At 42.5% G+C, this 72089-nt stretch overlaps 1 protein-coding gene across 1 annotated transcript; it reads left to right on the top strand.

Moving 5' to 3' along the window:
- The first annotated feature begins 22325 nt into the window (after window positions 1-22325).
- LOC117460798 (fucolectin-1-like) lies at window positions 22326-27956 on the top strand. Its single transcript, XM_034102375.2, has 6 exons — window positions 22326-22414; window positions 23508-23583; window positions 25082-25367; window positions 26141-26289; window positions 26945-27224; window positions 27725-27956. The coding sequence occupies exons 2-6, from the start codon at window positions 23520-23522 to the stop codon at window positions 27876-27878; spliced, it is 933 nt and encodes a 310-aa protein (XP_033958266.1). The 5' UTR covers window positions 22326-22414; window positions 23508-23519; the 3' UTR covers window positions 27879-27956.
- The last annotated feature ends 44133 nt before the right edge of the window (window positions 27957-72089 follow it).

Here is a 72089-nt window from a genome sequence, read left to right on the forward strand (position 1 = left end):
CACGCTCCCCCGGGAAGATTTGTTTTTTAAATTAAGTTAAAAGCATCCATCTGGTGCACTTTGAGAGCAACATTAAGATATCTATGGATACATCTCTCAACACCCATATGAAACAGAACTGTAAACAGATTTACTATTTTTGTATGGATATTTTACAAATCACTCCCCTTTTCAAACAAACCGTTTGAGACCCACTGAGATAACTAGACTAAAGTTAACTTTCTAAACACTGAGAGAGTCCTTTACTTCACCTGAGCTGAGGTTATCTGAGACTCTCAGTCTGACAGGAGAGAGTTCTCCCTCCACCTTGTTGTTGAAAAAGCTCCCTATATCCGTTAGCTTGGCTAGCTAGCACCAGATGCTAACCACAACGATCTCCAGTAGATACCCACCGGTGCGCGAGGCGAGCTCTCTCTCTCGCACACGCAAGCACACAAAATGGCTCGTGCCACACACACCAACCCAGTCTCACGGCATTTCGTGTTCACCAACACGATGTTCCCCTTTTTTTTGTGTTGCACAGCACGATTTTAAAAGCAATGTATTTCTACTGGTAATGTGTTTCATGCCTGCAGCAAGTCTTTTTCTCCGGTCGGGTCGTGGAAGACCAGAAGCTGTGTGGTTCATAAAAACATGTTCTTACCATAGACTGTGATTCTTACCCATGGTTCTTACTCAATATCAAGCCACAATTATTGTTTTTATTTGAAATTGTATAATTTCGGACTTTTGTTGCCGTCTGTGAGGAAAATAAATTGGGGCTCAGAGCCTCAGAATACTGAAATCTGTATTTTTTAAATATTTTTTTCCTTCTAATTTGTTATTATTTTCAAAATAACACACTGTTATTTACTCACCAATAACACACAATTATCCTTGCTTTTATTTATTGCTTTAATTTCATAATCTCGTGCTTTTTTGGCGTCCGTCAGGAACTGAATTTCAAAATAAAAATAACCGGAAACAGAGGTAGGCATTTCGAGCGATTACCCAAGATCCTCAGCTATGGTTTAAGCTCGCTGGTTGGATGTATTAGCCGCAATGCATGCTTGGATTTGGTGTTTTTATGATATGAAATCCGGAAAACATTTTAAAAGAATAAAATAATACTTAATTCCGAGTGTTCTTGCTTTTCTCTTTGAAAGTCATCACATAACGTCATTGTAATACACGGTTCGGCTGCATTAAATATTACAGATCTGCCGTAGTTCTTTATTTATAGAGCCCTGATCAGAAGACCTTTGGAAAAACTGGAAGAAATGCCGCCGAAATTGAATATGTGACGTGGATCATAAATATATCAACAATTAAACAACATCTTCAATTTCTCTTCAGACAATACGTCTCCTTGCAGTATCAACACTAATTCGGCTGACTTTTACATTTGATCTAATTCGTAGATAGGTTATATTTACACTAGGGTTGCCAACTTCCAGAAATGGAGAAACGGGACACATGCATGTGTCCCCTGTGCGCGCGAAGATTTTCTGGCGGATTTAATTACTTTTTTTTGTTACTTTATTTCGGTTTTAGGGTTAGTTTAGGGTTATGTTATTTAATTATTTTGGGGGAGCCAGCCCCTAGGGTTCGAAAATGTTTTCGGGGGTCAAACCCCCCAAAACCCTCAAAATGCATAGAAAACTATGCATACCTATAACACAATACAACACACAATGGTCTTATACCTGCATTAGGCTACTACATCCTATTGTACATCAGCATGTTCAAATCGGATAGGTGGGCACTAGGGACATCTGGGCACCTCGATGTACAATTGGCTATTTTTTCCAAAATGTTAAAAACTAAAATATTAGAAAAATTGTATTAAGTAATGCAAAGTATACATGATGTGAACATACACGGTACATCATTATTAGACTTAATGTTATCCTTCAACCAACCATTTTCCCAGCATTTTCCCATCAATCAGCTGACTGACTCTCTCACACACACACAAAGACACACACACACACACACACACACACACACACACACACACACACACACACACACACACACACACACACACACACACACACACACACACACACACACACACACACACACACACACACCTCACACACACCACACACACTGCATTGCGCGCAAACAGATCTTTTTTGTTTCCCTTTACACAGGAGTCTGGGACAAACAAAGTCCCGTACGGGACACGCCCCTTTTGGCTCAAATACGGGGCGTCCCGGCTAATACGGGACGGTTGGCAACCCTAATGTGAAAGCATGAATAAAACACATCTTCAGATGTTGTACATACATACGTGTCCTACACTAATAATACAAAGTTATTATGGCTGTGTGTTTTGTGCACCTCCTACAGAAAAAAGAAAAAAACTTTGGGGGTATCTATCTACAGATAAATATTAAGCCTGACAAAGTCTTAACGTCTAATATATTGCTTTCCTGCAATGTTAACTATGTTGAAGCACTTATTTTAACTGATATTATACATATGGATTATACTCTTATGTATGTAGATAGAATAAGAAATCTGCAGAATATGACAGTTTAATGGTGGAGGTATACAGAAATATTGATAAATGTCTTGGAATGCACTGTTGAGGAACCTGTGACCCAAGTTTTTCATTCATTGCATAACTGCACCGTAGTTGTGTATATGATATGTCAATAAATCTTTGAAAATATTGAAATCTTGAAAGGGATGTGCAAAATAGCCATAATATACAGTCTTAACTATTAGTAGAGAATAACAAGTAATGCATATACTTTATTACTCGTTTCCATTCATGTCAATTGCAGATACATGTTTAGTCTTCTCAAGCACCAACTATCAAATATCTCTCCTGATTGTTGGCACTTGACAATCACCTTACCTGAATTTTACTCAGGTGTAACTAAGGTCTGATTTAAGGGTTGTTTATTTTTCACATATTGAATCAGAATCTGCAAAGTAACTCAAATAAATGCAGTGGAGTAAAAATACCAGGTTAACCTCTGAATTGTAGTGGAGTAGAATTACAAAGTATCAATGAGCTGTCAGGTGGGTATATATTAATGCTGCGCATTATGGACACAAGTGATTTTCACCCATGTATTAATTATATGTTTTACATTTGATAACACCAATGTGTTTAATACTGGCAACTTCTAATTGTGGGAAAAACGAAAACGTTCAGTAGAGACGTCCCAGAGAACATTTTGCGAAACAATAGCCAGCATGTGTAGTTCTGGGGGGGCGTTCAATTCCAGTTTTGGATAGTCTGGCGTGGTTTCGTTCCATTTCAAACAGCTGTTTGACGCTCGGCGTAACCTTGGCGCACTGCCACTCCAACATCCAATCCCAGAGTTTGAAGATTAATCACGGGGACTGTAGTCCTAAACGATAGCTGGGGATTATGGGTAGTGTAGTGTCTTCGGCCATCCTAAACTCAGAAATGTTGACAATCGCAATGATGCTCGAAATGTCCCTTATATGCCTCTGTCTGTTATTTTTATTTTGAAATTCAGTTCCTGATGGACACCAAAAAAGACAGAGATTATGGAATTAAACCAATAAATCAAAGCAAGGATAATTGTGTGTTATTGGTGAGTAAATAACAGTGTGTTACTTTGAAAATAATAACAAATTAGAAGGGAACAAATATTTAAAAATACAGATTTCAGTATCCTGAGGCTCTGAGCCCCATTTATTTTCCTCACAGACGGCAACAAAAATCTGAAATTATACGATTTAAAATAAAAGCAATAATTGTGGCTTGATATTGAGTAAGAACATGTTTTTATGAACCACACAGCTTCCGGTCGTCCACGACCCGACGGGATAAAAAGACGTGCTGCAGGCACGAAACACATTACCAGTAGAAATACATTGCTTTTAAAATCGTGGTGTGCAACACGAAAAAAAGGGGGAAATCGTGTTGGTGAACACGAAATGCCATGAGACTGGGTTGTCCAAAACACAGGAGATAACAACAAAGTCGTAAATCGAGGTGGCGCTAATATCAGCCGCAGGTGTCTGAAAGTCAGATCATCTGCGATGGGTCATCTGTGAGGTCTTCTGGAAAGAGTCACGTACTTCCTTCACGCTTCATAGAAATGAGATATTTAGGAGACAGCAAGTCTGTCTTCTCCTAAATATCAACAACCTGAAATGCCCTGCCTCCTCCTATGACAAAAAGAGGCAGCTGCAAGGTGGAGCAGTGGTCTGTGCATCTGATCATCAGATCAAGGGGGGTGCTGGGGAACTCCAGTTCGAAACCCGCTCCTGCCGCCACTGCGTCAGGCCGTTGTGTCCTTGGGCAAGACACTTCACCCGGATTTGCTCCTGTGGGTATTGTCCACAGTACATGCCACACATGATATCAGTGCATTAAAACAACCCAAACAGTGGAGAAAACAGTATTTCTCCAACATATCCCTCCTGTTTATACTACGGAATAACATAGAACTTGGAAAAATATAAATGATTATAAAAGATAACAAATTAATATACAAAAGTACCCAAACGGCTGAGCTAGGTAGATTGTATAGGCACGTGTTTTAATGTAATCCGAATGGATGCCATGGCCTAATTCTTTTTCTGTACATCGTCAGTTTCTATCACTCAGACTGTTTCCTAAAGTCCACTCTTTAAATTCTACTGGGTTCTGTTGGTTTCTTCACTGGTTTGAGACAAGTGCCCTTATTGGAATCACCTCCCTTTGTAGCCAGACTTCACCACAGTAGAGGCGAGTTTCTGTCTGTAGGTTTAAACAGCTTCACAGTCAGATGTATCCAGGATGGTCTCTCCGCCACTCTAACTGCAGTCGGTGTAGACAGGAGTGCTTGGTAGGGACCCTCCCACTTGGGCGAGTGCCAGCTCTTCCTCTTTATTGCTCTGGCAGTGGGGCTGGTGGGAAATATTTTTGGTGGGGCTGTTGATATAGTGAGTAAACTATTTTTTTTTGATAGAAATGACCCCTTAAATTAGGACTTCTGGTGATGTAATGGCACGTTTCCACTGCAGCGTGGAGCTCGCTTTAGGCGTTCCGAGCCGTGCCGGCCCGTTTTTGGTAGAGTTTCCACTTGGCCTAGTACCGGCTAGCGGGTCCTAATTCACAGTTGTTCTGGCCCCATAAAATCGTGGTTCTAGGGCCAGGAACAACCAGGCTGAGTCGGGCTGAGTATGCTAAACTAGAGAGAGAATCGCTGGCAAGGGGGCTACAACTACAACAAGATGAACATATTTGACCGTGATTTAATTGTAATACACGTTTCAAAATGATGCCGAAGTAACAACATACTGATACCGGTTAGTAAAAACCATGAATTAAAGCTTTAACAAGTCTGCAGACAGACAGCAGGCGAAAAACCCTTTTAAAATGCGTGTTTTCTAAATGGAGCTTGGCTAAGCTAACGCAGTATATGCTCCGACCGTCCACACTCACAACAACGGCCTACAGACATAAATAAACCAGCGACTGTATTCTCCATGACACAGGCAGTCTGTGGTTTGTACTTGTTTAACTTTTGTCTAGTTTCTGAACAGATCGTATCTGTCCCCGGCTGTTTGAAGAGCAAGCATGGGAAACAAAAGACAGCATTTACCTGTTTGCATCCAGCTAGCCATGCCTTTCTGGTGTACCAGCTACGTGAGAAGCCTCGTTGATACGTTTTGTCTTTTTCACGAGCTTGCTGCGATATATACAAATCGGGTTGGTCCGGTCCAAGGTCTTTAAGCAACAGTTTATCTCCCAAACTTCTCCTTTCGAAAGGATTGGAGATTAGCTCTTGAACGGAATTGGGCGGGGACTCCACCTGCACATGAAGCCATCCTCATCAACTACTGCCGTACTGCGTCACCCCACCGGATACGAGTCACTAGTGTCCAAACTACTCACAGACTGGACCGGGCGCTGACATTGGCGCCCGGTGATCATCAGATTTGACGACGCTGATTGGCTGAAATTATGTTTCAGCATCATAGTTTACAGATAGCAACAGTCATCTGCTAGTGGCTGCACTGGTTGAGGGCTCCTTTCTTACCGCCCAGACGAGAGAGGGTAATGACCATAGAGACTGTATATATAAAAGTAATGACACGGCCTGGCAGGAAACATGGGACTTATCAGTAACTTTAGACATCGTCGTAACACAATTTTAAACGGGATTTCATTGTAGATTATACATTTTACTGATACTAATTATATAATATTTACCTTGTTTATTAAAAATAAAAATATATTTTTATTTTATATGTGTGAAGAGGTGGGGCGGTGCTCTGGTGAACACTCACTCTCCTGGTTTCACTGTCTGTGTAGTGTCAGGTACTTCCTGTGCAGAGGGGACAATAACATTTGTGATCTCTTTTCTTCTCAAAATGTTTGCCATATATTCTGCTGTGTTTTCACTTATACTCTCGTCCTCTATTACATATGGTTTTAACTCAGGCAGATAATATGGTCTTCCATATAACATTTCAAAAGGTGATAGCCCTCTAGCACTAGGTAGAATGTGCATGCTTAGCATCACTGGTGCTAAGCATTTCATCCATGTTTTCCCTGTCTCGGCCATCGTCTTCTTCAGTTTAGCTTTTACTGTACCATTATTTATTTCTATCAACCCTGCTGATTGCGGTGTGTAGTTATGCTAAAACAATGTCGGACACCGTAATCTTCTCTGGTCCCCTCCCCAATCTGATCAATGATGACATGTATAGCCGCATGTCATCATTTCAGCGCTGGTTGTCTTGGTGGTGCCCAGCAAACAATGTGGGCTTCGTAAATAATTGGACAGCCTTCTGGGGAGAACCTGGTCTGATTAAGAGAGACGGCATTCACCCTACTTTGAAAGGTGCAGATCTCATTTCGGCAAACATTTCAGGGCTTTGTGGACGTAATCCATGACAAACTGGAGTTGAGACCAGGAGGCAGAGTCGCAGTCTTACACGCTTCTCTGCGCTCTCTCCTAGGCAGTCACCCATAGGAATCCCGAACCCAATAAAATACCCAATATTAGCGGTGTGTGTGTCTGCCCAAGGACAATTTAAGGTAAAACCTAATAGAGGTGTCATACATAATAACCTAATAAAAGTAAATGTAACAACTACTACAGTGCAACAAAACAGGAAGATTAAATGTGGTCTCTTAAACATAAGATCTCTAGCATCTAAAGCAATATTGGTAAATGATTTAATATCAGATTATAATATTGATATATGCTGTCTCACTGAAACTTGGTTGAGACATGAAGAATATGTCAGCATAAATGAGGCCACTCCACCCAGCCATGTCAACACTCATATTGCTCGAGGCACGGGCCGAGGAGGTGGAGTTGCAGCAATCTTTGACTCAAGTTTACTTATCAATACTAAACCAAAATGTAATTATACCTCTTTTGAAAGCCTCGTTTTTAGCCTTACGCATCCGACCTGGAAAACTTTGCAGCCAATCTTATTTGTTACAGTGTATCGTGCACCAGGTCCTTATTCAGAATTCTTATCAGAATTCTCTGAGTTTTTATCAACTTTGGTTCTTAAAACAGACAAAGTAATTATCGTAGGTGACTTTAATATTCATGTTGACGATGATAAAAATAGCCTTACTGTTGCATTTAACTCTATATTAGATTCTGTTGGTTTCTGTCAGAGTGTAAATAAACCAACCCACTGTTATAATCACACTCTCGACCTTGTTCTGACTTATGGTATTGAAATTGAGCAACTATTAGTCGAACCGCATAATCCTGCTTTATCCGACCATTTCTTAGTAACTTTTGAAGTACTGTTACTAGACTACAAAGCATTAGTCAAAAGCTCTTGCAGCAGAAACCTATCTGTTAGTGCTATAGCCACATTTAAGGAAGAGATTCCACCAATACTTAACTCGATAGCATGTCTGCATGTAGGGGAGGAAACTTATACAAAATGTACACCACCCCAAATTGATCATGTTGTTGATAGTGCTATAGATGCGCTGCGAATAAAATTAGACTCTGTTGCTCCTTTGAAAAAGAAGAAAATAAAACAACATAGATTAGCTCCATGGCATAATGCCGAAACCCGCAAAATAAAGCAAAAGTCTAGACAACTTGAAAGGATATGGCGTTCCACTAAACTTGAAGAATCTCGTTTAATTTGGCATATTACTCTCAATGAATATAAGAAAGCACTGCGTAAAGTGAGAGCAGCCTACTACTCTTCATTAATAGATGAGAATAAGAATAATGCAAGATTTCTTTTCAGCACTGTAGCCAGGCTGACAGAGAGCCACAGCTCGATTGAGCCTTCTATTCCCATAGCACTCAGTAGTAATGATTTTATGTGCTTTTTTAACGATAAAATTGTTACTCTTAGAAACAAAATTAATGACCTCTTGCCTTCGACCAGTATAGTGTTATCAACAGCTCCCGGAATCGTAAGTTCTAATATTACACTAGATAGTAAACTAGAATGCTTTTCAGCCATTAACCTTGAACAATTACATTCAATGATTCTCTCTTCTAAACCATCAACGTGCATGTTAGACCCAATTCCAACTAAGCTGTTGAAGGAAGTTTTTCCATTAATTAGCACTTCTTTATTAAATATTATGAATATGTCTTTATTATCAGGCTATGTTCCACAATCATTCAAAGTAGCAGTGATAAAACCGCTTCTTAAAAAGCACAACCTCGATCCAGAGGTTTTAGCCAACTATAGACCTATTTCTAATCTTCCGTTCCTCTCAAAAATTCTTGAGAAAGCGGTCGCAAAACAGTTGTGTGATTACTTAAAAAACAATGATTTATTTGAAGATTTTCAGTCTGGCTTTAGAACACATCATAGCACAGAGACAGCTCTGGTTAAAGTCACAAATGATATTCTAATAGCCTCAGACAAGGGACTTGTCTCTATTCTTGTTTTGCTCGATCTCAGTGCTGCATTTGATACTATCGACCATGATATCCTATTGCAAAGACTAGAGCACTTAGTTGGCATACAGGGAACTGCTTTAGGCTGGTTTAGGTCCTATCTATCTGAACGCTCTCAGTTTGTACGTGTTAACGATGAATCTTCCACGTGTAGTGGACATTTTTATTATTATCATCCTTATTATTATCCTTATTATATCTTTCATATGTTTAAACCAAATGCTTCTTATTTCCTCTTGTTGTGCTTTTACCATTATTATTCTATTATATTCTCTTATGAGTTTCCCAGTCTCTGCAAGGCCACAGCTGTTTCAGCAGACTGGGAGACTCATACACAGTCACACAAAGTTCCGTTATGCTATCTGCAAGGCCAGACGGTGTCTCATAACAATCTCCCCGTGTGAACAGGGGAGTTATAATATTCCCACTCTTTCCTTATATAATCTCTGCTTTTTCATTGTCCTGCGCACTCTCGGGCAGACTTTCCATACTCTGTCCGACCGGTGACAATATATTATTATTATGTCGTGTATTTGAAGCTTCAAATAAATAACCAAAAGACAGCTTTGCTTGATTCACCATTTATTTGTTTTGATCATTTGACTTGTACTCTCCAGCCGTGTTTGGGCCCTAGATTTCCATAACACACGCAAACCAAAGTTAGCTATGGAGTGCCACAGGGCTCAGTGCTCGGACCTATTTTGTTCACATTATATATGCTTCCGTTAGGCAATATTATAAGGAATCATTCTGTAAACTTTCATTGTTATGCGGATGATACTCAACTATATTTATCAATCAAGCCTGATGAAATTAATCATCTAAATAAAATTCAAGACTGCCTTAAGGACTTAAAAACGTGGATGACCTTAAACTTTTTGATGTTAAACACGACCAAAACTGAAGTTATTGTACTTGGCCCGAAGAATCTACGAAACAAATTATCTAAAGACATACTAACTATGGATGGCATTAATTTGGCCTCCAGTGAGACTGTAAGGAATCTTGGTGTTATATTTGATCAGGATTTATCCTTTAACGCCCACATAAAATCAATTTCAAGGACCGCCTACTTCCATCTACGTAACATTGCAAAGATCAGGCATATCTTGCCTCAAAACGATGCAGAGAAACTAGTCCATGCATTTGTTACTTCTAGGCTGGATTATTGTAACTCTTTATTATCAGGGAGTACCAAGAAGTCAATCAAGTCGCTTCAGCTGATTCAAAATGCTGCGGCTCGTGTACTAACCAGAGTTAGGAAAAGGGACCACATTACTCCTGTTCTGGCTGCCTTACACTGGCTCCTATAGAACACAGGATAGAATTTAAAATTCTTCTTCTCGCCTACAAAGCCCTTAATGGGCAGGCGCCATCTTACCTTAAAGAACTCATTATACCCTACTGTCCTACTAGGGCATTGCGTTCCAAGAATGCAGGGTTGTTGGTTGTTCCTAGAATCTCTAAAAGTACAATGGGAGCCAGAGCCTTTTCTTATCAAGCTCCACATTTGTGGAATCAGCTTCCAGTTTGTGTTCGGGCGGCAGACACCCTATCCGTTTTTAAGAGTGCGCTTAAGACCTTCCTTTTTGATAAAGCTTATAGTTAGGGCTGATTAGATTCAGCCCCTAGTTTTGCTGATATAGGCTTAGTTTTTCGGGGGACATCTTACTTCTTCCTTCTCTCTGCCTATACCCGTGTACACTCATGTTCCGATTAACCCAGCTTCCCCAAATGTCTTTCTTTTTGGTTTCTATATACGCTGGGATCCGGAGTCATGGATGATCCTGCGGTCCTGTGTCCTGGATCGCGAGCGCTGGATCTTGAGTCGTGGCTGTGGTCCTGGATCATAGGTCCTGGATGGATATCCTCGTGGATTCATCTTCCTATTATATACACACATGCATTTCCAAACATTTGGACTACCTATGTTGCAAATGTATTATCTTTTCAATTTACACACGGCATCTATTGCACGTCTGTCCGTCCTGGGAGAGGGATCCCTCCTCTGTTGCTCTCCCTGAGGTTTCTCCCATTTTTCCCTTTAAACTGGGTTTTCTTTGGAAGTTTTTCCTTGTACGATGTGAGGGTCTAAGGACAGAGGGTGTCGTATTGTCATACTGATATTCTGTACACACTGTGAAGACCACTGAGACAAATGTAACATTTGTGATATTGGGCTATATAAATAAACATTGATTGATTGATTGATTGATTGATTGATTGATTGATTGATTGATTGATAAGAACAATGTCGTTTTAATTGTATTCCAAATACAGCTGTACAATCCTGAATTACTTTATTTACAAAGTGTGTGCCATTATCGCTATAGATCTTTTGCGGAATTCCAAAACGTGGGATTATGTGATTTGTCAATGCTTTAGCCACTGTCAATGGATCCGGATTCCTAGTTGGAAAAACTTCAATCCATTTTGAGTACATGTCAATGATTTTTAGACAATATTTCATTCCCTCATATTTATTTAGTTCAATAAAGTCCATGCAAATGTGCAGAAACGGATACTGGCTCCGGTATTTTAACCTCACTTTTTTTAGAGTATGTAAAGCCATAGGCTGTGAATATCTTCTGTATTACTTCCACCATCCCCACTGTTGAGCCGTGGTCCAACCCATGGCTCAAAATTGCCTTCTGTACTTTCCCACAACCCCTCTTTATTCTGTGTACACAACTTCTTCTTCCAGTATATATTTTCTTTATCAGGTGCATTCGCTTGCATGTCTTTTAGGATGTCATGATCAATGTGTTCCATATTTTCAGCAATATATTGGTCATTTTCCTGTCACTCGCTTTGCACTGCTTTCTTAGCCTCTTCATCTGCCTTTCGGTTCCCTGTGGAAACTGGGTCCGTCCCTGTAGTGTGTGCTGCACACTTACAGACCGCCACTCTCTTAGGGAGTTGTACTGCATCCAAAAGTGATAGGATCAAATCTTTATGTGTAATAGGTTTGTTTGTGGATGTTACCATCCCCGTATGTCAATCAATCAATCAATGTTTATTTATATAGCCCAATATCACAAATGATACATTTGTCTCAGTGGTCTTCACAGTGTGTACAGAATATCAGTATGACAATACGACACCCTCTGTCCTTAGACCCTCACATCGTACAAGGAAAAACTTCCAAAGAAAACCCAGTTTAAAGGGAAAAATGGGAGAAACCTCAGGGAGAGCAACAGAGGAGGGATCCCTCTCCCAGGACGGACAGACGTGCAATAGATGCCGTGTGTAAATTGAAAAGATAATACATTTGCAACATAGGTAGTCCAAATGTTTGGAAATGCATGTGTGTATAATAGGAAGATGAATCCACGAGGATATCCATCCAGGACCTATGATCCAGGACCACAGCCACGACTCAAGATCCAGCGCTCGCGATCCAGGACACAGGACCGCAGGATCATCCATGACTCCGGATCCCAGCGTATATAGACACCAAAAGAAAGACATTTGGGGAGGCTGGGTTAATCGGAACATGAGTGTACACGGGTATAGACAGAGAGAAGGAAGAAGTAAGATGTCCCCCGACAAACTAAGCCTATATCAGCAAAACTAGGGGCTGAATCTAATCAGCCCTAACTATAAGCTTTATCAAAAAGGAAGGTCTTAAGCGCACTCTTAAAAACGGATAGGGTATGTTTCCATTGTATACATGAATAAGCATAGTTGCTGTCTGTATAAATGTTAACTGTCTACCCTTTTCCCAGTTTTCATGCCTCTGTTAGTGTGATTAGTTCTGCTGCCTGTGCTGATAAGTGAGACGGCAATGCTGCGCCCTTGAGCAGTTTTGTCTGTATCACTACAGCATAACCTGTTGCATTAGTTCCATCAAGATTCCTCTTACATGAACCGTCAACATACAAGGTTATGTCTGCATCTGGGAAGGGATTGTCAGGTCTGTCCTTGGTAACACTCTGTTCTCAGTTTCTGCGATACAGTCATGTGGTTCCCCATATATCTCTACTGGCAGTAGTGTAGTTGAATTTAAAGTAGTACATCTCTCGATAGTAAGATTTGGTTGTGATAACAACGTAGCCATGCATACTAAATGTCTAGCTGGTGACATATAGGTTTGTGTATTTTGTAACAATAGTACGGACAATGCGTGAGTTACTTTTAGAGTCAATGATCTAAAAAGCACTATTGTTGCAGATGCCTGTACTGCCATGGAGGCTGCTATTACTGCTTGTAAACAAATGGGCATTGCTCGAGCTATGGTGTCCAACTGTGAGGAGTAAAATGCCACTGGTCTATTTTCCCCCCCATGTAGTAGAGTGAGTACTGACGTCATAAATCCATTCTTACAATCTGCTGTTTGAACAAACAGTTTTGCATAATCTGGTTACATCTATTCCCATTACTTTTAAGGTAACAAATGGTTTCTCTATGTGAGCCAGCATTAATTCTACTGTACCTAATTCTAAAATCTCCACTTCCTCATCGGATGAGCTGATAGACACGTTATCTGAACTTGCTTCTGTGTCACCGTCAAGGTCTGAGTCATTTTGTCTTAGGTCATCTTGATTTGGGTTATCTTGTTTTGTAGTTGTTTCTGTTGTTTGACTTTCTACGTTAACCTTTTTCATCTGTTCAGGGTCTATGTTTGTGTGTGATAATACATGACCTGATTTTGCAGATGCACTTGGCTCTAGTCATGCCTTCTCCACCCAGTCCTCCGTTCCTTCCTGTGGCCTCTTTGCTCTGCAGTCGTTTTCCCAATGTTCAAATTTGCCACACAAAAAGCAACTTCCCTCCGGGAATTTTCTTCCTCCCCGTCCTCCATCTCGTGCCCCACCTCGCCCTCCACCTCGTCCGTCCCTTCCGCCAACGGCCCCGTCCACACCCTCTATGATCACCTCGGAAAACCAATTCAACAGAACATACATCAGAAGTGTAATCATCAGATTCTTCCTGTGTTAAAAACACGGCAGTTTGCTTTTGTTTCTTTTTTTTCTTTTGTTTGCCAATTTCACCCCATTCAGTTTAAATGCCCCCCCTTAGAAAATCAGTCACATTCCCTGATATATTCATAACTGGCATAACGGGCATTCTGAATGTCTTACCTGACCGTGTGTTGCTGGGTTCCTCCCTCATGCCGGCTGTTCTCTGCACGGGAGCATGAGGGTCGGTGTGTGGAGGTGGTTGGTAGGGCGGAGCGGGTGGCCAAGGCAGCGGAGTCGGTGGGGGAGCAGAGGGGTGAGACGAGCAGGAGGCCAGGGGTCCGAGGAGATCCCCGGGGTGTTGAGCTTGTGCATGGTTTTCATCTATTCATTGCTCCTGCATCACAGCAGGTCCCACAGGAGGGAGATACAGAGGAGGGGGCTGGCGGCATCTGCATCCATTTAGCATCTCCTGATAAGATGACTATGTTTGTTTCTATCTTCTTCCCACGGGTCTTGCTGCAGCATGAAACCATGATTAGACTTCTATAGTCTTCCCCAAAACTAAGTAAAAATGCCCTATAGCTTACGCTTAAACTATAAAACTCACAACGGTTTTAGCAAAACCAAGGTTTTAGCTTTCAAGCTAAGGTACATGTGTTACATGTGTACATGTGTACAGATAGTTAGTGATCTTACCTGTGATGCCTCCTCCAAACAGCATAATAACCAGAGTGTATCATTAAAACTAAGTACCAGTTCTAGATCCTTGACTTTAGACAAACAATTCAAAAGACAACATGTATTTAAAGACCAATCTTTATTTGAAGGTGCCTCTTAACCTGAGATATTAGTTATACAGTAATAGTATAATAGTAAATAGTAAAAACTGAGCAACTCAACAGTCAACTTTATGTTTCTTATTGTCTAAAGCATTTATTATTTTCATTTTCCCCCTCTCATATTCAGTGTAGACGGATTGAGACAGCGTGGTGTCCAGAGGGCTGCAGAGACTTCAGGGAGAAACCTCCGTGTGATGGACGTCCTGTCTGTTGGTTTGGAGAGGACTGAGGGTCTTTCCTCTGCGAGGAGGACCAGGGCTGATGGAGGAGCCCATGCTGGGCAAAGCTGATACCAACTGCACAGGCCTAGTCTGTCACATTATTTGACTAAATGTGTTTACTTATACATTTAATAGGTTTACACCTTCTGTCCATATGTGCTTTTTATTTAAAACATTTGATTCACTTTTGGTTCACATTTCAATAAATTGTATTTGTATTTGCTATCCTTTTGTCCATTATTCTTACTGAAAATGTTAGATTACACATTCACATCTGACTGAAGATTGGCCCCATTTATTTGTGACGTTGCAAACTCTGCGGTACAAGGCACAAGTGATGTGAAGCTCATAAAGTGAGGCAAATAGAAATAATCAGCTGATGGAGTGTAGATGTGGAAATAGGTGCATTCGATCAGCTGACTATGTTTTTCGCCACACTTTATAAGCCTGACTATAACCACCCCTTCTCTGAGGTGCAGGCAGCGTCACAAACAAATGATGGTCCTGATAGACTACAAAAATATTCGGTGTGCAGATCTTTGTTTTCACAATAAAAGTAGTTTCTTAGTGAATGTCCTGTACTGGTCTTAAAATCTCATAACATCAGCTTTTAATGATCCTCTTGGATGTTCTTTTTGACCCTCAGAGAAGGAGAAGATGTCTTGTCTTTCGGGCATGTCCTTTCCTAACAAAAATTACAGGAAACATAAAACATTATTGCAGAACAAGTGTGTTATTTATGAAAGAGGTGTGTTTGTGTGTTATGGGGCTGTTGATATCATTATTTTTTAATTGTAATCAGATTATGAATGAACAGTATGAAATTCATCAACATTGAAATATATGTTATTATCAAAATAATATGTAACTGTTATCAACATGTAGTGCAACTGTAGAAGCTTGCTCTGTTAGAATAACTTTTACCACGTTTTTTACAGACAATATTGAGAGATACAGTAAATAGTAGCAGTTCTCACTATGTGTTAAATATCTTTGCCTTCAATACATTAAATTAGAAAGCTGACAAAGTCATATTGCTTGTTAACATCTAAATGTGACTTTTTGCATGGAAAAAACCCTCAACTTAACTGATGTGTAGGTGATCTAGTATTTAGTATTGTTTAATGGAATGTATATCAGTGTATTAAAGTCAATACTTCATTCATTTAAACCAATATCTTTCTTGATTCTGTGTACAGTATGAAAAAAGAGTCTTAGTACCTTTGCTGAAGTTCACTGCTGTGAGGAGTCCAGTTCTGTCTCTCACTCTCTGGTCCAGTCAGTCTGCATCACCTGGACACTTTAAACAAACAGATATATATATATATATGTAAAGTACCATGTGTACAAACAATATAACTGATTCTCTTCTGTTGAAAATGTTGGATTGTGTATTGTCCGAGTCAGGGTCCTTTTTATTTTACTGTAACTTTAGAAATTGTGTTACCAATGCTACTGTTTATTTGATATCAATTTGTAATACAATTAATAAAAACAACAAGGTTTGGGTTCGTTTTTCAGATGACTGTGACGTTAACGTGTAAGCTCGATAATGAACTCCAGCTCAACCAACCATATTGTAATATCTAAGTAATCATCTTGAAATATGACATTAATAATTGTAATATACACACATCTTATTGTGAGGTTGATTTCACATACACTACTTCGACGTTAGCTAAATAGAAAATAGCATGGATAATTTACAAAGGCTTTAAAAACACAGCAGGAGCCCAAGACAATTATAAAACTTGTCATTATTTCAGTACAGTTCAATTGGTTTTATTTTCATAAACGGTTATCAACCGTTAGTGCCAAAGCAGTAGGCTATAATATATGAATTACTGCTGTATAGACTACAACCACTACTTGTTTAGCTAGCATAAACTCAACAAAGCTAGCGTTGGCTGGCTGACTGACGTTATTTCTCCGCTAAACTGCATGATATAAAACGGTGGTCTTCAAAGCGGATTTCATCCTCAATCACAAAAATAATATTCAAAGTAATACTGGGCAAGTAATGGGCAAAACTTAGCGTTGATTGACGCGCCATGTCAGTGGACTGGTAGCGACACGAACCGTTAGCGAACAGTTATCCCCGCTGTCATCCAGTTCGACCTGACTGTGACTGTGACTGACCCAAGCCTCGTTGTTCTGATAGCTCCGTCCCTTCGCTCCAACCCCCCTCCCTCCCCCCACATCTACAGGTGAAAATTACTTTTGCGACACATTTATCGCAAGAAGTGTAGCAAAATTTGGTTCACAGTTACGTGGATATTTTTTACAAGTGTAAATTTGATTCACAGTTACGTGGATATTTTATACAAGTGTACATTTGGTTCACAGTTACGTGGATATTTTATACAAGTGTAAATGTAAGCACACAAACTCAGATTTTTTTTCTGCAAGTGCTCACATCAGGTTTTACACGCTCTCACATTTTGCACCATATCTACCTTCATACTATTTACCAAATTGTTTCTTTGTAAAGGAAACAACGTAGGGGTCTCTCGACTCCCTGTGCACAGTGTCAGGCTCGTTTGCCCGGAGAAAAAAGGAGATCTTGGATCCGGCTCAAAGGACCAATACGTTCACTCGACACCAGGTTGAGAATCAATGATCAGGTAACTAATTTATTCTTGCAAGAAGGAGCAGAGTTAAATCCCATACAAAGGATATGGGTTAACTCACACACATGGGGTATGTTGCTAAAAGGAACAGCAAAATACATCAGGCTTATATAGTCCAAAACACAGTAGATAACAACGAAGTCGTAAATCGAGGTGGCGCTAATATCAGCCGCGGGTGTCGGAAAGTCGGGTCATCTGCGATGGGTCATCTGTGACGTCTTCTGGAAAGAGTCACGTACTTCCTTCACGCTTCATAGACATGAGATATTTAGGAGACAGCATGTCTGTCTTCTCATAAATATCAACAACCTGAAATGCCCTGCCTCCTCCTATCACAAGAAGAGGCAGCTGCAAGGTCATACACAGGTCAGAGTCACACATGATATCAGTGCATTAAAACAACCCAAAGAGTGGAGAAAACAGTATTTCTCCAACATATCCCTCCTGTTTATACTACGGAATAACATAGAACTTGGAAAATACAAATGATTATAAAAGATAAAAAAAAATTGATATACAAAAGTACCCAAACGGCTGAGGTAGGTAGATTGTATAGGCACTAGCATCACTGGTGCTAAGCATCTCATCCATGTTTTCCCTGTCTCTGCCATCATCTTCTTCAGTTTAGCTTTTACTGTACCATTATTTCTTTCTATCAACCCTGCTGATTGTGGATGATAAGAACAATGTCGTTTTAATTGTATTCCAAATACAGCTGTCAAATCCTCAATTACTTTATTTACAAAGTGTGTGCCATTATCGCTATAGATCTTTTGCGGAATTCCAAAACGTGGGATTATATGATTTGTCAATGCTTTAGCCACTGTCAATGCATCCGGATTTCTAGTCACATCCATTTTGAGTACATGTGAATGATTGTTAGACAATATTTCATTCCCTCATATTTATTGAGTTCAATAAAGTCCATGCCAATGTGCAGAAACGGATACTGGCTCCGGTATTTTACCTCTCTTTGGTTTGAACTGTCCCTGAGGGTTATACTGTGCACACACAGAACATGCTAAACCATTTTTTGTAGAGTTTGTAAAGCCATAGGCTGTGAATATCTTCTGTATTACTTCCAAATTTGCCTTCTGTACTTTCCCAAAACCCCTCTTTATTCTGTGTACACAACTTCTTCTTCCAGTATATATTTTCTTTGTCAGGTGCATTCACTTGCATGTCTTTTAGGATATCATGATCAATGTGTTCCATAATTTCAGAAATATATTGGTCATTTTCCTGTCACTGTCTTTACGCTGCTTTCTTAGCCTCTTCATCTGCCTTCCGGTTCCCTGTGGAAATTGGGTCCGTCCCTGTAGTGTGTGCTGCACACTTACAGACCGCCACTCTCTTATGGAGTTGTTCTGCATCCAAAAGTGATAGGATCAAATCTTTATGTGTAATAGGTTTGTTTGTGGATGTTACCATCCCCGTATTTTTCCATTGTTGCGCAAACACATGAATACATGAATAAGCATAGTTGCAGTCTGTATAAATGTTAACTGTCTTCCCTTTTCCCAGTGTTCATGCCTCTGTTAGTGCGATTAGTTCTGCTGCCTGTGCTGATAAGTGAGACGGCAATGCTGCGCCCTTGAGCAGTTTCGTCTGTGTCACTACAGCATAACCTGTTGCATTAGTTCCATCAAGATTCCTCTTACATGAACCGTCAACATACAAGGTTACATCTGGGAAGGGATTGTCAGGTCTGTCCTTGGTAACACTCTGTTCTCAGTTTCTGCGATACAGTCATGTGGCTCCCTATCTATCTCTACTGGCAGTAGTGTAGCTGGATTTAAAGTAGTACATCTCTCGATAGTAAGATTTGGTTGTGATAACAACGTAGCCATGCATACTAAATATCTAGCTGGTGATATATAAAAATTAGGGCTGTCAGTCGATTCAAATAGTTAATCGCGATTAATCGCAAATTAATCGCACATTTTTTATCTGTTCTAAATGTATCTTAGAGGAATATTTTTAAAGTTTTGAATACTCTTATCAACATATGAGTGGACAAATATGCTTTATGCAAAGCAAATTTGTATTATCATTTGAACAATGACAAATATTCTCATGAATATTAAGCACAACAACCTCTGAACATTACAAATATTCGCTTCAATTCAACCCTGGAACCTCTCTCATTCAATAATACAAAGTGTGTGTGTGTGTGTGTGTGTGTGTGTGTGTGTGTGTGTGTGTGTGTGTGTGTGTGTGTGTGTGTGTGTGTGTGTGTGTGTGTGTGTGTGTGTGTGTGTGTGTGTGTTTGTTGGAGCTATGTACAACTCAAGGCATATGCTCGAACGGGAGTTGCATGGACGCACGCACTATCCGTGCTGAGTGTGCTGACTTTCCGTGCAATGTCCCACTGTCTGGCTTCCTGCTTAAAGTCAAGTGCTCGGTGCAGTTGTGGCGAAATGTCGCTCCTCTGTTTTCATTTAAACAGCTCCTTATATCCGTTAGCGCAGCTAGCTAGCTAGCACCAGATGCTAACAACAACAATGCACGTAAGGTCTCTCTCTTGCTCGAGCCACACATACATACACCCTCCCGGTCCTCCCGAGTGAGCGTGGAAGTGTGGTCTGCCTCAAGCAGGCAGCAGGAGCGGGGCTGTCAGCATCAGCTTGTAGATGGTATTTTAAACTTGGTGCGCTCTGAAACTACGGGGCGGCCGAGGAAAGAAATACACATGCGTTAATCGCGTTACAATAATTAATGCCGTTAATTTTTCTTTGCGTTAACGCATTATTAACGCGTTAACTTGATAGCCCTAATATATATATATATATATATATATATTCCTTCTAAAAACATCTAAAACCTGTTAAATAGCAATAACTAACTCTTAACTTGATGAATCCACAACACGTAGAGCTCAAAGTATTTTTTTTTTGTTATTATTTTTATACTTTATACAAAGCTTATTTGTATAGGAATGTCACTGGTATTACGTGTTACCAGGAAGAAGAGTAACACCAGTGACAATTTGGAGAAAACACTACCATTTTAACAAAATGGCTGCAATGTGTCAGACCAAATATGGCTTCAGTCAATATCAAAATCGTTTAACTCTTCAATACAATACATGTTCCCATTCAAATGTTCACCCCTAGGGCTATGCAATGAGTAACACTAATGACAGACTTGAAAGACGCATGTCAAATTTGAAGATAAAATTACACCTTTAACAAACAAAGTAAGAAGTATCTGACTTTCCTTATGCCTTTGTCCACTGCACTGCCTCAAATGATCTCTTGTTACAGGAGGCACTTCAGAGACAGTACATTATTTCAAAATAAAAGCGTTTTGTACAGCAGTAAGTTTGGGTCACTGACATTTATTTGATATTATTAATAATAATTTGCGTTTTTTTTGTACCATTTCAGTGTTATATTTAATGCTTGTAATGTTATGCAAATATAAATTAGATTTATTTATTGAAAAAAATTAATTAAAACTATAGGCTCCACTTCCATGTATGATCAAAGTGACAAGGCAGTTCCTTGAACTTGTCATTTTAAATCAATTGCAATTTACGTATAAAACCATTTTTAATTTATTTTTAATTTAGTACCATTGCAAAGACAATCTCTATTTATTCAACATATATAATGAATGTGAGTATTAGGTCAACGTCATGTATTTTGGTGTCTGCAAAAGTAAGTGACAGCACTTCCACCTTTTCTGTAGAATGAGTGACCCAGTGCAGCAACACACGGCGGAGATGGCGGAGAGAACTCGCTCCGAGGTGTGGTTCAACTTTACCCGTCTCGATGCTCGTTGCCAAAAGTGCAATAAGAGTTTAGCATGTAAGGGCGGTAACACGAGAAATGTGTCTAAACATTTATCAAAAGTGCTCCACATTCAGATGGAGGAATGCACCGGGTTCGACTGTCTTTCTAGTAGCGCTGTAGCCCCATCCACGAGGAACGTTTCCACGTCAGGTGTTATGTATGCTAGCAGCAACACACAGAGTTAACACAATTATACAAACATGGGTTAATGATTAGAGGTAACTGAGTTATTTATTTTGTTAAAGTTTCAGCTATTCTGTTTACAGTTCTGTCATCACATTATTTAATACAAGTTGTTAAAACACTGTTGTTTCTTTTGATGTGAAATATTATTTATTTAATTTAAATAAAAAACTATGTTAATTTTGTTCAAAATATGTTTAGTTAATTTAATAATATGTATTTTTGAATCAAGTAGTCATCTTTATTGTCTTCATTGTTAGTTTCCACATGCCTAAAACAACCTCAAGCTAAATCTAAAAGTGTATGGCTAAATAAGAGCGTTTGAGAAATTGTGCAAGGCATACAGTAATAGTCAGAATAGTCAGAATAGTCGATTCATCGTTTCATTAATTGATAGATTCATCGATTATCGACTTAGTCGTTTGTTGCAGCCCTAATTTAAATGCACATTGAAAAAAAATCAATTTAGGGCAAATAAATTACATTAGAAAATAGAGTTTTATTGACTTCACCATTGGAACTTATTTTACAGTGTAGACAGTTTGGCCTAGCCCTATTGTTTGAAGCAGAATTGTAGTTACTGTATGTTTCTAAATGGCAGTCTATATATTTTATCGACAATAACGAAGCTAGCACAAGATGAAATAATAATTTTCCAACATCAGTAGAAGAAGTTGCTGATCCCGGATCTTATTATCACGGTCTGCTTCTCGCCTTACGTGCTGCACCTCAGTACTTTTCCACTGACCCCGCCTCCACCTCACCCGACTAGACAGCCACACCCACCCCGTCAGCTCACCTGGGCTCCTTGCTGCTTTTCATCTCCAATCAGCTAGTATATAAGCCTCTCCTGCACACTCGCTCATTGCCAGATTGTTCTTTGAACTCAGGCAAGACTCTTCTGATTCCCGGGAAACCTGCCAGCCTTCTGTCACTCACCTTGAGATCATCTTCCATCCCACCACTATACAGTGTGAGTACATATATACAAACTTGCTAACGCATGGTTTGACAAAATGCATTTTCCTTTGCTTTCACCACAACTAAAGTAACTAAAGTTATATGTTACAGACAGGTTACGAAAAATCATGTATTCTCAGAGAAGGAATGTCCAATCAAAGTCAAGGATTTAACTAAGCTCTTGACACGATTATCATGTTATGTCAATGTATTTTTGGGTTTTATTTTGCTGTTCGGTTCGCCCTGTCTCCCTTGTGTATTGCCTGGTCCCTCTCTCTGAGATTTTGCTCCCTGTCGTTAGTTTCCCTGGTGTGTCTAGTTGTCTGATTGTGTTCACCTGTTGTCCTTGTGTTTCTCCTCCCCTGCCCGGCTATTTCTCGTCTTGTGATTACCGCTCCCTGTATTTAGTCTTGTCTCTTCCTGTGTTCAGTGTTGGTTTGTCTTTTTGTTTGTGACTGAGTTCACCGGTGTCTAGATTATCCTTGAAATAAAGGCATTTTCTGCGTTATCTGCATTTGGGTCCTGCTTGCTTCACTCACCGTAACAGCTCTTCCATCCATCCATCCATCTTCTCCCGCTTATCCGTGGTCGGGTCGCGGGGGCAGCAGTTCCAGCAGAGAGCCCCAAACTTTCTTTTCCCTGGCGACATCAACCAGCTCTGACTGGGGGATCCCAAGGCGCTCCCAGGCCAGCGAAGAGATATAATCCCTCCACCTGGTCCTAGGTCTACCCCTTGGTCTCTTCCCAGCTGGACGTGCCTGGAACGCCTCCCTAGGGAGGCGCCCAGGTGGCATCCTAACTAGGTGCCCGAACCGTAACAGCTCTTCCCCATTGTTAATTATTTAAAATAATATAATTTATTCTTCTTCCTGAAAGGTCTTCATCATAAAGTATACATTCAAATTGCAGCTTTAATTAACAGTTGTATTAAATATGTTCAACTTTTACTTTTACTTCCCATTGGTCAAAGAGATAAGGGGCGGGCTCATGGTCTTAATGTTGAAATTCAATACACTTGGATCTGATTTTAATTTCTTAAATGATGGCTTTCAGAAATAACAAAGAAACATGTTATGTTAAATATATTCTATTAATGACTATCCTAGGTCTCATCCAGAATGATGAAACTCAGTGTTTTCCTTCTCATGCTCCTCATGGAGACGTGCTCTGCCTCCACTTATCGTGAGTATGAATCGTTTGTATATGACGTTTTCACTATAAAACATAATGGGGAAGTGAATGTAAGGCTGTCCGTGTCATGGTTTTGGATTTTTGTTTTCATTTTCCACCTTTATTATTTTGAAATTTTTTCCTCCTTGTGTCTTGTCTGATCCTACTCCCTGTGTTTTTATTTCGTTAGTTTCCCTCCTGTGTCTGATTGTGCCTCATTGTGTTCACCTGCCAGCTGTGTCTTGTCCTGTGATTACCCTTCTGTGTATTTAGTCTTATCTTCCCCTGTGCTCCATTTCTGTTCGTCGTCATTTCATGTCCCTGACACCTACGCTTGTCCGTGTCTCCTGCCTGTTTGCGTCTGTAAGTTTGTCCCTGTCTGTCGTGCTCCCCGGTTTTGTTTCCCCGGTTCGTGCCTTCGGCTTTTTATAATAAAGCTCGCTTTTTGTTACCTAACCTTTTTAGTCCTTTTTTAAACTGCACTTGGGTCCCATTTTCCACACACCCTGACAGTCCGTTAGCAAGAAAAGCAGGTTTATACAAAGTAAGTTGTGTCTAGATCAGAGGTTCCCAACCTTTTTCGTCTCGTTTACCTCTTGAGCTGCTCTCCATTCTATAAGAGCCCCCTCACTCATCTGTGATGCGCCTACATTTTTTCTTGTTAAACCCTTTTCTAGTTGTATTTAAACAAACTGCTCCTTAGTTGATAAGTCACCCTTAATACAAATGCATTTAATCTTGACCTTTACACTTATTCTAGCAGTTTCAACATATTTTGTAAAGACTAGAGCTTTTAAAGAGACACTCGACCTTGCTTGTCCTTCTTAAACTTTGATCGTTCTGGGGGAAGGACACCAAGCTTAATTCAATTGATTTAAAATGGTTTATTTTGTCCCTGTACCCCTGGTTGGGAACCACTGGTCTACTGTATAGCTTTATCTCGAAAATCCTTTGGATTGTAGTTTTTCAGCAGTTATGTAATGCACAAAATATTGTAATCTCACTGCTCACATTAGATGTATATGTTTTGCTGCTCCAATAACTAGTTATTGTTATTGTGGTAATACTGTTTAAATATACTGTGAACACATCACCATGTATGAAATCCCAGCAAAGCGACACAAACAAATACAGAAAACACATTAAATCTCCAATTCATCAGCATGTGTTCAGCGTTTGGAAATAAAACACTGCATAGACATAAACACACTGATAAACATCTGTATCAAGTTGGCAACACGTGCATGCTGAGGCAACATGCTGCAAATTCAGAAAGCGTAACCCAGCTCACAATGGAATAGTTTTTAATGATCACCGTTCTAATATCAAGTCATCATTTACTTTCTGAGAAACGTGCAGCATGTCTCTGTTTGTAATTTCTGTGTTTCTGTTTTCTTTAGTTGTTGTACGTTGAATATTCAGGACCAGTTATCTGTTGGAACACTAATGTAGCTTAAACCATTTTGCAATGTGTGTATTATAATTATATATTCAACTGTCTCTTTACTAGAAAACGTGGCGTTGCGTGGAAAAGCGACCCAGAAGGACCGTTATGTCTACGTGCTTGGATCTGCCTTCAGCGCTATTGATGGAAACCGTGACAATAACTTATATTCTGGATCGTGCACCCTCACTGGTAGAATAAGCAACCCCTGGTGGAGAGTGGACCTGCTGGAGCCCTACGTCGTCACCTCCATCATCATCTCCAACAGAGGAGACTGCTGTCCAGAAAGGCTTGTGGGGGCACAGATCCACATCGGCAACTCTTTAGACGACAATGGTTTATCAAACCCAGTGTAAGACATTTCCTGCACACATTTTATTCATTTGTTTTGTGTAACTGTCTGAGCATTTTGTTTGTATTCTCCTCTCCCCTGTTAATTGCTCACCACAAGTAGACAGAGGTGTATTAAGATGCTTTACTTGAGTACAATTACAGATTACAATATTTCATTACAAGGGAAAGTCCTGCATTCAAAAGGTTTCTTAATTAAAAGTATTATCAGCAACATTTACTTAATGATTAAATGTACATATGTATGTGACATTTCTAGACATATTCATGCATTTTACAAGTTTAATTGTATTTATATCATTTGACTGTTTTGTGACTTAAAGAGTTAGTCCCCTAGTTTAATTGTTAGAGATACATTTAGTTAAAACTAGCTAAAGCTGTTTAATGAATGTACTGGAATAAAATTACATTATTTCCGTATTGGAGGAGGAGAATTAAATGGAAATACTCACGTGAAGTAAAAGTACCTCTGAATTGTAAATGTACTACCCACCTCTGCCAGTAGATTCTCATAGAAACTGTTCCTAAATGTTTCAACCATGTAATTTTACTTATTTGCATTGCTTGTCAAAAATATAGGCCATGCTGAAGTGCGTTAAACTTGCATCGTCTTTCATATCTCGCAGCGGGTGCCCCCTGATTGCAAAAAGGAGTCAGATTGTATAGAAGTCTATGATGAAATTACCAGTTACCTTTTATCTAACTGTTGAAGCCTTGGGGGTATAACATGTCATTCATGTTCTTTCTTTCTCACTTTTGTTCTCTTTCTTTTAGGGTTGGTACAATTTCTACAACCGAGGCATTGTACACTCTGACTTTCACTGATCGTGCGGAGGGACGTTATGTGACTGTGCATATACCGGGTTATGGAAAGTACCTTACCCTCTGTGAGGTGGAAGTCTACGGGTACCATGCCCCAACTGGTGAGGGTTTGGGATCTTACATAAATAATGTGTGATTTCCATCTAAACGAGGAACTGTCATATCAGCCAAGTGGCTGAAAAGTTAACTCAATGCAGAAGTGCCTTAAACCTGCATTCTTTCTAAAAGTCTGATTGTGGCGAAGTCTGTGAAAATGTTCCTGCAACTCACTTGATGTATTACCGCTGGATAGAGTGTAACTATTAGTTTATGATCTCAATTGTTTGTTTCAAGTCTTCTTCAATCCAGCATGATGTTTAAGTTGTAAAATGTGGTCCCATTAATAGGAACAAGAGAAAGGATGTACCAACCTCTCATGTCACTTATGATTACTAAAACAAATCTTATTTTATTAAAGTTTAATTTGCCAAAACTGAATGATACATTTAGTTAAACTTAGTGCAGTTGTAGTTATATATAACTTTATATGATAGACTACAGTATAATGACTTTAATTCCTCTTTTCCAATAACAAATAACTTTATGGTAGTTATTTGTTTATATATGGTGGGGTTATCCCTTTTATGTCCTTCATCCTGATGGCAAATTAAATCAAATATTTTGAGAGTCATGGTGAAACGGAATAATAAAAAACAATCTGCATCAGGAGTACATGTTATTGATTTAACCTAAATCTTTGTTTTGTTTTTGTTGCAGAATGTAACCTGGCCATTCAAGGAAAAGCCGCACAGTCATCAGTGCATGGGAATGCCGATGCATATAAGGCCATTGATGGGAATCGGGACACCAACTATGATCATGGTTCCTGCAGTCACACAGCCAATGAGTTGAACCCCTGGTGGAGGCTGGCTCTGCCCAAAACACACAAAGTGTTTTCCGTTAAGATAACCAACCGATATAGATACCACGAACGACTCGATGGAGCCGAGATCCGCATTGGAGATTCGCTTGTAAACAATGGTGCTGACAATCCCAGGTAACGTAGAGCCTGTCCTATTGCAATACTAATATTAGAAAGTCACTACATTGGTATTTTGTTGGAACACGTTTGAGGATCAATTAAGTTTTTCTCTCAAGTTTACCTGGTGCTACATTTTGGATTAAAACTTCTTGCATTGCCAAGAAATAGGATTGAAGCGGAATACCCTTCATTTATGAATGATTCCTGCAATATGTTCTGATCTGATCACAGAAATGGACAAATACCAAGGTCGCCAAATTAAAGGCCTGATCGAGGGTCGTCAATTGTGATTCTGTGACATGATTTGAAAACATTTATTTAAACATTACTGAAATATAAATATTGTTCATTATCAAGCCCTAATTAAAAGATCTGCAACCAACATTCTAACCAAGTAAAGCGTAGAAACCTAATGACGCTTTGAGTGCATGTTGAATTTAAAATGACTTTAAAGTAAAGTTTACTTCAGTAAACCCTTCCTGAGATTAACGTAGTGATTTCTGCTTCTTCTACAGGTTTGCTGTAATGACCAGCATCCCGGCAGGTGAAACTGTTGAGTTCCATGATGACAACGGGATGGACGGCCGCTATGTTTACATAGGTGTCCCTGGAAGAGAGGAGTTCCTGACCCTCTGTGAGGTGGAGGTGTTTGGCTCTGCACTGGATTAGCATTCAATGTAATGGATTTGCAAAGATGCTGTAATGTGTACAAAAAGCATCCAAAATAAATGTGCATCTTAAATATCATTGTTTGCATGACGTCAAGATTTACTGGTGGAGATTGCAACAAAAGTCTGCCTTGACTTTTGCTTTTACACAGGACTTGTACACCTTTTGGGAATATAAGAACAGTGAAAGAAAGGGTTCTGAAGGCAAGTTTTTTTTTTTTTTTTAAATTCAGACAAAATAGACAAATATTATAAAAGACATCTGAAAGATTTCTTACCCAAAGTTAGATAAGAAGATCAATCCCCATCATGTCTGTAAGAGGGGTATCTTGATCAGTTGGCTGTCAGCTAGCTATCCCATAGCTGGGAGAGGGATACCTAAGTGAGGGCATTAGTAAATCTCGGGAAGAAAGCAATAAAACCTATTTTATTAAATATTGAATGGTCATTAATGTGCCACGGAGAAGGAACCTACGACTGCTACCATTTACATGAAATCTACTGCTATAAAAAGGTTGAGGTGACGTTTACAAAACCTACTAACTGATAGCTTTTGATCACTAACCGTTACAGCAACCCATATACACAGTTTTAATAACAACACTTCCTTTGGCAAAAAAATACAATAAGAAAGAAAAGGAACCTTTTTAAGGCCATACAGTTGAATTTTACAAAAGGTTTCGGTATTTACAAAAAAGTTCTGACGGGGCACAGTTAGAGGCAGTCTACTTGTTTTGCCATAAAAAAACACAACTCTTTCTGTCATTTTATAACTGGATTAGGAATGAAAGCTTGCCTGCTGAAAGCTGAATGATATGCAGTAAAGATTGTATTTAAAAGCTTCCAAACATGGGAACATCATTTCCCAAAGACTCTTTAAACACTGCTGGCCTCTAAAGAAACATTTCAACAACTTTTGCATACAAATACTTACACACAAATGCATTATAAAAATAGCGTATACAGAAGAATCTTTCCGCAGATCAACACTGCAGAACAATAGAAGTCAGATTGTGTCAAGATGCAAAGGGTATTGCTTCACAGTATGTGGACATCAATGATTGGGTCTGCCAGACAAAATGTACTTAAGCTAAAGTCAAAGAAAATAAATTCCTAACATTAAGAAATAATACTGATGGATGAACAGCATGTCTTTGAAAACACAGTTTCCGAAAGTAAAGATTCTATATGACGGAACCAAGGGAACAATAACAAGCTTGGAAACCTTTGGCGTAATGGAAACATTGCTGTATGAAAACAATGCAGCAGTAAAGATGGTTGGCAACAGTCCACAGATACTGAGAATTCAGGGCGAAATGTCCAACCGCTCAGTGAATCAGAGCACCGCAAAGAGGGGGAACCGCTGGGCTTTGAGTAAAAAGCAGCAATGGCAGTGACTGATCAAAACCTAGTGAAAGATCAACAGGTGCTGAACTAGTCCTTCTCACGGTGTTATCTGAGATCTTTGGAGATGTCATTGGAGAAGACTGTGGTGAAGTGGGGTTGTGAGCTTCTGGACATGTGGGTGCAAAGGGGAACTTTACCAACGTTTTGGGAATCCTCAATAGCCACGTTCACACTGCGGTACTTTTCCCACAAAGGTTCATGCGAACTTAGTTCATGATCGCGTTCACACCAAAAAGAGCCGGTACTAAAAGTAGTTCATGTGAACCTTTTTACCCCCTCTAAAGTCCCTGCTAGAGAGCAGGGACTTTCGAGCGGCTCTTTTTTGAGAAAAGAGCTATATTTCTGATTGGCTGGGCGGATTGCAAACCATGCCCCGTAAAACTCCCAAAAAGTTTTGTGAAGCCGCCATTTTATTATCCTTGCATTAGCATTATTAGCATTAGCATTAGCCCAGCGCAGAAACGCAGAGAGACTAACTTATGGCAATACAAAATAAAACATGGGAGCGGTGGAGATGAGGAGGTGTTGGCGTTCTGGCGATTTACTTGGAAGGCTTCAGTAGAAGCTGCTGGGACTCCCAGCAGCTTCTACTGAAGCCAGTCCCCAACTCCGGGATCTTCCGGCCGGGGACTTTGGGCGGCAGTATACGCCGTGAAGTGGTTTGCAGCCTGCCAGTAAACCCAAAGCAGAAGAAGAAGAAGTGACGTCAGCGGCTTCATTTGCCTAATCCACCCCCAGGGACTTTTTCTGGTGTGAACGCGATCTGTACTTAGTTCATGCGAACTAAAGAGTTTGCATGAACTAAGTTCGCATGAACCTTTGTGGGGAAAGTACCGCAGTGTGAACGCGGCTAATGTCCCAGATCTCTGGCATGATGCACCCGGGCATGAGCGAAGAGAAAGGAAGACAAGGTTAATGAGAATGACACACTATTTGTCCTGCAATTCAAGTCAATTTAGATATTTTCAATGATTATATATAATATATATACATAACCATGTACTAAAATACACACATGAGTGGTCACCATCAAATACAGAACACAGGGTGCCATGATGTAACCATACAGAAACACTCTTTCCAGCACCAGTTAAAGAGGCCCTATTATGCTTGTAGGGGGTTGCCCTCTTCTGTAGTGTGATATAGGTGTTTGTGCCACATTAGAGGAGATAGAACTATGAACCTGAACATTTGCATAATAGTTCCTCTTTAGTGCAAAATAAAATAGTTTAAAGCGTTAGAGTTTAAACCCAGATCAAATGCAATGTAAATACTGTTATATTATATTTTTACTATATATGTTTTATTATTGTTCTGCTTCGTCATTCTATACTTTACGAGGGGTTCTGAATAAATCAGTGATTTTAGCACATTTGGGTGCTTCCTCCTCGCTTCTTTCTTTTATCCCTTTCCCTCTGGGCCACCTTTTTTGTTGCAGGATGGGGTCCATCCTTCCACAATAATTAACCTTGCCGTCAGTTTCAGTCGGTACAGTCCACACTCATTTGAAAGCATGTGACTTAAAATGTCCACTGAAGCTTCTGCTACGCCGATGAGATGATAAAATGATAGAAAATAAAATAATTCACCTCAGTGCTCCACATAGATCTCATGTGACCTTCACGCGTTGTTTTTCACTGTTTAAACTTCCACTGGTGCTCTTTGAATTGCTTCACCATCTCTTCTGCAATGGGTTAATGTTTTTTTTTCAAAATGGAGAATTTTGTGCCACCTGCTGCTTAACTCGATAAACAAAAATGAAGTGTATTTGATTGGCTATTAACTAGAGATACCATTTGAACGTACACCCGTCAGCCAATTAGAAATAAGTATTTTCCATGGCTTACTCAACTCAACAGTTCCACCTGCCTGAATGCTGGTGGTTACAGCAAACCTTGAAGAAGCAGAAATCACACTTTGCATGACGTCAAGATGTACTGGTGTAGATTGCAACAGAAGTCTGCTTAAAAAATTGGCAACATTATTGTTTTGTCCAAAATACGCATTTAAATGGCCCAATCAAGAGACTAAATACAAACCCCTTGCCCATTAAACTTTACTTTGTGCCCAGTTGTAGGCAGTTAAACAAAACATTTGTAAAAGTAAGACACACTCAAAATGCACTTAAGACCATGTACTTTAGATCTCTAAAATAGAGCCCTTATCTCTCATTGTTCTTTTATGTAGTACTTGAAGCAGCTTTGGCCAGATCTTTTTAATTTTTATGTTTTATAACAAAGATATGACATGTAAAGATAGATCCTACTTACGTATGGTGTAAGCTTATGTTTATGTTTATTAAGGATCCCCATTAGCTTTTGCTCTCGACAAAAGCTACTCTTCCTGGGGTCCGACACTTAAAAAAATACAATAATAATACAACAATAATACAGCAACATTTAGGACATAAGTCCTGACATCATTAACAACATTAAAAACATCACCAATATCATCAACAACATGCGATCAAATTAAATTAGGGTTCACAGCTCACAAGGGTACATGGTCATTAGTAGATGGCCCTTCAATCTCTTCTTGAAAGAGGCTCTGGACTCTATTTCAGCAAGGTAGTTTGGCAATGAGTTCCATTCCTTTATAGCTCTATAAGACACAGAAGATTTCAGAAGATGTGTCCTGGGTTTAGGTGCCAGTAGATGGCCTGATGTAGATTGTCTAGTCTTATGGTCATGCTCGTCTCTTGTGTAAACTATTTGATCATAAAAATACAGTGTTTTTTTGCTAAATTGTACATTTTTTAGAAAAGTGATAACACGAGATTGCAGACGTTTCTCAACTGGAAGCCATGATAGGTTTCTATGCATAACTCCAATATGAGTGCGCTTCGAACAGTGTAAAAACAGTGGAGAAACCAACTTCACGTTACTCTGTGAGGTGGAGGTGTACGGCTCCAGCCTGGATTAGGGCTGAATAGGTTCAAAACGTGTATCAATGACCTTTGATACAGCTGATTCTCTTGTACAGACTTGTGTTGCAATCATAGCTTAAGCTTCACTTGCTAGCTGCAGATGGATGGGAGTTCGAGCTTTGTATACCTGAGGCGCTCCAACACTTGCCAATCAACATGAATTATAATAGGATAATGTTTTAACCATTCTGCTTTTTTATCGTGCATTTCAACGGTCTCATTTATAAATCAAGCAATCAAGTCAGACCTTAATGGGGACATTCAACACAATCATGTAACAATTCATTAAGATCATTCAGTTTCACTGAGTCATGTCAGTAATCAGTGTGGACAATCAACAACTTTTTTAATGCTTTTATAATTGTATTGTATGTGTGTATAATATTTATCTTGCCAAATATTAAGAACAATAAAGGGTTTATGTTTTCCACTCTACTTTTTAATGTGTATTTCAACTGTCTAACATGTGGCATTGCGTGGAAAATAAATCAAGGGACATTACAATCATCATGTCATTGCATTAAAGTCAATCATTTCCAATTATTAATAGCAATCATTATCAGTGAACAGAAATCAAAATATTTCTCTATCCTTTTATATTTGTATTGTTAGTGTGTATAATAAAATGTGTTTTATTACTTTAATTAATGTACTCTAACTACATCATGTTGGGAAATTATGTGTTACAGAATGAAAATAACTGATCTTTGAATAACATTTGACTAAATTAGTCAAAAGCGTCAGTTCCAAAATATGGAGGGTGTGGCTCAGTGCGTTGGTCTTTGGATCAGGGGAGCACAGGTTCAAACCCCACTGCAGTCAGCATGTCGTTGTGTCCCTTGGAAAGACGCTTCATCCCAAATGGCTCCTGTGGGGACTGAATGTATGTAAGTCGCTTTGGATACAAGTGTCTAACAAGTGACATGTAATGTAATAATTGGATAATTTCCACTTAAAATAAACTGTGTGCCCTGAAAAACACATTTCTCCATGAATGCATGCCAAAGCCAAGCAGAATCCTTCAAGTTGCAAAATGCCTCTTCAATGCTGTTTCAACTGTTTCATTTAGAAAATGTGGTATGCATATGAGTGACCAAGTCAGTTAGTTGGCATAGACCTCATGTTAAATCAGCCAATACATTAAGGTCAATACGTTTTCATATAATTATTAGGGCTGGGACTTTAACGCGTTAATTAAGATTAATTAATTACACACAAATTAACGCGTTAAAAAAATTAACGCATTTTAATCGCACTTTAATCGCACTTATTTTTGCACAGCGGAACGTTTCTCACAGGATGAGTTTCAGGCGTACCGATTATACTGGAGCACCAACTAACGTTCATGACTTCAGCATGGGACTTCAAACAACAACAAACCACGGTGAACAATAGTCAAACATGAACGAACAAGTTGATGAGACCGCTTTGGTCGGCCCCGTGGACCCTGACCCAACCCACACTCTAGATGACTGGTTTCAGGGCCAGGATAAGGAAGTCCACGTCTGAGAAAATAACCAACTCCCTGGCTCACTGGATTGCACTCCACTTGGAGTAAAATCCATGTGAAAATTGCTTCTCACTGTTCTCAGGTCAAATATGTATATTTGATTAAAAATTCGATTAATTTCGATTAATTAATTTCAAAGCCTCTAATTAATTAGATTCATTTTTTTAATCGAGTCCCGGCTCTAATAATTATATTCATCCATGCCAATCAATGTGCACATAAGTCCATCACATTTTGATCGCTTCTCTGGTTGTTTTTAGGTTGTTTTTTGTTTTCAGCAGCAATATTATGTTCCTGAGAATACATAATAGTACACACATCATCTAATCAAACCAGGAAGTTGTAACTTAAATGATCCACTTGGCAGTGTGTGGCATCTTTGTTTATCTGACCAGGAAGTACAACCAATGTTATCTGGGAATTGACAGTAAACTGCGAGCTCACAATAAAAACAAGAGACATTATATGAGTCTGTTTAAGCAATGTCTGGATTGAACTTGTGCACGGCTCCCTTGCTGTTGCTGATACTAGACTATTTCTGCAGATGTTTCCCTGTCACCTGTCTGTTTAAGGCCAGCAGGTGGAGCTGTTTCACACAATCTCCTCTTTTTTAAAGTGTACAGCACCATCTTCATCTTCAAAAGAAGATCGCAAGAGATTGTTTTTAGTGAGGCATGCAAAGAAGTGTAGGCTTATTGAGAAAGGGGATTATTTAGGTCTATAAACAGGTGATTTTATTCATCCTAACCTTTTGTATTCTGACACCATACTGCCTGGGCAGGGAGAAAAATAAATTGGACAAAAGTGTACACAAAGCATACAAAATGATTCGTACTTAGCTGCCATTTCTCTCTGAATTTTGGGCAGAAAATTGTATTCAAGCATCAGATTAATCACTTAAGGATTTAGCTCTATAGTTGACTTAGTACACTTTCTCAATTAGCTGCCATATTATGTATGTTGATTATTACTCGGATGGACATCCCGTGGCAAAGCATAATCCATGGAGGGGATCTGGGGCGGACGGCACGGGGGCAAGGCAGAGTTCGAGGAGGGGGTCTCGGGCGGATGGCCCGGGGGCAAGTCAGAGTCCATGGAGGGGGTCTCGGGCGGATGGCCCGGGGGCAAGGCAGAGTTCGAGGAGGGGGTCTCGGGCGGACGGCCCGGGGGCAAGGCAGAGTTCGAGGAGTCAGGGGACCGGACTCGAGGGCGAAGAGCACGGCTGGGGAACTCAGGAGGCCGGGCTTGAGGGCGAAGGCCACGGCACTCAGGGGGCAGGGCTCGAGGGCGAAGACCGCAGAGCTCAGGAGGACGGACAGGACCCGGTGTCGGACAGGCCCCAGAGCCGGTGGGACAGGCGTAGACGGGATCCTGGACATGACCTGGGCTGGTGTCAATGGGACCCCGGATGGAGCAAGGGCTGGTGTAGATTGGACCACCAACGCAACAGAGCAAGGAGTAGGCAGGGCCCCTGGTGGAAGAGGACAAGGAGTTGGCAGGACCCCCGGCAAGACAGGTGACGGTGGGGCCCCCAAAGGCACAGGACATTGGGTTGGCAGGACCCCCTGCAGAAGAGTAGTCGGCGGGACCTCCAACGGCACAGGACATAGGGTTGGCAGGACCCCCGGCAGAAGAGTAGTCGGCGGAACCCCCAACGGGACAGGACATGGAGTTGGCAGGACCCCCAGCGGAACCTCCAACGGCACTTGAGTAGGGACTTGAGAAGGGACTTGAGTAGGGACTAGAGAAGGGACTTGAATAGGGATTGGAGAGGGGACTTGAGATGGAACTCGAGAGGCAACTTGAGAAGTGACTTGAGAGGTGACTCGAAAGGAGACTTGAGAGGGAACTCGAGAGGTGACTTGAGAGGGGACTCGAGAACATACAACAGAGAACTGACCCCTTGGTAAATAAGGCAATTGTTTGAAAAAGAAAATGCACAGTTGTAGATTACAGATTGTTCATGGAGGCTAGAAACATTATTGTTGAAAAGCTCTATCAGACATTAATTGACCAATCAAAACTTGTGTGTGTTGTGGATAATTTCACGACATAGTGTCAATAAAATATCCAGTGCTGTTGAATGGGATGCTATTCATGTATAAATTAGTGACTGATTGCAAACATCTTTACCCAATGAACTAAAAAACGAGTTGATATGGCGATGTTCTGTTCACAACTTGTGTTGGTTGCTCTCAAGCGGCCAACGTTTTTTTTCATGTTCATTGATTACATTTTTTTTTTCCATCCACCATATATTTATTTATTTCAAATGTCTCATTTACAGAAAATGTGGCCTTGCGTGGAAAAGCAAGCCAGTCAGGGCGTAATCCAGACTATTATGGAGACGCAAACAAAGCTATTGATGGAAGCCTGATTCTAACTATCTTGCTGGTTCATGCTACTGCTTGGCAGACCAACCCCTGGTGGAGAGTGGACCTGCTGGAGTCATACATCGTCACCTCCATCGTCATCACCAACAGAGCAGACTGCTGTGCAGAAAGGCTCAACGGGGCAGAGGTTCACATCGGCAACCCTTTAAAAGACAATGGCGAGGCAAACCCAGTGTGAGTGGCTGCAATGATTTCTTGATTACAAGGTTAACCCCAGGAAATAATTTAGCAGCATCCAGATCGTGATTAATTCGCTGTCGAAAAGAATGTCTTCAGAAAGTGTTAGAATAATGTATGACTTTTGTTAGAAAAATATCACTCGACACCAGGTTGAGAATCAATGATCAGGTAACTAATTTATTCTTGCAAGAAGGAGCAGAGTTAAATCACATACAAAGTATATGGGTTAACTCACACACATAGGGTATGTAGCTAAAAGGAACAGCAAAAAACATCAGGCTTATATAGTCCAAAACACAGTAGATAACAACAAAGTCGTAAATCGAGGTGGCGCTAATATCAGTCGCGGGTGTCGGAAAGTCGGGTCATCTGCGATGGGTCATCTGTGACGTCTTCTGGAAAGAGTCACGTACTTCTTTCACGCTTCATAGAAATGAGATATTTACGAGACAGCAAGTCTGTCTTCTCATAAATATCAACAACCTGAAATGCCCTGCCTCCTCCTATCACAAGAAGAGGCAGCTGCAAGGTCGTACACAGTTCAGAGCCACACATGATATCAGTGCATTAAAACAACCCAAAGAGTGGAGAAAACAGTATTTCTCCAACATATCCCTCCTGTTTATACTACGGAATAACATAGAACTTTGAAAAATACAAATGATTATAAAAGATAAAAAATTAATATACAAAAGTACCCAAACGGCTGAGGTAGGTAGATTGTATAGGCACATGTTTTAATGTAATCCGAATGGATGCCATGGTTTACTTCTTTCTCTGTACATCATCAGTTTCTATCACTCAGACCCGTTACTGTTTCCCTGCTAACGTCCACTCTTTAAATTCTACTGGGTTCTGTTGGTTTCTTCACTGGTTTGAGACAAGTGCCCTTATTGGAATCACCTCCCTTTGTAGCCAGACTTCACCACAGTAGTGGCGAGTTTCTGTCTTTAGGTTTAAACAGCTTCACAGTCAGATGTATCCAGGATGGTCTCTCCGCCACTCTAACTGCAGTCGGTGTAGACAGGAGTGCTTGGTAGGGACCCTCCCACTTGGGCGAGTGCCAGCTCTTCCTCTTTATCGCTCTGGTGAACACTCACTCTCCTGGTTTCACTAACTCCTGGTTACAGCGACTCGACCTGGCTGTATCTGACCATCACGCCATCCTCTTCACTGTTCCCGTCTCTCTGCCCAGGCAGCATCCTAAACGCACCATTATGTTTAGGAACATTAAGACTGTGAGTGCACCGGCCCTATCCGACCTGATAGCTACCTACATGGCTTCGGGTCCCTCCGACTCCACCGTGGACGGCCTGGTAGCCCACTACAACACTGCCCTATCCCTCAGTCTCAACTCTCTCGCCCCCATTAAAACCTGGACTGTTTCCTTCACCCGCCCTGCCCCCTGGTTCACCACTGAACTCCGCCGTTTGAAGGCCTCTGGTCGCCAGCTGGAAAGGCTCTCCAAAAAAACTGGCCTCACAGTCCACCTCCTGGCCTTTCGTGAGCATATCAAAACGTATAAGGAAGCTCTCTCCCATGCCAAGACTCACTACTACTCCCGTCTCATTGGTGCTCAGCAAAGCAACCCCAGAAGACTGTTCTCCACCATCAACCGCCTACTACGGCCCCCTGACGCCCCCAAGCCCTCAGGGGCTCCCAATCTGTGCTCCAAATTCCTCGACTTCTTCCAGGCGAAAGTCGAGGCCATCCATCAGCAGCTCCTAGTGACTGGCCCTTCCCCCCTACCTGCACCTCATTCTCCTGGTAACGCACCCCAAGCGCAGCGCGTCTCCCACTCCAACCTCTCCTCCTTCTCCCCTGTGGATGCTCTCCAAGTGGCCAAACTGGTCAGCTCGGCCAAGACCTCCACCTGCTCCCTGGACCCCATGCCCACAGCCCTGGTCAAGGACTGCCTACCCACCCTCTGTCCCTACATGGTGGTCATCATCAACACTTCTCTGGCTCCTGCTATAGTCCCCACCAGCTTCAAACTGGCCTCAGTCACCCCCATACTGGCCTGGACCCCGACGACCTCCAGAACCACCGGCCGATCTCCAACCTTCCCTTCCTCAGCAAAACTCTGGAAAGAGTGGTCGCCGGCCAACTCCATCTGTACATGTCCAACCATGAGCTCTATGAGCCCTTCCAATTCGGCTTCAGACAGCAACACAGCACTGAGACCGCCCTCATCAAGATCACCAACGATCTCCTCATTGCTGCTGACTCTGGCCGCCTCAGCATCCTCATCCTCCTGGACCTCTCTGCAGCATTTGACACCATCTCTCACAACATCCTCCTCACCCGCCTCTCAGACCTCCTAGGTGTCACTGGCACAGCGCTGTCCTGGTTGACATCCTACCTTCACAACAGGAAACAGTTTGTCTCCATCAGTGGCTCAAACTTACCCCCGGCCCCAGTCCACCACGGTGTACCCCAGGGCTCTGTGCTTGGCCCCCTCCTGTTCACCATTTACATGCTCCCCCTCGGCCAGATCATCCGACATCATGGACTCAATTTCCACTGATACACTGATGATACCCAATTGTATCTCAGCACCACTCCATCCTCCCAGCTCCCCCCTCAGTCTCTCATCAACTGCCTGCATGACATCAAAACATGGATGTCTTCCAACTATCTTAAGCTGAACAGCAATAAAACAGAGCTCATGGTTGTGGCACCCAAGGCCCTGCTCCAGAAGGTTGGTGACTTCGTCCTTGAGGTCGACGGCTGCTCTATCTCCCCATCTCCTGAAGCCCGCAACCTGGGTGTCATCCTCGACTCCACCCTTTCCTCCCATTCCCACGTAAAATCTGTGACCAAATTGGCCTTTTGCCACCTGAGGAACATTGCCAGACTCCGACTGTCACTCTCGGAGTCGGTTGCCGAAACCCTAGTGCATGCGTTTGTCACCACCCGCTTGGACTACTGCAATGGTGTCCTGTTCGGGGTTCCCAACAAAACCCTGGACAGGCTCCAGTATGTCCAAAACTGTGCTGCTAGGGTACTCACACACACACAGCCCTGGCAGCACATCACTCCCACCCTCATCCACCTACACTGGTTGCCGGTCAAGTCCCGCATATCTTACAAAGTCCTCTTCCTTACCTACAAGTCCCTCCATGCCCTTGCCCCCCAGTAACTATTGGACATCCTTCACCCACATGCCCCACCCCGGAACCTGCGGTCCTCAGACTCTGGCCTGCTTACCACCCCCCGCACCAAACTGCGAACCTTCGGGGACAGAGTCTTCAGTGTGGCAGCCCCCACCCTCTGGAACGCTCTCCCTGCGGAGATTTGCAACATCCCCACACTTGACACCTTCAAAAGGGCCCTCAAGTCCCATCTGTTTGCCAAGGCTTTCGGCCCCTAAATCGATCTGTTGTTTTGTCCGTCTGACTTTTGTTTTGTTATGTTTGTTTTTGCCCTATTACTTGTAAAACGACCTTGGGTCCCTTGAAAGGCGCTATATAAATCAAAGCTATTATTATTACTAGGCTTGTTTGAGACGTGTTGCGTTTCGCCTCGAAAATAGCCGATCGCAGCCGGGGGAGGTCTCAAAAAGCTTGCCTGAAGTCGGACAGCTCCGAATCGGCTTCTTCTTCTTCATCTTCTTCTTCGCCTTCTTCTTCTTCTTCTCTCGGTTTTTTGGCTGATTGCAAATAACTTTAAGGTGCATACCGCCACCTCCGGAGTCGGCTTGACTCGGTTTGCATTTCTAAAGAATGCACACATGTGTTTAATCGTTAATGTCAGATATGTACTAAGTAAATACATTTGTTCCTGCTCAAGATTAGATTCAACTTTATTGTTATTGCACATATTACAGGTACAGAGAGAACAAAATGCAGTTTAGCTTCTAACCAGGTGCAACAAGCAGTGAAGTGAAAAGTAATGTACACAATCCACAGAATAAAATATAGAATTAATTGAATGATGAATAAACAGTGAGGGGTATGAATACACTAGATATCAGCCTGTGAGCAGTATGAACAGTGTGTATGAATATGCTAAGATATATAAAGTATGACAATGGTAAGCAGTGCAAGTATAGTATAAAATATATGGATATTAATTTCATGATGATAAACATTGTGTAACAATGATGAAAAATGTGAATGGAAGTGGCGACGTAAAACTGACACAAAACAACAACAAACTTTTGCCGAGCCAATTGGAGAGTTTCATCAGCAGCACGGGGTAAAAACCACCAATGAGTGCTCAGCTTGAGATACCAGCGAGTCGTTTCCCATCAAGCATTTCGCTTCCGTAGCCCGTGGAGAGGAACTGCACCGCCGCGCCTCGCTCTCAAGGCTGCGGGCGTCTTTGTCCGCTGTCAAATCCTGAATTACTTTATTTACAAAGTGTGTGCCATTATCACTATAGATCTTTTCCGGAATTCCAAAACGTGGGATTATGTGATTTGTCAATGCTTTAGCCACTGTCAATGCATCCGGATTCCTAGTTGGAAAAACTTCAATCCATTTTAGACAATATTTCATTCCCTCATATTTATTTAGTTCAATAAAGTCCATGCAAATGTGCTGAAACGGATACTGGCTCTGGTATTTTACCTCTCTTTGGTTTGAACTGTCCCTGAGGGTTATACTGTGCACACACAGAACATGCTAAACTATTTTGTTTAGAGTATGTAAAGCCATAGGCTGTGAATATCTTCTGTATTACTTCCACCATCCCCACCATCCCCACTGTTGAGCCGTGGTCCAACCCATGGCTCAATATAGCTGCATATCGAAATAAGCTATTTGGTAATACAAATGTGCCTTCTGTACTTTCCCACAACCCCTCTTTATTCTGTGTACACAACTTCTTCTTCCAGTATATATTTTCTTTATCAGGTGCATTCGCTTGCATGTCTTTTAGGATGTCATGATCAATGTGTTCCACATTTTCAGAAATATATTGGTCATTGTCCAGTCACTGTCATTGCGCTGCTTTCTTAGCCTCTTCATCTGCCTTTCAGTTCCCTGTGGAAATTGGGTCCGTCCCTGTAGTGTGTGCTGCACACTTACAGACCGCCACTCTCTTAGGGAGTTGTACTGCATCCAAAAGTGATAGGATCACATCTTGATGTGTAATAGGTTTGTTTGTGGATGTTAACATCCCCCTATGTTTCCATTGTTGTGCAAACACATGTATACATGAATAAGCATAGTTGCCGTCTGTATAAATGTTAACTGTCTTCCCTTTTCCCAGTGTTCATGCCTATGTTAGTGCGATTAGTTCTGCTGCCTGTGCTGATAAGTGAGACGGCAATGCTGCGCCCTTGAGCAGTTTCGTCTGTGTCACTACAGCATAACCTGTTGCATTAGTTCCATCAAGATTCCTCTTACATGAACCGTCAACATACAAGGTGGTTATGTCTGCATCTGGGAAGGGAATGTCCGGTCTGTCTTTGGTAACACTCTGTTCTCAGTTTCTGCGATACAGTCATGTGGTTCCCCATATATCTCTACTGGCAGTAGTGTAGCTGCATTTAAAGTAGTACATCTCTCGATAGTAAGATTTGGTTGTGATAACAACGTAGCCATGCATACTAAATGTCTAGCTGGTGACATATAGGTTTGTTTATTTTGTAACAATAGTACGGACATTGTGTGAGTTACTTTTAGAGTCAAGGATCTAAAAAGCACTATTGTTGCAGATGCCTGTACTGCCATGGAGGCTGCTATTACTGCTTGTAAACAAATGGGCATTGCTCGAGCTGTGGTATCCAACTTTGAGGAGTAAAATGCCACTGGTCTATTTCCCCCCCCATGTGTTACGGTGTGTGCAGGAAGCAGGACCCAAATGCAGATTAAAGTGTCAAAAATAACTCATTTATTTCAAGGCTATACTATAAAAAAAGATAGAACAGAACACTCACCGAAGGCCAAGTCATAACACAAGACTAATCATGCAAACAAGACACAGGTGAGGAGGAAGGAGAAAACACAGGGACATCAGGTGAACACAATCAGGTAATCAGGGAGGGAAAACAGTCAGAAGGCAACGGGCAAAACAGGAGGTGAACACTTTTCAAAACAAAACAGGAAACCAAAGACAGAAAAAGACAAGACAAAACACAGGCAAAACAGGGCAACAGGCAAAACAGGAGGTGAAAACATTTGGGCTGACAGCGGAGGACCCGGAAGGGGTCTCGGGCGGACGGCCCAGGGGCAAGGCAGAGATCAAGGATGGGGTCTCAGGCAGACGGACCGGGGGCAAGGCAGAGTTCAAAAAGGGGGACTCGGGCGGACGGCCCGGGGGCAAGGCAGAGATCAAGGAAGGGGTCTCGGGCGGATGGCCCGGGGGCAAAGCAGAGTTCAAGGAAGGGGTGTTGGGCGGACGGCCCGGGGGCAAGGCAGAGTTCAAAAAGGGGGACTCGGGCAGACGGCCCGGGGGCAAGGCAGAGTTCAAAAAGGGGGACTCGGGCGGACGGCCCGGGGGCAAGGCAGAGTTCAGGGTGGGGCGAAGGCCAAACAGCTCCGGAGGCCGGACAGGACCCGGAGTCGGCCGAACAGGAACCGGAGCCGGTGGGACAGGCTTGGAAGTACCCCCGGCAGGGCAGATGATGGCGGGGCCTCCAACTGGACTGGACATAGAGCTGGTAGGATCCCCAGCGGAACCTCCAAAGGCACGGGACATAGAGTTGGCAGGACCCCCGATAGAAGAGTAGTTGGCGGGACCTCCAACGGAACAGGACAAGGGATTGGCAGGAACCCCGGCAGAAGAGTAGTCGGCGGGGCCTCCAACGGGACAGGACACAGGGTTTGCAGGACCCCCGGCAGGAGAGTAGTCGGCGGGGCCTCCAACGGCACAGGACCTAGGGTTGGCAGGACCCCCGGCAGAAGAGTAATCGGCGGGAACCCCCTACGGGACAGGACATATGGTTGGCAGGACCCCCGGCAGGAGAGTAGTCGGCGGGATCCCCAACGGGACAGGACATAGGGTTGGCAGGACCCCCGGCAGGAGAGTAGTCAGCGGGACCCCCAATGGGACAGGACATAAGGTTGGCAGGACCCCCGGCAGGAAAGTAGTCGGTGGGACCTCCAACAGAACAGGAAAAGGAATTGGCAGGTCCCCCGGCAGAAGAGTGTTCGGCGGGGCCTCCAACGGGACAGGACACAGGGTTGGCAGGACCCCCGGCAGGAGAGTATTCGGCAGGGCCTCCAACGGCACAGGACCTAGGGTTGGCAGGACCCCCGGCAGTAGAGTAGTCGGAGGGATCTCCAACGGGACAGGACATAGGGTTGGCAGGACAACTGGGGTTTTACAGGCCATGCAAGAATGGCAGCAGAGAGAGAGTGATGCTCTTCAAGATTTATTTGATGGGCAGTTTTGTAAAACGCATCCACTGTTATTAAAAGAGGTTTCGATCCCACTTATGATTTACCAAGATGATTGTGAGACAGTCAATCCGCTTGGGTCTAAGACTGGGGTTCACAAGTTAGGATTTATATATTTCACCCTAAAGAGCTTGCCACCAGACCTGCTATCAAGTTTGCAGTCACACTTCCTTTTAGCAGTGTACAAATCCGATGACGCTAAGACCTATGGCCTTGATGCAGTGCTGCGCCCTATTGTGGAAGAGATCAGGTGTCTTGAGAGGGATGGCATCACTGTTGATACCCCCAACTTTCAAGGTGTTGTAAGGTTTACAGTGGTCCAGGTAGTGGGAGACAATTTGGGCGTGAATGCCATGCTTGGCTATATTGAAAGCTTCTCTGGAAATGATATGTGTCGGTTTTGCAGAATACATAAGGATGCCCGGAGGTCTCAGACGCTGGCAGATCCTGCACTATTGCGTGATGTCAATAGTCATGAGGCAGATTTGCGTACAGCCGACCGCTCCCAGACAGGCCTGAATAGAGACAGTGTCTTGAATGACTTGTCTTTCTATCATGTAACCGACAACATAGCACCTGACATCATGCATGATATACTGGAAGGCGTAGGGCCATATGAAGTCAAGCTTGTGTTAACTTCGCTGATTGAGCAGAAACATCTAACACTTGACAAACTAAACTACAGAATCACAAGCTTTGACTACGGCTTTTGTGATAAGGGTAACAAACCTTCTGTAATTAGTAAGGATGATCTAAAAAAGGTTAAAGGCGCCATGCATCAATCAGCAGCTCAAATGTGGTGCCTACTTAGGTTGCTGCCGACAATGATAGGTGACCTGGTCCCCATGCATTGCAAGGAATGGAAACTTCTCCTACTGTTACTGTTATGTATGGAGTTCATCTTCTCTCCTTCTCTTACTGTTGAAGCAACACTGTACTTAGCTAAAATCCTTGAAGAGCATCACTCTCTCTTCCTGGAGCTCTATCCTCTTCACTATTTGCTGCCAAAACACCACTTCATGCTCCATTACCCAAGAGCCATTCAAAAGCTCGGACCCTTGACTCAGTTTTGGGCTATGAGATTCGAAGCGAAACACAACTTTTTTAAACGGGTTAGCCATGTAACATGCAATTTCCGAAACATTTGCAAAACCATGGCCTTTCGCCATCAGATAGCGCAGTGCTATACTTTGCTGTGTGGAACTGTGTTGAGCCACAATCTGATCAATGATGACATGTATAGCCGCATGTCATCATTTCAGCGCTGGTTGTCTTGGTGGTGCCCAGCAAACAATGTGGGCTTCGTAAATAATTGGACAGCCTTCTGGGGAAAACCTGGTCTGATTAAGAGAGACGGCATTCACCCTACTTTGAAAGGTGCAGATCTCATTTCGGCAAACATTTCAGGGCTTTGTGGACGTAATCCATGACAAACTGGAGTTGAGACCAGGAGGCAGAGTCGCAGTCTTACACGCTTCTCTGCGCTCTCTCCTAGGCAGTCACCCATAGGAATCCCGAACCCAATAAAATACCCAATATTAGCGGTGTGTGTGTCTGCCCAAGGACAATTTAAGGTAAAACCTAATAGAGGTGTCATACATAATAACCTAATAAAAGTAAATGTAACAACTACTACAATGCAACAAAACAGGAAGATTAAATGTGGTCTCTTAAACATAAGATCTCTAGCATCTAAAGCAATATTGGTAAATGATTTAATATCAGATTATAATATTGATATATGCTGTCTCACTGAAACTTGGTTGAGACATGAAGAATATGTCAGCATAAATGAGGCCACTCCACCCAGCCATGTCAACACTCATATTGCTCGAGGCACGGGCCGAGGAGGTGGAGTTGCAGCAATCTTTGACTCAAGTTTACTTATCAATACTAAACCAAAATGTAATTATACCTCTTTTGAAAGCCTCGTTTTTAGTCTTACGCATCCGACCTGGAAAACTTTGCAGCCAATCTTATTTGTTACAGTGTATCGTGCACCAGGTCCTTATTCAGAATTCTTATCAGAATTCTCTGAGTTTTTATCAACTTTGGTTCTTAAAACAGACAAAGTAATTATCGTAGGTGACTTTAATATTCATGTTGACGATGATAAAAATAGCCTTACTGTTGCATTTAACTCTATATTAGATTCTGTTGGTTTCTGTCAGAGTGTAAATAAACCAACCCACTGTTATAATCACACTCTCGACCTTGTTCTGACTTATGGTATTGAAATTGAGCAACTATTAGTCGAACCGCATAATCCTGCTTTATCCGACCATTTCTTAGTAACTTTTGAAGTACTGTTACTAGACTACAAAGCATTAGTCAAAAGCTCTTGCAGCAGAAACCTATCTGTTAGTGCTATAGCCACATTTAAGGAAGAGATTCAACCAATACTTAACTCGATAGCATGTCTGCATGTAGGGGAGGAAACTTATACAAAATGTACACCACCCCAAATTGATCATGTTGTTGATAGTGCTATAGATGCGCTGCGAATAAAATTAGATTCTGTTGCTCCTTTGAAAAAGAAGAAAATAAAACAACATAGATTAGCTCCATGGCATAATGCCGAAACCCGCAAAATAAAGCAAAAGTCTAGACAACTTGAAAGGATATGGCGTTCCACTCAACTTGAAGAATCTCGTTTAATTTGGCATATTACTCTCAATGAATATAAGAAAGCACTGCGTAAAGCGAGAGCAGCCTACTACTCTTCATTAATAGATGAGAATAAGAATAATGCAAGATTTCTTTTCAGCACTGTAGCCAGGCTGACTGAGCCTTCTATTCCCTTAGCACTCAGTAGTAATGATTTTATGTGCTTTTTTAACGATAAAATTGTTACTCTTAGAAACAAAATTAATGACCTCTTGCCTTCGACCAGTATAGTGTTATCAACAGCTCCCGGAATCGTAAGTTCTAATATTACACTAGATAGTAAACTAGAATGCTTTTCAGCCATTAACCTTGAACAATTACATTCAATGATTCTCTCTTCTAAACCATCAACGTGCATGTTAGACCCAATTCCAACTAAGCTGTTGAAGGAAGTTTTTCCATTAATTAGCACTTCTTTATTAAATATTATGAATATGTCTTTATTATCAGGCTATGTTCCACAATCATTCAAAGTAGCAGTGATAAAACCGCTTCTTAAAAAGCACAACCTCGATCCAGAGGTTTTAGCCAACTATAGACCTATTTCTAATCTTCCGTTCCTCTCAAAAATTCTTGAGAAAGCGGTCGCAAAACAGTTGTGTGATTACTTAAAAAACAATGATTTATTTGAAGATTTTCAGTCTGGCTTTAGAACACATCATAGCACAGAGACAGCTCTGGTTAAAGTCACAAATGATATTCTAATAGCCTCAGACAAGGGACTTGTCTCTATTCTTGTTTTGCTCGATCTTAGTGCTGCATTTGATACTATCGACCATGATATCCTATTGCAAAGACTAGAGCACTTAGTTGGCATACAGGGAACTGCTTTAGGCTGGTTTAGGTCCTATCTATCTGAACGCTCTCAGTTTGTACGTGTTAACGATGAATCTTCCACGCAAACCAAAGTTAGCCATGGAGTGCCACAGGGCTCAGTGCTCGGACCTATTTTGTTCACATTATATATGCTTCCGTTAGGCAATATTATAAGGAATCATTCTGTAAACTTTCATTGTTATGCGGATGATACTCAACTATATTTATCAATCAAGCCTGATGAAATTAATCATCTAAATAAAATTCAAGACTGCCTTAAGGACTTAAAAACGTGGATGACCTTAAACTTTTTGATGTTAACACGACCAAAACTGAAGTTATTGTACTTGGCCCGAAGAATCTACGAAACAAATTATCTAAAGACATACTAACTATGGATGGCATTAATTTGGCCTCCAGTGAGACTGTAAGGAATCTTGGTGTTATATTTGATCAGGATTTATCCTTTAACGCCCACATAAAATCAATTTCAAGGACCGCCTACTTCCATCTACGTAACATTGCAAAAATCAGGCATATCTTGCCTCAAAACGATGCAGAGAAACTAGTCCATGCATTTGTTACTTCTAGGCTGGATTATTGTAACTCTTTATTATCAGGGAGTACCAAGAAGTCAATCAAGTCGCTTCAGCTGATTCAAAATGCTGCGGCTCGTGTACTAACCAGAGTTAGGAAAAGGGACCACATTACTCCTGTTCTGGCTGCCTTACACTGGCTCCCTATAGAACACAGGATAGAATTTAAAATTCTTCTTCTCGCCTACAAAGCCCTTAATGGGCAGGCGCCATCTTACCTTAAAGAACTCATTATACCCTACTGTCCTACTAGGGCATTGCGTTCCAATAATGCAGGGTTGTTGGTTGTTCCTAGAATCTTTAAAAGTACAATGGGAGCCAGAGCCTTTTCTTATCAAGCTCCACATTTGTGGAATCAGCTTCCAGTTTGTGTTCGGGCGGCAGACACCCTATCCGTTTTTAAGAGTGCGCTTAAGACCTTCCTTTTTGATAAAGCTTATAGTTAGGGCTGATTAGATTCAGCCCCTAGTTTTGCTGATATAGGCTTAGTTTGTCGGGGGACATCTTACTTCTTCCTTCTCTCTGTCTATACCCGTGTACACTCATGTTCCGATTAACCCAGCTTCCCCAAATGTCTTTCTTTTGGTGTCTATATACGCTGGGATCCGGAGTCATGGATGATCCTGCGGTCCTGTGTCCTGGATCGCGAGCGCTGGATCTTGAGTCGTGGCTGTGGTCCTGGATCATAGGTCCTGGATGGATATCCTCGTGGATTCATCTTCCTATTATACACACATGCATTTCCAAACATTTGGACTACCTATGTTGCAAATGTATTATCTTTTCAATTTACACACGGCATCTATTGCACGTCTGTCCGTCCTGGGAGAGGGATCCCTCCTCTGTTGCTCTCCCTGAGGTTTCTCCCATTTTTCCCTTTAAACTGGGTTTTCTTTGGAAGTTTTTCCTTGTACGATGTGAGGGTCTAAGGACAGAGGGTGTCGTATTGTCATACTGATATTCTGTACACACTGTGAAGACCACTGAGACAAATGTAACATTTGTGATATTGGGCTATATAAATAAACATTGATTGATTGATTGATACTGAGTCTGCTGGTGTGGTACACTGATTTACATTACTGATGCTCATCCGGGAATTCTAGGTGGCTGTCACTGTTTGTTACATTAACCTGGGTTCTGTTTAGATTGAACCTGCTGTGCCACCTACAAGTCCTGATGTCCAACCAACTGCCACAACTCCACCCTCCATGGAGGACCAAACGGCACCTGTCGTACCAGCGATGATACCTCAAACACTACATATAATTCCACAATTTGTAAGCTCCACTTTTTAAGACTTGGGTTTCACTTTTTTCTTTAATCAACACTAAAGAGTAGGGATGCACGATATTGGTTTTTTGGAAACCGATACCGATAACTTCCTGCTTCTCAAGACCGATACCGATAACCGATAATAAAAATTAAAATTACGCCACTAATTATTTTAACGCGATTAACGCATGTGTATTTTTTTTCCACGGCCGCCCCGTAGCTTCAGAGCGCATCGAGTTTAAAATACCATCTACAAGCTGATGCTGACAGCCCCGCTCCTGCCGCCCGCTTGTGGCAGACCACACTTCCACGCTCACCGGCAGGCACCGACTGGCCATCTGGAGGACCGGGAGGGTGTGTGTACGTGTGGTCCGAGCGAGCAAGAGAGAGACCTTAGTGCATTGTTGTTGTTAGCATCTGGTGCTAGCTAGCTGCGCTAACGGATATAAGGAGCTGTTTAAATGAAAACAGAGGAGCGCTCTATCCACACAACTGCGCCGAGCACTTGACTTTATGCAGGAAGCAGACAGCGGGACATTGTAGGAGAAGTCAGCACACTCAGCAACATGATTGCAGCGTACAGGCTGCTCCGGTTCGAGCATATGCCTTGAGTTGCACATAGCTCCAACGCGCGCGCGCAGACACACACACACACGCACACACACACACACACACACACACACACACACACACACACACACACACACACACACACACACACACACACACACACACACACACACTGTATTGTATTATTGTCTTCATACGCTTTTAACACACCATCGTAGCGATGGCGATGTTTCAGGTGACTGATCAGGTTCGAAGTATTAGGGAGCGCTGGATTTGTGAAGAACTCCCCTCTTCCTAAACCACTAACACCACAGTAATGGCAAAACGGGAGGAGCCGAGTGAAAAACAAGCACCCCTCATCCCAATCCACCCACACCGCAGTATTTTTTTCTTTTTTTTTACCCAAAAAAAATATTGTATATTATCGGGGCTATTAATACTGTTATCGGTTTATCGGGATGACGTCATAATTCCTAATATTGGACCGATAATTATCGTGCATCCCTACTAAAGAGTAATAAACGATATCTGTGATGTTGTCCCTTCTTGCAATTTTCTCAGGATATCCGCCAGATTCTCACAGGCTCAACTGAAGGCAAGCTGATCCTGGGGAGCCTTGATGAGGATGTGATCATCCCTTCGCAAAGAAAGTGCCTTGTCCGTATTTTGGTATCTCACCTCATGGAGAAGTTTGGAGAGAGGTAATTAAAAATAGTGGGGTTTTTTCTTGTTTTTGCTGAATGTTATGTTGGTTTGAAAAAGGTATATGAATCTTCTTTCAGGGGAAAAGATAGACGGGACACTACTTTCAAGTCTCACATTTACCTAGACCACCAACATAAACATGCACAACACATGTACCAAAACACACGTTCAGTAGTGTTTTTAATTTATTAGGATGCCTATTAGCTGCAGAATATGCTACAGCCATTATACTGGGGTGCAACACATGTTTTAGAAATACTTAAGATCTAATTTGACTCTGCTGGTAATTTAGTTTTCTATGTTTGCAGTCCTACCAGTGAGACAAAAAAGGCCTTGGCTGCAGCTTTGATTCATGGGTTTCCCTCCTTGAAGGACGAGTCGGACACAAGCAGTGGCTTCGTAAGTAATTAACATTTTATTGAGGAATTGATGCTAAAACAGTCAGTTGAACACAATATAACTCATCTCCCAGCACCAGAGTACTGGACTTCTGTGCTGTTTGATGCCCGGTGTTGTCAGACAGACATACAGACAAACCCTGTTCTAGATGGCTCAGCCACATGTTGTCGCCGACAGGACACGGGAGCTGGCGTCGGCTGGAGAGCCAGCAGGAGACGAGGTGCTGGAGTTGGCCGGTACACTGACAGGACATGGGGAGCTGGCGTCGGCTGGAGAGCCAGCAGGAGACGAGGTGCTGGAGTCGGCCGGTATGCCGACAGGACTCAGGGATCTGGCGTCGGCCGATGAGTCAACAGGTAACGAGGAGCCGGAGTCGGGACCATGACTGCTGGGGCCGGTACTTGAGCCGGAACCATGGCTGGAACTGGGGCTGGAACCATGGCTGCTGGGCCCGGTACTTGAGCCGGAATCTTGGCAGCATGGGCCGGTTCTGGAGCCGGAAACGTGGCTGTAAGATCCAGTTCTGGAGCCGGAAACATGGCTGTAAGGTCCGGAGCTGAAGCCTGAACCATGGCTGCTGGGGCCTGTACTGGGGCCGAAACCATGGCTGCTGGGGCCAGAACTGGGGCCGGGACCATGGCTGCTGGGGCCAGAACTGGGTCTGGGATCATGGCTGCTGGGGCCAGAACTGGGTCTGGAACCATGGCTGCTGGGGCCTGTACTGGAGCCCAAAGCATGGCCTCCGGGGCTAAGGCTGCTAGCCTGGACCTGCGACTCCTTCTCTTAAGAGCCTTTTGGAGGCTCCGTGGACCTCCAAAAGCCAGACGAGTTCCAGAGAATGGCTCTTGGACAGGAGCAGGAACTGGGGAAGAAGCAGAGGCCGACTCCAGACGGAACACACCAAGGCGTACGGCGCCAGGTTGGGAGTTGGGAGTCAGGGTGCTAGCATGCCTGGGGCTAGCAGGCCGGGAATCACACGCCGAGAGGAAGTCCAAAATCCAGCCAGGTAAGAACTTCACTAAACCTGGCTTCTCCATAGCCATCTGGTGTGCCTCAGCCATAGCAGCCTCTCGCTACTGAACCCTGACCGCTCCTATCCATCGATGAGCGCAGACAGACAAAGAAAAGGTAAAATCCAATAGTTCCTGCTCAAACAGATCTGCTGGGCCCATATCTCTGGTTGGTTCGTAATGTCGCGGTGTGTGAAGGAAGCAGGACCCAAATGCAGATTAAAGTGTCAAAAATAACTCCTTTATTTCAAGGCTATACTATAAACAAAGACAGAACAGAACACTCACCGAAGACCAAGTCATAACACAAGACTAATCATGCAAACAAGACACAGGTGAGGAGGGAGGAGAAAACACAGGGACACTAGGGCTGCAGTTGGATAGTTTAAAAATCAGCTCCTAAGTTCTAACCCTATCGTCTATTCCTTGACCTCTGAGTGAAACGTCACGGGGTTAAGGGATAGTGGATAGGAGAATTCAAAAGGACTTAGGAGAAGAGACTGCGGTACTTTAGAGAATCCGAATGCACTTTCACTATCCGACGTGTTTATGATGCGCCAGCGGACGTCATTGTGTGCGTCTGCTGCTGTGTGGGAACTATGGAAACCACAGTTTTCTATACAGCGGACGACAACATGGATGTTTAATAAGAACGAGGGACTGCTTTAAACTCATCTAGAGACTCTGCACCGTGCTCTGAAGCTGTTGCTTTGCTTTATGAACGTGGACAACAGAGAAACATATTCTTCATGACCAAAGTTGGAATTGAAATAAAAAAGGAAAGTGAAACTTATGCTCGTCACCCTCTCCCTCCGGTCCACATTAATACAAATGATCCCAATACGACGTATGATTGTATGAACTAAAGATCTAAAAATCAATACAAATGTATTTATTATAAACGTTAGTCCTTATCATCTATCACTGTGTATATCACCATTCAAGCATCTTTTAAAAGTTGAACAAACCCCACACAGCTCAGTAAAGACTGAAATGTTGACTTTATTTGATAATTTCAGTAAAAACTAACGTTCATATTTCTCTCTTTGATTATAATACTGATGAAGGTTCAAAACAAAGCACTTTGGCAACTTACCACCTATGTTTTAAAATGCTTAATAAGCACCGTAACTCTCATGATATCATTTCTCGGTCATAATCGGTTGTTTCCGTGAACGGCCGACTGTTGAGTGACGGCAAATGCTGCGGCTGCAAGGCATTGTGGGGCAGCATTTTCGCTTCTCCTGTCGGTTAGGGAGGTCCAGTGGTTCCTAAGCTAAAGGAGGTTATAAAGGAAGTTTGAAACCTCCTTTCCTTTCATTCTCATCATTCTAGAGAATTCGAACGGCACTTATCATGGCTGCCACTGAGGGACTTCCGGGTCATTTCACTCCTTTAGGAAGGTTCCTAAGCTAAATGGACTATTCGACTTCAGCCTAGGTGAACACAATCGGGTAATCAGGGAGGGAAAACAGTCAGAAGGCAACGGGCAAAACAGGAGGTGAACACTTTTCAAAACAAAACAGGAAACCAAAGACAGAAAAAGACAAGACAAAACACAACACAGACAGATCTTGACACCATGGCCCTTTCTCATTTCATCAAATCCCCCTCCTCGACTCCTCGACTCCTCGACTCCTCGGTCCTCCGGTAGTGACCCGGAAATGAATTTCAGCGCGTCATGTTGAAGGAGATCTCATTTCTCTAAATGCACTTCGAGGATCGAGGATCGAGCGTCGAGGAGGCTCTCTGGAGGAGCTCTAACCGAGGATACACTGATTGGTCCTCCACGGCTTCTCCACGGCTCCTTCGTGGATGCATTTCCGGCAACAGAGATGTTTCAAAGAGTCGTTACGCACGGCCGGACTTATCTCAGCCAATCACAGCTCTGCATGCGTCCCCTGGATATTATTTTATTAACTGCTTTCATCGACGCAATATTTCCAGAGAGAACAGCTGTGAGGTCCGTGCAGAAAGCAGAGCAGTGTGTATAATATATATCACTCAGTATAACAGGCCTCTACAAAGAGTCGATATTTTTCTAAAACCATTTAGTGCTTCATATAATAAAATACACAACGGCTGTAGCCTGTTTTATGAACCGTATGTGCGTGTGTGTGGTGAAGGTGTGTGTGGTACAGTGTGTGCGTAGATGCAGCGGACAGACAGGTCTCAGTTTGTTTGGTGTCCTCTGCTTACTTTTAATACTTGTAAATAAAACTTTCGGCCCGTAATTTATATTCCTCATTGTAGCGACCAGAGAGGGGAGAGGGGGGGGTGTGTGTGTGTGTGTGTCCGCATCTTGTGGAAATTGATGTAAGATATTGTACAGAAGAAGTGAGGCAGCATATTTTTGGTATGTTCATTTTAATGTCACCCATCTATAGGAGGTGTATTGCATCATGTCATCCCTAATATATGTGTGGGTTTATACATTCCTGTGTGTTAATAGTTGAAGGAACAAAAAGTACATTTTTCCTCTTAAATATAGAGGTTTTTTTATAGATTCCTGAAACAATGTTCCCTTTTTCTTAAAAGTAGATTAGCGCAATAGTCTTTTTCTTTGACTTTTACCTGTTTATCAAAAGGGTGTTTTTAGGCTATTTTTGAAGTAGGGAAGATGCAGAATGACTTGTGAGTTCTGTTTTGAGTGAAAAGATTACCCCTTTGAGTGTTTTTCTTGGTTAAACCATTGATAGGCTTTGCAAATTGCGAGGGACATTTTCCCCAGATATAATGATGCGCATCCTGCAGGCCTTCCCAACACCTGTGGCTTTCATAGAGGGAAAACATATGGACTATTGTGTGATAAGCTACATAATAAGAATGTGTTTTGCTTCAAACTAAAAACTTTGATACTCTGCTGGCCCGCGCTGATTCCCTGTGAGACAGTGTTTTTTGGTATCTCCCAAATGAAACTCCACCCCTTCCTGTTTGTGTGGGTATTGATAGCTTGTTCAGCTTGTTGTTCTCTCTCTCTCCACGCGCTGCTCGGACCGGAAGGTCGGGGCAGCTCGTGAACAAGGCCCGGAGTAGGCATATTCCTGACATTATGCATATGATATGATATGGCTTTGTATGGTAATGTATTATATTGTATTGCATTATTACCTTTTATGATTAAAACAGATTTTTGTTTAACCCTCGTTCTGGTTGTTTTGAGTGTTCCTTCTTTTAAAGCAGGGGTGTCAAACTCAAGGCCCGGGGGCCAAATCCGGCCCGCGACTTCATTTGATGTGGCCCGCAAGAGCTTGCAAAGAATATAATACATTCTTATACAGTTACATGAAGAGAGAATTATTTGCCCTGGACTTCTGCTTTCAGACGTAGTTAATTACTAAGTTATTACCCTATCCGATAATAATCCAATGCAGAGGCAATAATGTAATATAATACATTATTTTGTATATATTATATATTTATACATGTATATTTATATGGTTACAACCGGCCCTTTGAGTGCAACCATAATGCTAATGTGGCCCGCGATGAATTTGAGTTTGACACCCCTGTTTTAAAGCAAGCTCATAGGAACGGCGCGGAGAAGTGCTACCTACTCCTTCAATCTGTAGCCTGTTATTGTCTCATTATACCGCACTGTGAATTAATTAAACGTAAATATATAAGTGGTCATGAACACATCTGTCCATCAGACAGAGGGCTGCTGTGCCTCCTGTCATCATTAATGGACGTCTCTTTAAAATGACCGCTCAGAGGAGAGGAGTTCTCATTTCTCTAACCGCCTGCTGCTTCCCCTCCTCTCTCCTCGGTTCCCCTCCTCGGCTCCTCGGCTTGCATCTCCTGTGGGCGGGACTAAGTATCGAGGAGGGGAGTCGAGGAGGGGAGTCGAGGAGGGGAGTTAGAGAAATGAGAAAGGGCCCATGTAGTAGAGTGAGTACTGACGTCATAAATCCATTCTTACAATCTGCTGTATGAACAAACGGTTTTGCATAATCTGGTTACATCTATTCCCATTACTTGTAAGGTAACAAATGGTTTCTCTACGTGAGCCAGCATTAATTCTACTGTACCTAATTCTAAAATCTCCACTTCCTCATCGGATGAGCTGATAGACACGTTATCTGAACTTGCTTCTGTGTCACCGTCAAGGTCTGAGTCATTTTGTCTTAGGTCATCTTGATTTGGGTTATCTTGTTTTGTAGTTGTTTCTGTTGTTTGACTTTCTACGTTAACCTTTTTCATCTGTTCAGGGTCTATGTTTGTGGCCTCTTTGCTCTGCAGTCGTTTTCCCAATGTCCAAATTTGCCAAACAAAAAGCAACTTCCCTCCGGGAATTGTCCTCCTCCCCGTCCTCCATCTCGTCCGTCCCTTCCGCCACGGCCCCGTCCACACCCTCTTTGATCACCTCGGAAAACCAATTCAACAGAACATACATCAGAAGTGTAATCATCAGATTCTTCCTGTGTTAAAAACACGGCAGTTTCCTTTTGTTTCTTTTTTTTCTTTTGTTTGCCAATTTCACCCCATTCAGTTGAAATGCCCCCCTTAGAAAATCAGTCACATTCCCTGATATATTCATAACTGGCATAACGGGCATGCATGTCTTACCTGACCGTGTGTTGCTGGGTTCCTCCCTCATGCCGGCTGTTCTCTGTGCGGGAGCATGTGTGGAGGTGGTTGGTAGGGCGGAGCGGGTGGCCAAAGCAGCGGAGTCGGTGGGGGAGCAGAGGGGTGAGACAAGCAGGAGGCCAGGGGTCCGAGGAGATCCCCGGGGTGTTGAGTTGGTGCATGGTTTTCATCTATGCATTGCTCCTGCATCACAGCAGGTCCCACAGGAGGGAGATACGGAGGAGGGGGCTGGCGGCATCTGCATATCACTTGATCGTCAAGTTTCTCCAGTTTCTCAGAATAGGGGAGATTAGGATACAAGTTATACAAAACCTCATTTTCTGATTTCTTCTTTTCTGATTCTAATTTCTCTTTATCTGATTTAGCTGTTTCCTCAGCATGTTCCCTTCTCTTCCTTGCTTCGGCTAACCACATCATAGCCCCTAATAAATCCTCTTCTTCCTCCCTTTTTCCATTCCCATTACATTTATTCTCGATGCTATCAATCAATTGTTGGCATCCCTCTACCACTAACCTCCCTTGGAAGTCGTATTTATTTTGCCACTTTTTAATCTCTTCACACTCGTTCTATGCGATCATCTGCATCCATTTAGCATCTCCTGATAAGATGACTATGTCTGTTTCTATCTTCTTCCCACAGGTCTTGCTTCCCACGGGTCTTGCCGCAGCATGAACCCATGATTAGACTTCTATAGTTTTCCCCAAAACTAAGTAAAAATGCCCTATAGCTTACGCATAAACTATAAAACTCACAACGGTTTTAGCAAAACCCAGAAAACTAAACTGTCCTAGTTTTCCCCAAAACTAGGTAAAATACTCATAGCCGTACCTCGTACTATAGACTCACAATAGTTGTTAGCAAAACTAAGGAAACTAAACTGTCCTAGTTTTCCCCAAAACTAAGAAAATACCCATAGCTGTACTTAGTCACCCACTATAAAATAGCCGTACCTTGTATCCTACTATAAAGTCACACAATAGTTTTAGTAAAACTAAGAAAATGTGCCCTATAGTCCACCCACGAACTATAAGATCCTTTAGTTTTTTAAGAAACTAAAAAAACTGGCCTCATAGTTTGAACCACAAACTACTTATACCCAGGCCTCTAGTTTGAAACCACAAACCATTTAAAAGTACTTTAGATAAGTTTACCTGTGTCTTTCTATGACTTTTTGGTATCCTTCCGCGAACCAAGGGGTTGAAACCAAAACGGTGCCTGTATTGACTTTCTCTCCTGTGTCGGTAGTTCAAGGATCCGTCACTCCTCTCCTCTCCAGCGTAACCTGGCTCCCTATTTACCAAATTGTTTCTTTGTAAAGGAAACAAGGTAGGGGTCTTTTCTAAGAGTCTCTCGACTCCCTGTGCACAGTGTCAGGCTCGTTTGCCCGGAGAAAAAAGGAGATCTTGGATCCGGCTCAAAGGACCAATATGTTAGAAAAATATCACTCGACACCAGGTTGAGAATCAATGATCAGGTAACTAATGTATTCTTGCAAGAAGGAGCAGAGATAAATCACATACAAAGGATATGGGTTAACTCACACACATAGGGTATGTAGCTAAAAGGAACAGCAAAAAACATCAGGCTTATATCGTCCAAAACACAGGAGATAACAACAAAGTCGTAAATCGAGGTGGCGCTAATATCAGCCGCAGGTGTCGGAAAGTCGGGTCATCTGCGATGGGTCATCTGTGACGTCTTCTGGAAAGAGTCACGTACTTCCTTCACGCTTCATAGAAATGAGATATTTAGGAGACAGCATGTCTGTCTTCTCATAAATATCAACAACCTGAAATGCCCTGCCTCCTCCTATCACAAGAAGAGGCAGCTGCAAGGTCATACACAGGTCAGAGCCACACATGATATCAGTGCATTAAAACAACCCAAAGAGTGGAGAAAACAGTATTTATCCAACATATCCCTCCTGTTTATACTACGGAATAACATAGAACTTGGAAAAATACAAATGATTATAAAAGATAAAAAATTCATATACAAAAGTACCCAAACGGCTGAGGTAGGTAGATTGTATAGGCACATGTTTTAATGTAATCCGAATGGATGCCATGGTTTAATTCTTTCTCTGTACATCATCAGTTTCTATCACTCAGACCCGTTACTGTTTCCCTGCTAACGTCCACTCTTTAAATTCTCCTGGGTTCTGTTGGTTTCTTCACTGGTTTGAGACAAGTGCCCTTATTGGAATCACCTCCCTTTGTAGCCAGACTTCACCACAGTAGAGGCGAGTTTCTGTCTTTAGGTTTAAACAGCTTCACAGTCAGATGTATCCAGGATGGTCTCTCCGCCACTCTAACTGCAGTTGGTGTAGACAGGAGTGCTTGGTAGGGACCCTCCCACTTGGGCGAGTGCCAGCTCTTCCTCTTTATCACTCTGGTGAACACTCACTCTCCTGGTTTCACTGTCTGCGTAGTGTCATGTACTTCCTGTGCAGTGGGGACAATAACATTTGTGATCTCTTTTCTTCTCAAAATGTTCTCTAGTCCTCTCTTACAAATGGTTTTAACTCAGGCAGATAATATGGTCTTCCATATAACATTTCAAAAGGTGATAGCCCTCTAGCACTAGGTAGAATGTGCATGCTTAGCATCAATATTTCATTCCCTCATATTTATTTAGTTCAATAAAGTCCATGCAAATGTGCTGAAACAGATACTGGCTCAGGTATTTTACCTCTCTTTGGTCTGAACTGTCCCTGAGGGTTATACTGTGCACACACAGAACATGCTAAACTATTTTTTTTTTAGAGTTTGTAAAGCCATGGGCTGTGAATATCTTCTGTATTACTTCCAAATGTGCCTTCTGTACTTTCCCACAACCCCTCTTTATTCTGTGTACACCATTTCTTCTTCCAGTATGTGAGAGAGATTTTCTTTTCAGCAATGTAGATGGAAGGAATGGAGGCTGGAGTCCGCTTTATATCAAACACTGAGTTTAATGAGAGCTAACGGCCGTGAGTGAGCTCAAAGCGTTTACACAACATGCTATGAGAAAACCCTCCAACTCACTGAAGCATTACACAGAAAACACAGACGATCTACCGGAGAATCCGGGAGGGGCCTCTATTTCACGCGTCTTCTGATCGATAATCACCAAGCACATGGATTCAGAGACAAAGACAGTCTGTTAAAGTCCTCTGGCAGTTAGTCACAGTCCCCCAACAGGAAAGCGGAACCTTTAACCCTTTAACCTTTAAACCTTTAAACCCCTGCTCTAAGTTATGGCAGACCTATGTGAAACACAAAATGCTTTTTGGTACAAACACTTAAACAAAATATTTCCCTCACAGATCCACGCTTTTATCAATTCATTGATAACCAATTAACATTAGTCTAAGAATATTTTCAGTCACTACTTGAATCAAATAAAACATCCTCAGAGTTGGGTGGATTCCTCATTACATTAATTACATCAAAAAACAGAATAAGTGTCACAGTCTTAAGGAGAACCCAAATGCAGCACTCGAGAAACCAAGGAGAATTGGTAATATCCTTTATTGGAGATTCCACTGGATCGGAGGAATACCAACCGGGCAGTATAACGCACCGGAGGACAGCGGGCAGAAGGTGAGTCAGGGACAGGCAGAGGGTCAGGGAGTAAGCGAGGCGGTCAGCGTGGATACAGGCAGGGTCGGATAACAGGCCAGGCAGGATAGTCGAGGGACAGGCAGGATCAGGAAACAGGCAGAGCAGGCAGGTCGGGGACAGGCAGGGTCGGAACCGGGTAGGCAATCTAGTGTTGAACGCGGGAGAGACAAGCATGAGGCAAAGTACAATCTGGCAAAGAGTGTGTGTCAGGTGCGAGTTTAAATACTGGCAGAAGCTAATGGGTGCAGAAGAGAAAGAGAGTGAGTTAACGAGTGGGTGTGGAAAACAGGTGAGACAGGTGAATGGAAAACTACTGGTGAATGATGGAGCAGACTATGACAATAAGATTGGAACAGCCAATCACAATGGTTGATACAGACAACCATAATAGAAAAATCATCTTTCTTCAGTGTTTGATTTCTTTTGTCAAAAAGCACAATAATAACACATATGCAATACAAAAATATAATAGTAAAATATATGTTTCAAAAAACAAGATCTTTTATCATTTATCACTCAGTTAATCTCATTCATCAAACACAAATTCAAATTCAGCTTACATCTTTAAAGATTTACTTCAAGGCAATTCATAATTAAAACACAATTAGAATGTAGGATTATAAGAAATCCAATTGAGGTATAAAATCAGAATCAATAGGGATTCAGTTAAAAATTCACAGTTAAGGTATACATTCACAGTGATGAATCGATCAATCTGTAATCTGTAAAGCTACAGTGTCCTCCATTTTTAGCATTACTTTACGTTTACTTCAATACACTTATTCAAGAGTAAGGCACTTTACTACATACATTTTATTCAAATACATTTGTTCAAAAATCTGAAAAGGAGAAGTCAGACATTTTATTGAAAACAACCTGAGAAAGGAAAAGTCAAAACATTTATTCTTAACAACCTGAGAAAGGAAAAGTCAAAACATTTATTCTTTATTCTGAGTGTCAACTTTAATCAATTTATCAATCGCTGAAAGGAGGTACCCAAGGTACCGAAACTGCCACGGAGACCCATGGGTCTGGAAGCTCGGCGTCGTACATCAACATTGTGTCATCTACAGTAGAGTACCCCACTAGCCTCTGTGGGGCCTGGAGGGCAGTTTTGGCAACCCTGCGTATGGCTAATTTAATTACAGTGATCAAACAGGTCACTAGGATTAGCACAACCAAGATAAACACTGCAACAGTAACAACAAATTAACCAACCCCGCTCCCCAGGACCCAAGAGTTCCACTTAAATCCCCAAGTGTAAACCCATGAGTTTCATGCAATTCTTTTATCCCCTTAGCTGTGTCCTGGACCATATCCGTAACTTCAGGTGTGGCGTCAGAGACAAAGGAACAGCACTCCGCACCAATTACTTTACATGCGCCCCCCTGGGCAGCTAAGAGGAGGTCCAGCGCCATGCGATTCTGTAGTGCTACTGTCCTAACTTCCTGCAGTTCTTTATGTTCCGCTAACATCGCGATACTTGATACATTTAGATGATGCTCCACTACTTTGGACAATGCCATGATTTCCTGCTGACTAACATAAATGCCGTACCAGGGCAAAAGTAGGCTCGCTACCTGTTGTCCTTTTGTAATGGACCTGCTGTTCCTGTGTAGAGAGGGAAGTATCGCATGCAATCTCATTTGCCTCTACTTTACGGATTAAAGGAATTAGGTAGGCTAGATAACAGGTGCCATAAAAAACGTCATACGGCACGCAGCCATAAGCCCGGTCGCCACAAACTAAGTAAACTCTCTGTGGGAGAGGAATTCTGGCTAATGTTACCCTCACTATGGTATTACAGTCGCTGTGTCCCACATCCGGAGAGGTGTGAGATCCTGCTTCATTCTGGAAACAGATGGACACATTCTTCCATTCGTGTACTGCAATTGGGGGAACATATACTGAACAGTCACGTGTAGGGGGATTGCCTAGGGTATTGGTTTCGTGCAATCATGTATTTTAACCTCAACGGAGTTCACTGTTCTGGAGCCAAACCAGGGCACAACTGTTACCAAAGCTTCAACCAGCAAAGATGCCAGGTGTGGTTGTTTTGTGCATGTTGGACTTGTGGAATTAACCGAACAATTAGTTTGTACCAGAGCTAACTGGAATCTGTATTCAAAAGCTAGGTTAATGTATTTCTTCACATATATTAGTTTTAAAAACATCAATCGTTTGAAACCATCAGGCAGATAATTTGTATTTACTGTCTCAACAATGAGAGAGACTAGACCCTTGTACTGTAACGGTTTATCAGAGTCTGTTGGGTATGACGGAGTATAGCAGTCCTCAGCCTCATCGCTAATCCTAGAGTAAATGTCGTTCCAGCTGATTAATTTATAGTCTGCTCTTGCAAACGGAATTGGGCTAAACATAGGAGAATGCATGGATTCTGGCATATTTTGGCACAGCCAACAGTTACTAATATTACGTTCATGGGCGTAGTCTAACATTAAGTTTACTGCAGAATTAGTTTTAGTTTGTTTAAAAGGAGTGATTAAGGCCTTTTTTGAAGAATCTACCTCACCTCCTGAGTGTTTACGTGGAGTGGATGGAACATTTGTTTTTTCCTCTGGTTCAGACAGGTCGCACACAGCAGCACCTGGGTCGGAAACCTGGTAAGCTGGTTCCCTATCTCTACATGTTACTTCATCCCTTATCATTGCCTTATACTGCTCTCTAGTGCAACACCACAGTTCTGGGGGCATGTTTTCAATGGTGTCGAGTGCCATTCTCACCCCTCCCGACGCCACTCCGTCCGTACGGTACTGGTCCATTGGATATAAGTCCCATGTTGACCAAACTGAGGACACATAATATACAATAATACAGTTAGATGAATCACATATTGAAGCTGGACAGTTAAAAGAAATAGTCTTTGATTTGTGATCAGGGAGGGAGACAATCCTCCTGATTCTTCCTCCTTTTCTTTCTCGTTGTGTCTCTCGCACCATACTGAGTGTCTGTGTGGTGATTGGATACAACCTGTCCTTGTCGCTAGGCACTGATTTGCCCGTTGGTGTCGTTTTGCCCTCAGGGTCTAGGGCCTGAGTGGTCAAGTCGTCTGCGCTCGTAGATAAGAGCACCTTATTTTCTTCCTCAGACGGGCGAGGTCCCTCGCCACCTGTCGTTGGGATTCCCACAGCTCCATCTAGCAGGGTGACCTTGGCCAGGTACAGAAGACCCAGCATGACGATGATGATGACTGCCTTCACACGCCAGCATCCGGTAGAGGGGAGAGACGACATCTTGTAGCGTGAATCCACTCCGGTCTCCCTTGTACCCTCAGCGCTGTTCTGGTCACTATTAACACCTGGAAAGGACCTTTCCACCTGGGAGACAGAGCATCTTTTTCAAGAGATTTGATTAGTACATTATCACCAATCTGAAATGGGTGGGTGGGCTCCTCTCCCGGCTGGGGAAGCCTGTCAGCCACCTGCCTGTGAAACTTTCTCAACATGTCAGTTAGATATTTGACATAGTTAGTCATGTAATCCTCTGTCCACAAAAGAGTGAGTTTGTGGGGTGTTACTGGGGGGCTATATCCTGCGAACATTACCCTTCCCATCAATACCTCGTGTGGGCTAAGCCCTGTCGTTGCATTTGGTGAACTTCTGATGGAGCACAGAACTAGCGGCAGCGCGTCTACCCATTTTAGTCCTGTGGTCAACATTGTTTTAGTGAGTTTCTCCTTTATAGTCAAGTTCATTCTCTCAACCTGGCCTGAGCTCTGTGGGTGATAGGGAACATGCAATTGCCATTTGAACCCTAACACTGTAGCTAGACTCTGGGTTATCTTCGAAATGAATGCTGGACCTCTGTCACTGTTAATTCCTGTGGGCACACCAAATCTAGGAATAACATCTTTGAGAAGACACTTTACAACTGTTCTAGCGTCTTCTTTTCTGGTAGGGTAGGCCTCTACCCATTTGGAGAACTGGCACACTATTACCAAAAGATATTTGAATCCTTGGCATGGTGGCATATGTGAAAAGTCAATTTGCATATTTACAAAGGGCCCCGAGGGGGGCGGTAAGTGTTCATGCTGAATTTGACCACTTCTTCGTCTTGTCTGCTGGCATATCATACATCTGTCTACAAGGGTCTGTGTAGCTAGTGTGATGCCTGGAGCAAACCATTGGGACTTTATAATCCCATTCATCCCTCCTTTTCCTCCATGTGATTTGCCATGTGCAACATGTGCCAAAACATGGAGGAACGAACGTGGACAGACCATCTGTCCGTCTGGGTGGAGCCACAAGCTGGACTCAGCGTCAAGTGTACAACCTCGTCTTAGCCATAAATCTTTCTCTCTAACATCAGCGCGGGCTTGCATGTCCGCGACATCATTAAAGGAAGGCAAAGAAATGGGTTCTGCGGGTTGTGTCAAGGGGCATTGGAGCACCATAGAAGAGGAGGAAACTGCTGCTTGTTTAGCCGCGGTGTCAGCTAACGCATTTCCACGCGAAATAGGATCATCGGAATTTGTGTGAGCAGCGCACTTAACCACTGCTAGCTGTGTAGGGAGCATGATAGCGTCTAATAGCTGAGCTACTAACGCATGATGTTGAATAGGCTTACCGGCCGATGTTAAGAAACTGCGCATTTTCCACAAGACACCAAAATCATGGCACACACCAAATGCATACCTGGAGTCTGTGAAAATGGTTGCAACACTGTCTTTAGCCAAAATACACGCCCTCAGCAGAGCATACAACTCTGCGGCCTGAGCCGACGTGCCATTTGGCAAGGCCCGGCTTTCTAAAACTTCCCAGTCATTTACAAACAGCATAGCCTGCTAAGTGTACTGTGTCAGACGGCCTGCTCGCAGACCCGTCTGTGTATAGAATCATATCTGAATTAGGGATAGGAGTTTGCAACATATCAGTTCTGGGGGAAGAAGATATGTCAATCGTTGTGACACAGTCATGTGTGATTTCAAAATCTGGAATTAGCACCAGCGTAGCTGGGTTTAGAGGGGGAGAGCGTTTAAGTGTGATGTGTGGGCTTGAAAGAATTATTGCTTCATAACCAGAGCGCCTTGCTGCTGTCATATGCTGAGTAGCAGAGGTGTTCAGAATATGCAAAACTGCATGTGGAGCATGTACTACACAGTCACTGGCCAGTACAATAGGAGAGGATTGTTTGATAACAATTGCAACTGCGGCCACTGCTCGCAGACATGACGGCATACCGAGTACCACAGGGAGAGTCGAGACGAGTAGTATGCAACAGGCCGGAAATTAGAGCCATGCTTCTGTACCAAGATGCCGTTGCAAAGCCCCCCTTCTCATGGACATGCAGGTGAAACGGCTGATGGTAATCAGGGAGCCCCAGGGCAGGAGCTGATGTCAGGGCTCTCTTTAAGTCCTGAAAGGCTGTGTGCATGTCCTCAGACCATTGAACAATGTTAGGAGCAGCCTGCAGAGTGGCAGCACGCAAGACAGAGTCCATTGCAGCGTACTCGCATATCCAGTGTCTGCAATAGTTAGCCATGCCCAAAAAAGACAGCATGTCTTTCTTTGTGCGGGGTGGTGCCACTTTGTTCAAAGGCAAATCCTTGCTGGCGAGAGGAGTCGGTGTCCATCCCTCAGAATGTGACCCAGGTATGTGACCTCAGTCTGGCAGTACTGCAACTTAGCCAGGGATGCTCTGTGTCCGCATTCAGAAGTCTTTTCATGAGCAGAATGGAGTCGATGCGACATGCGTCCATGTTGGGAGAAGCCAGCAAGAGGTCATCGGCGTATTGAAGCAAGGTACTACCTCCTGTAAGGACCAAAGTGTCCAGATCTCTCTTAACCGCTGCTGCGTACACCGTAGGCGACTCGACGTACCCCTGTGGGAGGCGCGTGTATGTGATTTGTTTACCTTTAAAAGTAAATGCAAACAGATACTGGCTGTCTGGATGCAGAGAACAGAGAAAAAATGCTGAACACAAATCAATTACTGTGTAAAATTTTGAATCTGACGGCAAGGATGCAAGAATTTAATTAGTGTCAGGCACTATGGGAGCTGTCGGAATGACAATAGCGTTAATAGCTTGCAAATCTTGGACAAAACGCCACTCATCAGGGCGATTGTGCTTGGGAATTGGCAATATGGGAGTGTTACAAGGACTACTTGTATATCTTAATACGCCTTGATCGAGCAGAGACTGGATGACTCCTTCAATCCCCAAAATGGCTCTATGGGGTAAATTGTATTGTCTGATAGCTGGCAATCTGGCATTGGCTTGAAGTGTGACTCTGTGTGGAGGGGCTGAGCAAACAAAACCCCCGTGATTCTTGTGTTAGCCCATAATGTGGCAGGAACCTCAGAAAATCTGAAGGTGGTCCGTATTGTGTGGATTCGGGTGGCTGTAGATGAAGGAATGTGCTTTGAGGGAGAGAAGGTTGCTCAGAGAGACGCAGCATGTAATGCTCCCCCCCTAGGTTAATCAGATCGTGTGTGTGTGTGTGAGAAGCCTTTGTAGCTCTCAGCAGAGCATGGCAGTGAGCTGCCATGACCCCCACTTCTTCAGGGTCACTCCCTGAAGTGACCCCTATTGCGAGGTGAGGAATCGTGTCTGCAGCATAAAGAGCCTCTTGTTTGGTTGTGAGCCTTAGGGGCAATGCGCACCCTGGGGTCCAATAAACATAAAGTTTTCACATTCCAACTGATCTGAGCTGTTGCAAAAACCTCTTACTGATAGTTTATAGTCGTCTGATGGGTTAAAAGCAGCTGTGCAGTGACAATTCAGGCCTCATAAGGGACATTAAAGAGGCACACGCAGGGGAAATGCTAGCAATTTTCTGAATTCCTGTTGTTGAAAAAACAGAAATCATGTTGAAATCTGGAAATGACCAACAATAAAGGTTGTCCTGAGATGATTGACTGAATTGGACAGCTTGATAGACTTTGCTGTCAGGAATAGTCAAAAACAATCCATCTGGAGTGCAATGTATTGTTGCTTGTAATTTACAAAGCAAATCTCTGCCCATTAGATTAATAGGACTTCCATCTGAAATAATGAAAGAGTGTTGGACATGTGATCCTTCAATTGAAATATCAGTTTTCTCTGAAACGGGCTCGGACATAGGGATGCCAGAAACTCCCATTGTTGTGACAAAATTATTGGTTGCTTCACACACTTTTTCTTTCGTACGCACAGCTGATAATGTTGCTCCACTGTCAATCAAAATGTCTACCGCTTTACCACTGAAATCAACGGGCATAATCGGATCTTCACGCGGGCTATTGGAAAGGCGAATTGTTGCTGCTTGAATGGGGAAATGCTGTGAATTGACCCTATTTCTTGTTCTTGGCACCTCTATCGTCTATTAAATTGACTTTGCTGACCGTTTTGCCCCTGTTGAGCCTGCCTGACATCTTGACTGGTCAGGGGAGGGGGGGGCAGTAATGCAGGGTGTTGGCGAGGGGGCTGGGGAAGAGCAGGCAAAGGTTGTGCGTCCTGCTGTGGTTGCCAGCGCCGTCCGCATTGTCCTGCCCAGTGATCTGTTGCACCACAGACGTGACACGGCATCACCTTTCTGGGATTTCTATTCTGCTGCTGTCTCTGATTTTGATACTGCTGTGTGCGATGTTGTCCCTGAAACTGCTGCGAGTTATCCGCACTCTGATAAGCCTGTGTATTTGGAGGCAACTTTTGCGCAATTCTGGGGGTCAGAAATATCTGATTTTTGTACAACGCGCGTATTACTGCGAGGGTTGATTTCCATGTTTTAATTTGCCAATCCGGGGTAGCCATCATATACGCCTGAGCTGTTTCAGGGATTAAATTATGCAACAAAGTCTGTATGGCGAACAAATCATTGCCCTCTCTTTTAATGCCCGCATTATGATCCCAGGCTGTCATAAAACGCTGGAGAAAATCTGGGACTATTTCTGTTGGGTTCTGTACGCAAGCCGTCACCAGTGAAAAATCTGTGTGAGTTTTGGCGCATGCTTTGACTGCAATAGCAGCTATCGTTTCGATCCACATATCCCGTGTCTGTGTCGCAGGCCAGTCACCCGCAGGCGTACAGGCAGGGAATTTGAATTCCTCTTTACATGTCGACCAATCTGCTTTATATGTTAGGATTATCAGCTGTTTAACATCATGAACCAAACAGTTATAAACTGAGCAGACATTAGTCAACCACGACAGATACTCATCTGGGCTTTTAGTCGGACTTGGAGCGTGATTTGTGACATCTATAACCTCAGCGGGTGTCCAAGGCTTATAAACTGGAACATCTCCTATCAGTATTTTCGGTGCTGTCCTAGCTCCAGTAGAATTATTATCCTGAGATGTTTGCAGTCTTGTGATAATTCTATGAGGGACATAGTTCTTAAAACTGGTGCCGTACGGCGTGTTTGGAGCGTGTAACATTTTCGTTGCGGAGCCAGAGGCCGGCGTGTGTAATGGGCTGCTCTCTGGCGTTTCCTCTTCACTGTCCGCTGCACTGTGTTCCTGCTGCTCCCTTTCTCTATACTGTCCTTCCTGATATGTCAAACGATTTTTATTCATGATAGCTGCAGCTGACATTAATAAATCGTCCTCGGAGTTTCTTGCCCCGGAATTTGAGAGTCCTATCGCGGGAATCATTTGTGTGCAGAGAGACACAGCCTGCTTCCCCTCCAGCAGCCCCGTGTCCGTTAAAATGGAAATTAATTGAGCTGTACTGGGAGATTTGCCTTGTCTTTTCAGCCAATCGTACATGACTGATTTCGCAATGGCTGTGACGTCTTTTCCGTGTCTTTGTTTAATTCTGGACATGTTTTCTGATTTAACATCAAAAGCAGCCTCTAGGCTAAGCAAATGACAAGTAGCTGCGCATTTAGAAACTCGTTCAATCAAAGCTTTGAGTTCAATGGAGCCTCGCTCGGTGCCCACAGACTTTTCATTTTTCCGCTCATCATAACCTCTTTTTTCTGCAATAGTCATCCAAGCTTTAACGCAGTCCTTCATGTACGTTGCATCCCAGGAGCAATTCGCCTCCTGTTCAATTAATTTGAACGCTTGCCACAGTACCATCATGTCAAAAGTGCCCGTTAACGGCCAATCAAACAGAATCTGTCCTTTTTGACTATTCTGTTGCGAGTGCTCACAAAGTAACGATGTGAACGGCATAACTTTAGTCCAATCCAAGCTTCTTCCGACAATTCCTGACGGCATATTAGGGGAAAACATGTGCGTGTAGTGGCTGTCTGTAATAGGATTCTTTGTAAGTGTCTTGGTGCGTGAAATATTGTCCTGCTTACCAACGGACCCGTTTGCGGAGACAGTATTACCCATGTTTAACGGTTAGTACAATAAAACAAACACTGCAGTTAGACAAACAAACATAAAAACTCTCAACAACTCAGCCTGACAAAAACTCTTCCAGCCTATTTTAATCCGAATTAGGGAGACTTTCAGAGGGGCCATTAATTATGAGAGCCCTCAATACTCATAATTCTCGTGTATCAGCAAACACAGCCAAATTCAGCAATTCATACAACATTCTCAAACCACACATTGAGCACTTTCTTTAGTTCAAAAGTGTCAATAATCGCGGATAATGCTGTATGCTCCTTTTTTCTACGTGCAGCTCTCCCCAGGGGGCGGAGAATCGGCACCTCAGCAGAAATGCTATTTATCCTCTGAAAACTCCTAAATTCGGCGATTTGTTTAAATACAAATCTTGCGACATTGCTTCTAATTCAGAAAATCCACTTTGCTGGTGCATCTCTCAAAAGTTTCTCTGAATATTTGTTGTGTGTAATTGCCTGGTGAGTTAATTCCAAGAAGCACACACAGAGGAGATCGATGAAATTCGATATTCCTAGGTTATCATTAGCCCCAAATATTCTCATAGTTTTCACATAGGCCGTGTTTGCTCGTAGACACCTGTCCCAGCAACAAACACGGGGAAATCGGCCAGGACAATGTCCCCTTGACACCGATTCCTGAGGTTATAGATTAGCCTCCAGATGTAATGAGTAGAGAAACCCAAAAAAAATGCAGCAGCTCAGTTCTCTCAGGTAATTTTAATACACCGTTGATCTCAAACGCTGGCGAGTCAATCTCAAAATAGAAATGTACTCACCAATGTTTCAAAGATCTGAAGGTGCCTGTTCGTGACGCCAATATGTGAGAGAGATTTTCTTTTCAGCAATGTAGATGGAAGGAATGGAGGCTGGAGTCCGCTTTATATCAAACACTGAGTTTAATGAGAGCTAACGGCCGTGAGTGAGCTCAAAGCGTTTACACAACATGCTATGAGAAAACCCTCCAACTCACTGAAGCATTACACAGAAAACACAGACGATCTACCGGAGAATCCGGGAGGGGCCTCTATTTCGCGCGTCTTCTGATCGATAATCACCAAGCACATGGATTCAGAGACAAAGACAGTCTGTTAAAGTCCTCTGGCAGTTAGTCACAGTCCCCCAACAGGAAAGCGGAACCTTTAACCTTTAAACCTTTAAACCCCTGCTCTAAGTTATGGCAGACCTATGTGAAACACAAAATGCTTTTTGGTACAAACACTTAAACAAAATATTTCCCTCACACAGTATATATTTTCTTTGTCAGGTGCATTCGCTTGCATGTCTTTTAGGATGTCATGATCAATGTGTTCCATATTTTCAGAAATATATTGGTCATTGTCCTGTCACTGTCTTTGCGCTGCTTTCTTAGCCTCTGCATCTGCCTTTCGGTTCCCTTTGGAAATTGGGTCCGTCCCTGTAGTGTGTGCTGCACACTTACAGACCGCCACTCTCTTAGGGAGTTGTACTGCATCCACAAGTGATAGGATCAAATCTGTATGTGTAATAGGTTTGTTTGTGGATGTTACCATCCCCCTATTGTTCCATTGTTGTGCAAACACATGTATACATGAATAAGCATAGTTGCTGTCTGTATAAATGTTAACTGTCTTCCCTTTTCCCAGTTTTCATGCCTCTGTTAGTGCGATTAGTTCCGCTGCCTGTGCTGATAAGTGAGACGGCAATGCTGCGCCCTTGAGCAGTTTCGTCTGTGTCACTACAGCATAACCTGTTGCATTAGTTCCATCAAGATTCCTCTTACATGAACCGTCAACATACAAGGTTATGTCTGCATCTGGGAAGGGAATGTCCATCAGGACTGTCCTTGGTAACACTCTGTTCTCAGTTTCTGCGATACAGTCATGTGGCTCCCCATCTATCTCTACTGGCAGTATTGTAGCTGAATTTAAAGTAGTACATCTCTCGATAGTAAGATTTGGTTGTGATAACAACGTAGCCATGCATACTAAATGTCTAGCTGGTGATATATAAAAATTAGGGCTGTCAGTCGATTAAAATAGTTAATTGCGATTAATCGCAAATTAATCTCACATTTTGTATCTGTTCTAAATGTACCTTAGAGTAATATTTTTCAAGTTTGTAATACTCTTATCAACATATGAGTGGACAAATATGCTTTATGCAAATGTGTATTATCATTTGAACAATGACAAATATTCTCATGAATATTAAACACAACAACCTCTGAACATTACAAATATTCGCCTCAATGCAACCTGGAACCTCTCTCATTCAATAATACAAAGTGTTTTTGTGCGTGCGTGTGTGTGTGTGTGTGTGTGTGTGTGTGTGTGTGTGTGTGTGTGTGTGTGTGTGTGTGTGTGTGTGTGTGTGTGTGTGTGTGTGTGTGTTCGTTGGAGCTATGTGCAACTCAAGGCATATGCTCGAACGGGAGCTGCATGGACGCTGCAATCATGTTGCGTGCACTATCCGTGCTGAGTGTGCTGACTTCTCCTACAATGTCCCACTGTCTGGCTTCCTGCATAAAGTCAAGTGCTCGGCGCAGTTGTGGCGAAATGTTGCTCCTCTGTTTTCATTTAAACAGCTCCTTGTATCCGTTAGCGCAGCTAGCTAGCACCAGATCCTAACAACAACAATGCACGTAAAGGTCTCTCTCTCGCTCGCTCGAGCCACACATACACACACCCTCCCGGTCCTCCCGATGGCCAGTCGGTGCCTGCCGGTGAGCGTGGAAGTGTGGTCTGCCTCAAGCAGGCAGCAGGAGCGGGGCTGTCAGCATCAGCTTGTAAATGGTATTTTAAACTCGATGCGCTCTGAAACTATGGGGCGGCCGAGGAAAGAAATACACATGCGTTAATCGCGTTAAAATAATTAGTTGCGTTTTTTTATTTTTGATATTATTTGTATACTTTATAGTCTACAAAGCTCATTTGT

The sequence above is a fragment of the Pseudochaenichthys georgianus genome, chromosome 16 (assembly GCF_902827115.2).
Source record: "Pseudochaenichthys georgianus chromosome 16, fPseGeo1.2, whole genome shotgun sequence".
Lineage (NCBI taxonomy): Eukaryota > Metazoa > Chordata > Actinopteri > Perciformes > Channichthyidae > Pseudochaenichthys > Pseudochaenichthys georgianus.

Coding starts and splice junctions, on each gene's coding strand:
- LOC117460798 (XM_034102375.2), top strand. CDS start 23,520: ATGATGAAACTCAGTGTTTTCCTTCTCATGCTCCTCATGGAGACGTGC. Junction 26,290..26,944: donor CGGGTACCATGCCCCAACTG/GTGAGGGTTTGG, acceptor TTTTTGTTGCAG/AATGTAACCTGGCCATTCAA. Junction 27,225..27,724: donor AATGGTGCTGACAATCCCAG/GTAACGTAGAGC, acceptor CTTCTTCTACAG/GTTTGCTGTAATGACCAGCA.